A 72089-nucleotide genomic window follows, 5' to 3' on the forward strand; every position below is an offset into this window, starting at 1 on the left:
AGTTGAATGTTGTAACCGTGTTCTTGCAAAACTGTATGATATGTGACAGTATATAATCAGATCATTGCAGTCCTAATATGTAGTGTCTTAGTATCTCAAATTAAATAAACCATGTATGAAAGGAAGTGTGGGCGTTGGTTGTACACGCAGCTCAGTCAGTGTGACGTAACTTCCACTGCGCAAAGGATTGTGGGTCAGAATGGCCAAAGAAGCATGCTGACATGCATACTGCGAAATATGACCGGATGTAGTAGAACATCCTGGTACTTTTGGCATACTGCATCTGACATACTATGTATTGGGACACACTAATTCTTTTTCTGGCATACTAAATAGTATGGTAGTATGGGTATTGGAACACAGGGCAGGTGTGCGCTAATGTAGTGCCGCCATTTTGTCATAGAACTCGCCAACACCTGGGGAAAGCTAGCTTGACACTTTTTACTGACACTTTTCAGGGCTGTCTCATGTGTCACAAACCTGGAGGGCTATCTGAGGGAAGTCCCCAGGTGCTTAAATTGCTTATTGAAGAAATATTAAAAAATGTAAACTAACCGTGGGGCAAATAAAATTGTCAGCATCACTTATGAAAAGTTGAAACAGAAGTTGTATGCAGGTGCGAGGTGGAGGTGTTCTTCTTCACATTAGAGCAGTGTACTGCAGATCTGGACCCGCAGTTCTAGACCCCTTGTATTTCGCGACAGCGCCCTCTATTTCATTGGAAGCCAACATACTATTACAACTATTGAATATGGCCGACGACGATCCAAGTGTGAGTATTGAATGTGAATCATATTATTTGTTTAAACTATTTTGTTGACTTGAATTAGAGAGCGAATTTCATGTTTTACAGTGATACGTTTAAAATGATATGACTGTCTTTACCACGATAGTCTGAAAGGCACGTCAAATATGGGTTAAAGTAGTAGGTAATAGTTTAGCTTGTTAGCAATGAACTGTTTGACCTGCACATTTTGTTTCATGAAACCGAAGCGCGATGACGAATAATTTTAGCATGTGCTTTAAATTAAACATGAATAAATGATTAAAGCAATGAAGTGGATGATATGAGAAAAACGTGTATAGGCTTACGTTTTCATACAAGCATGAAACTGTTTACATATTGGCAATTAGTGTACTTTATGCTAAAAGTTAATTTTGTATTCATGTTTATCATGTAATACACCTACACACGTTTTTCCTTTATTATTCATAATATTATATATCACGTGTGTTTATATCACTACATTGATATTACTCTATAGCATATATTTAGAGATTTTGTGGATAGAAATTAAGCTCATCCAGCGCAGATGATCAGAAATGTATTTTTGTCTATTATTAGGTTTTGGCCTTGTTTATGTGTGTAAAACGGTTGAAAAATCTTAACTTTGAATAATTAGGGACTCTCTTTTTAAGGTGCACATAACAATCCAGAAAGGGGAAACCACAGTGAAGTGGAGGAGTTTTGTGGAGGATCGAAAGGCAGATGAGGAAGGAAGGGGCACTATTGTTAATATGTCGATATAATAATGTATTTGCTATCCTCCAGATTCTTCAATATTTCAGTGTAGACTGTGATAGGCATTTAATTTTTTTTAAGTGTTTCTGTTTTCAATTTTGTGATATGTTTGATTTCTTTTTTTTCTCTGCAGATCTCCCTGATGTGTGATGTAACCACTGCACACAATAAAACATTTCAAACCATTTCAGTATTTCACAGCCTTTGTTTCAAATTCCCACAACAAAAGTGAGCACTGGACACCCAAGACCAGACATTTCTTATTATATGTTGTAGCGGGTTTGATCAATGCCGTGCAAGTTTTTGGCGTGCTAGTCAGAGCAGTCTGATGAATATTAAGAAATAAAGAACTAAAATAGTTGGATCAAACCATACAGAACAACCAGCAAACAATAATGATGCAGAACAGCACCCAGGCATAAATCAACAATTAAATCTTGGTATTTTTATTCGGGTGTAATAAAATTTTAAAATTGTAAATTGTAATAAAGCATTAAAAGTCCAACTTCTTTCAAACAGTGGTGTTTGGGTGAGATGCTGATTTAGTTGCAGTTATACAGCCGTCCAGTAGGGGACGAAAAACAAGGGGTCTAGAACTGCGGGTCCAGAACTGCAGATCTGAATCTGCAGTCTCCGGGTCTGCAGAGACATACTATTGGGGGCTGTTGCTGTGGGGCTGATTCAATAGTAACAACGTTTATTTGCCCTTAGGACTCAATATTTAACTTGCCATAAAGTACTTCTTTCTTTTCTCTATTAGAATTGTCACAGACCTGACATCTGATATATCGTCACCCCAATAACCTTGTGCCTGTGGCAGGAGGTCAAGTGTCCCAGAGATGCTGGAACTGATGCTGGTGTTGATCAAACTTCAAGTGTTGCTTAAATTACTCATGTTGCTCATTAAACTTGACTCTGAATTGTTCACAACATCCGTCACAGCCATGACTCACTGTGTGAATAACTGGGCAGTTCATACACTATAAAAGGAGAGATATTGTGCCCAATAAAGTGGAAACGTTAGGTGTATAAACACCTAGAAAAGATGATGATACATAGTGCCCTGGAGTTTTAAGCAATCCTGGTTTACTGAGAAATTAGCAATTATGTTTTATACAAATTATAGGAAAGATTCAGCGTCTAAAGTTCACCTGCCTTCATGGTATTCAGAATACATTATACATGGTGTATGCAGATGATTTACAGGGCAATATATATATATATATATATATATATATATACATATATTTATTATTATCTAAAATAGAGGTCATGACAGAAAAAATGGGCCAACTTCTACATTTTGGGACATTTTAGGACTTAGGACAGCCTGCAACTTTAAGTCTCTTTCCATTAACCCTTTGAAACCTGGAGCAACATCACTTTGCTTGTGCTGCTTTCAGAAGCCTTTCGCAAGTATATAATCCTTTAAGCCTTGAGCAAATTGGTGTGATTTCCTGCAAAAAACATGGGGAAAATGTCAACGGGCAATTTAAGAAATGTTCAACACATTGCAAAATAATATCAGATTTAATTAATTTAATTAAAATTATTTTTAAAAGATAGAGAAAACAGAAAAAAGCTAGGGAAAACCTATATCTATAATAATTATCATTAATGTATATTTAAAATTATATTACAGAATTATTCTAATTTTTAAGCTCTTTTTCCAGGGCATTTCCTTGTTTTTTGTTTGTTTGTTTTTAACTTTCTTTTCTTTTTCCATACTTTTTCATTAGTTTTCTTGTTTTTATGCAGGTGCATAGAAGGACACATAAATAGGGACACACTTTGAACACTTATGGTACATTTCTTACACATTTCAGTTCACCCTTTGAAACCTGAGGCGACATCACTTTTCTTGTGCTGCTTTCAGATGCCTTTCGCAAGTATTTAAACCTTTGCAATCTGAATAAACAGGTGTGATTTCTTTCAGAAACATGAAAAAACGGGCAATGACCAACTTGTTAAGAAATGTCCCAAAAATTGCAAAAAAAATAATATATTTTGAAAATTATTTTAGAAAATAGGGAAAAGGGAAAAAAAGCTAAAAAACTATATTTATAATTATTACATTTTTTTGTTGCAGAATTATTAGATTTTCAAGCACCATTTCCATTTCCCTTTTGTTTGTTTTTAACTTTATTCCTTTTTCTTTTCTTTCTTTTTTCTTTTTTAAACAATTTTTAAATTAATTTCTTTTGTTGCTCATTTCCTTCTTCCCATGTTTTTGAAAGAATCTGCTCAGGTTTCAAGGATTAATAAAGACCATTCCTATCAAACTAAATTTTCATATGTTCACCCTCTGTGCACACTTCTTGTTGTTACATTGAATAATGTAAATGAGGGGTCAGAGTCAGTCAGTTGCAACTCATGTTTATTCAGGAAACAAATCATACCTCCACAACACACCTTATTTTTGACCTGCCATCTCTGGGTTTTGATACAACAGTAAAAAAGAAAACAACATAAAAACAATAACAAAGGTTGTCAAACTAACATAAATACAACAAACCACCACTTGTGCCTGCCTCGGTGTGCCTGCCCCACCACTGCCAAAAAAGTAAAAACGCCATCTCCTTCCCTCCCTCCCCTACAGCGGGACAGCGACAAAATAAAAAGCTTCCCTTACCGCACCGCAATCCTCTGCCTTATCAGAAAACAGCAGAGACATAAAAAAAAGAGCTCGTAGGCCCCCCAACACAATCAGATCCAGAGTGTTTCAGGCAAACTAACTTGGGCCCATAGTTATATTCAGGCTGATGTTGAATTGGTCAGGGCTGTGTTAGAGGGCTATGTTGGGATGGCAAGGGAATGATGGTCTTCCTCTTGTCCTGAATTGAGAGCCCGGTTTGTCAGGAATGAAAAAGTAAAGCAAGAGGTGAAGTGCTGTTATCTGAAAGCAGGTGTTTGTTACTTATCCATTTAAATTGCATCTGGTTTTCTTTGTTGCAAAGCTCTTCATTACAAGTTACGGTTGAGCTACAAGAGACAGTTGTGTGTATTTGTACTTCTTGTGAACAGGGTGTTTTTTTTTTTAATCTTTTTTTTTTTCCTCCGTTTTCCTTCTCAAGATGGTTTCAGAATGACGGGAGCAGCCAATGAGCTAGAAGCAAATGCAAAGGACGGTTTGTTACAATGATCTTTTGTTTTTATACAGCCATGATGGAGTGCAGGAAATAAAACTCACATAAACCTTTTAAGGGATAAAGAATTGTAAAAACCCTTCCTAAATGTTCTATTCTTTTGTCTTCACAAAATCTTCTCTTAAGCAGACGTGTCTATCGTCTTTTTTAACATCAATAATTACTCAATCAGTACATCATGGGGATGGTATTCATCAAGCTTCTCAGAGGAAGGGGACAAAAGGATCATGGATCACGTCACCCATCGTATTGTGGCCCATGCAGCTCCACGTCCAACGGCACTCCTGCTCTGAGTCTTGATAAACACCTTTTTACTTGGTCCATTAAACCCAAACAAGCTGCAACAACATCATTCACAAAGCTACATTACATCTACTGTATATACAATGCCACCTAGAGCTAATCAATGGTACTGCATGATAAGACATGGCTAATGTGGGATCTAGTGTCGTGTTAGGTTGACTATGGAGAAAACAGGCTACTGAAAAGGGGGTGACATTGAAAGCCAAACAGGATGAAAGAACCATAGCATCATTCTGAGAGACGCAGTATCCGTTTTCCTTTGAGAACAGTTTGTTTTCTTTTTTTGTTGCATGTGATAGTACGATTACCAAAGCACCAAGTGAACAGGTTTTCACTGTTTAAGGTGTATTCTACACTAAAGGCTGGTCGTGTGTTGTGCTCTGGTGGTACCTTTATCTTTTAGTAGCATTCCCAAACCATTTTAATCCAAATTCCTCAGGAAAAGGGATACAGTTCTCATCTGAGCAGGGTAGCATTGTGACAGGTAAGGCATGAGGATTCAGTGTTTTGCTCTTTTAACTTTTTAACTAATCATGGTCCTCTGCATCTGCTCCTCCCCCCCCTCCCTCCCTCCCCATTCCCCCTCCCTCCCACCCTCGATCCTGCACTCTGGCTGCTGTCGTTTTCTGGATGCGTCCCCTTGTGTTTCTGCTGTTTAGCTGAGGGATGTGATGTTGGAACGGCCACCAGGGGGCACTACAATACGCCGGCCGGCAGGCCTGATGGGGATGTCATCTGGGGTGGGGGGACCTGGACGGAGGGAGAAGGGAGAAAGATAAAGCAAGTTGCATGGAAAAAGAGCAAAGAGCACGTAGGCAGTCAGAGAGAAGAAGAGGAGAGGAAAGAAAGAGATAGCCAAACTGAAAACCAGAGCAGAGAGGGAATTAAAGACGTATATTTAACAGACTGTGGTTAAGAGTGTACTCACGCTGCTTTGAGGAGAAATCAATGCAAAGAAAATGTGTTAAAATGGTCTCAGATGTAGGAGTATAATTTAAGATTCAAATAAATGCTGCAAATCAGATTTGCACAATGACTAGAAATAGAGAAAAGAGATTTCCATTTACACATTTTTATGACATTAGCTTAAACTTTAAGTATTAATATCTCCACTTGCATGCTAATTACTTAATGATGCAGTGCACAGCTCTTTATGTGTGAGCTCTCAAGATGACAGTTTCATTGCAAATTAAGTGCAAATTTAATGATAGCATAACAGCCACATGCATAAAAGCCTCTAAATTTGGATATAGTGTTGATGTGGTTTAGCTTTACTTTAAAGGAATACTTCACCTACACAATAACCCTTTGTATATCAGTTAGTCATGCTGTGTTACCTTTAATTCATCAAGAAAACTCTGTTTTTCTCACATGCCTCTGCAGAGGTAGACAAATCCATTGTTTGGGGACCACATTTAACAGCTTAACATCTATTTGCAAGCTCTCACACAACTCCACCCGGTGGTATGCTCAGTACTTCCCAAACATATGCATTTTTGCTTAAACCTTACTATTTAAAACGGAACTCACGGTGAAACATATCTATCTCTGTTCAAAGCCAAACTCCAAAACTAAGATTCTTCGGTAAAAACACATGTTTGGGAAGTACTGAGCATACCATCAGATAAAGGGGGCTCGGATTATATTGCCCAGGTTGTGTGGGAGTTTGTAAATAGATAATCTGATATAACTTTGCTGTTGTGAAACACGGTCACCATTCAATTATTAAATCATTGTTTGCTGTTTTCCGTGAAGGAATGTGAGAATAACAAAGTTTTCTCCACAGATTCAAGGTAACACGGCATGACTAATTATTTTATAAAGCGGCCATTTTGTTGGTGAAGTATACCAAAGTCACCCCAGCTCTTAAAACCAGACTTACTCTACACAAAATAGCTTTTATGGCATCATGGCACACAAATAATTGTTGTCATACGCTTAAATTATTACTCTTCAGGCAGTAGAGGGTTTTTCAAGACACATTATTATTGTCTATGATGTATGGTACGTGTCGCAGAGATGACAGGGGAATGCATATACCGTGTCCTGTGTGAGTGCGGCTGAAACATTAACAAAAGAAGCTACAGTTTGACATAAAGCGTGATGTTTCCAAAGGATGAGCCAGGGCGTCTGCTGTAACAAATTATCAGCGACTATATAAATGGAAAGGAGAATGATGTCAGACCATGATACACTGTATCTAAGCAAACAATTCTTCCCATCTAATCCCAGACAAGTAAATCAACTCTGCAGGTGGTGGCCCTGAAAGAACTAAAATAGACTGACTCATTCTGGGAGTACGCACACATACTGTACGCACACATACAGGAAAACACACATATCCATTACAAAGCCTGGGAAACCAGGAGCAGCCTTACTCCCCTCTAGATTCATGTACTCAAATGTGGAAATTCTTTCCAGCGGAGGTCACCATCTTTTTTCATCGATGAGGTATCACACATACGCTTGTAAAGACAGGTTACTCAATACAGCCAAAGGCTAAACACCATTCTCTGGACTCTCAAAATGAGTTATCCCTCATTAAAAATACTACAAGCTTTCACAAAGACAGCCGATACCACGGTGAGTACAGCCGTGTTCTGTCCAAAAGTTGTTGCTCTCACTGATTTATATGGACACATTGAGCACATTGTCAGTTCACAGGACAGAACGACTGGTTACAGTAATAGCCATGGTTGCTCTCTTTTATTATAAAACAGTGGAAACACTGACTATCTGGTTCGCAATTTTACCACGTGTACAAAGTTTCACTGTTTGGTAGCCTGACGAAAACAATTTCTCAGATTTCTCACATCTAAACTAATCCAGTGCTGACCTTACATATGGGCACAATCAGCCTGTCACTCAGTGGTTCTGCATAATGGAACAGATGTTAAATGTGAATACATGGTGTTGTGATCTCTCACATTAGATAGGCTTTTCTAATAGACCATGTCCAGATGCCTGGATGGAAATCTTGTACGCTGTGTGTTTCAGGCCTCGAGCCAAAATTCATATCCAGCGTGACTTACAGTAAGTTTGACTGTGGAAAACACTTAATTTCTGAATGTAGCTTGACATCACAAAGCGCCTGTAGTTACAGGTCACAGTGTCCTCAATGAGCAATGAAAACTATTCAATTAGAGTTGTGTGCAATACTGTGAGAGGGATTTAAAGGGTAACAACACCCATTTTCAACATTCATACATGTTATTCCTATGGTCTAAGACAATCCAAAAACTAGAGTGCTAAAACTCAAACTTGTGATGCCATAGGGTATAAAGTCTGGAGCTGTTCCACAGACAGTGAATTGGGAAAGATGTTCCAGATGACGCTGAGAGCACCCAGGGGACTCTTCTGAGTTTATGGTTACATTTTCTGTTTCAGAAGTGAGAACACTATAATCAAATAAAGCTCATTTGGTAGGGATGCCCCAGACTGAGAATTTTCCTAGTCAACCAATAGTCGTCATTTAGGGCCATTAGTGGACTAGTCACCTGCATGTTAACAATATTAATTTAATTGTTTAATTACACATTTTGGGCGGGGCATCACAACGGTTTGAGTTGAAGGTGTGAGAAAGAATAGTATCAGTAACATTGTTAACACTGTGCTACATTACAGAGAAATACAAAACCGTACTAATGAAGCTTCATTAATATAGGCCTATATTTTATCTACAAGTGCACGTCACACACTGAGCGAGCCGCCTGTTAATGACGCTGTGGGCTAATGGGCATGTAGCTACTTCCATGTTTCAGATGATACGTCATGTTTGTAGTCGACCAGTGAAGATGAGTTTACATATCAAACATTTCTCGCCTCCGCCCCTCACTCTCTCACAATGCTGCCGAAGCCCTGATCCACGCCTTCATTACATCCCGCCTTGACTACTGCAATAGCATCCTTTATGGCACAACCTCCAAACTCCTCAATAAACTCCAATATATCCAAAACTCTGCCGCCCGCCTCCTCACTCACACCCGCTCCCGCGACCACATCACCCCTGTCCTTCAGAACCTCCACTGGCTCCCTGTTCCACAACACATCCACTTCAAACTCCTCCTACTCACCCATAAAACTCTCCACAACCAGGCCCCCTCTTACCTCACAGACCTGCTCCACCCTTACACCCCTTCCTGCAGCCTCCGCTCTTCCAATGCCAACCTTCTCACCGTCCCCAAGACCAAGCACAGAACCTGGGGGACAGAGCCTTCTCCGTTGCTGCCCCCACCCTCTGGAACTCCCTCCCAAAACACATCCGTGACTGCACTGACCTCCCATCATTCAAATCACTACTCAAAACTTACCTGTTCCGTTCTGCTTTTAATGTTTAGCTAATTTTATTCATTTACTTATTTACTTGTTTTTTCACTCCCATTACTATTCCTCTTTGTCTTCGATGTCTTTGCTGAAAATTGGTGTTTTATTTGATGTGTTTGAACTGTCTCTGTAAAGTGACTTTGAGAACTTTGAAAAGCGCTTTTTAAATAAAATGTATTATTATTATTATTATTATTATTATTATTATATCACCTTGGGTTCGTCCTTCACCTTCTCAAAATAATCCCACACTTTGGATTTCCTGCCCGACATGTTATTAACTAGCCTGGGGAATAACCGCAGGAAATTACCAGCCCTGGAAATTAGGGGCCGTACACATGTGCGCTGCTCTTGTGCCTTTCTTGTGCCAGCTTTCAAGATCAAGGCGGCAGGTTGCGTCTGAGGTAGCCCTGCACTAATACTGTATTGATCAACTTTTCTCTATTTATCAGACTGAATATTTATGCAAGAAGGGAAATATATCTGTCAACTATGATTGGTTTGTGACGAGACTCCTGCCTGACTTCCTGTGTCTGTCCTTTCAAATTAAATTCCCACATGCTCCAGGTACAGGTTTTGATTTATTTCAAAGAAGTGCAGCTCCTAATAGAGTTCCACGTTTTTTTTGTTTTTTTTTCTGCAACAAAGCAACCAATGAAATCTTGCCGACTAATTACCTTTCTGGTCAACTAACCTTTGGTCAACTATTAGGGGGCAGCCCTATTACTTGGTATAAAAATTGGAAACAAACATTCTGTGGGTCAGGCTCCACAGAGCACCTCCACCAAACTAACTTCCCTATAACATCACAAGTTTGAAACTTACTTCTCTGGTTTCTGGCTCACAGAGTAAGTAGCTCATGTTCACAAATAATGACTGAACTTTTTCAAGCTTTTAAAATAACGCATTTGAATTCCTATTTAGTTGGTGTTCCTATTTAAAATACATTTTTAGAAATGAGTCATTAAAGAGAATGAATGTTCTGAGTTAGAAGGATGAAACCAATAACATGTAGTGCAAAATATGTTCCATGTGAACACAAGGTAAAAGAAGCCGTCATCAGAAAAGCACTCGGCTTCTATCTCGAACGTTAATTCATCTTTAAGAAATGTAAAATAGAGTTCACACCATAGATGAGTATGAGTCAAAAGTACAGTTTGTATGGTTTTAATTTGGGGTAATGTTGACTCCATGTCAAACCACACTAACGCAAAACAGCTAACTAGTTGTGAACATAAATTTAACTTACTGCTGTCAGCACTGTGACTTAATAAAACTTAAAGGAGCTAAAGTGGGCAACTTAATAACATGCATTAACAGACAAATTGCCATATAAACACAGTGTAAACCCTTTTACAAAGGAGCGTGATGTACTGCAGACAAACGCATGCCATACTGTGCACATCATTAAGTGTGAAACAGCATAATGAGATTATTAGGTTACTCTACAGGCTTGAGGCTTATTGCCAAGGGCTGTGAATGCATCATTCAGAGCAACAACATGCCTACAATCACATGACTGTTGTCCTTCGCAGCATGAAGTGGTAGCTGAGTTGAGATAAAAGGAGGGCGTGATGGTGTATCGACTGATGTACATGCATGTGTATTTGATGTTTCTGCATGCTGTATAAATCAATACAGACCATAAACAGATGAAAGAGGACTGGGTGATAGAAGGGTGGGGGGTTGAATAAAGAAGCTGGGCTCACCGCAGGGTGCAGGGTTACCTGCTAGACTAAATCCAGACTGGTGCAGGTTTCTGACAGGCTGTTTGGTGGGAGAGGTACGCGCCGAGGCCGAGGGGGTGCCACCACGGGACAGGGAGAATTCAGACACCGGGCCGTCGTACATTCCCCTGGGTACTGCCCTCAGCACCGCCAGCTACGGGACAAACAATAAGAGCAGAGATGGAGGTGGTGAGGTGAGAAATAAAGACGCAGGGATGGTTTAGAGCACAGAGAGACATTATGGTGTTTAGTATCAAAAAGGATTTAATCTAACCGAGTCCACACCTGTTTTGCATTATATGGTTGTTTGTGTCTGAATTATATATGCATTTTTCAGAGAGCCTCTTTCCTGCCGAGAACCAGTTCCAGATTTACACATCCACCCACAAACACAGACACACCAACACAAGTATGTGAAACCTTTCATAGACTAGAGCAGAAAAAAACAACATACAGTATTTGTATGTTTTCAAAGCAAACTGGAACTTTATGCTGGTGGTGAACAAGCCACTGTCTGTCTGCCTGTCTGTCTGCCTGTCTGTCTCTCAGTGCCGTGACTCAAGCAAACCTTGGAAGCTCCGTCAAGAGTTAAAAAGAGACATCTGTGAACGAGGAAAGCATAACAGTGACTGCTACCAAGATAAACAGCGCACTGTTACTACAGCTCCATGTTCTCATCAGCAGCCAGCTGCAAATTAGGAAATTGTTGAACAATGAGAATTTTTGGCCCAAAAGATAAGAAGGAGAGAGGGCAGACGGCAGGGTCTGCTTCGAGTTTACAGTGTTATAAATCAAATGGTTAAGTGGAGTTAACTCTTAATACTTAGGAGGAGAAAGGAATGTCATTTTTTATTTCTTTTTTTTTTCTGATGAGGTGCTGGACTGTGGGCCTAGATTAGAGATACTCAATTTACAGCTTGTGAGATTGAGTGGCCCCCAAACCATTTTTCTAATTCACAATGAAAATAAATTGACTCACACTGGGATTAGTTTTTATTTTAATATGTAAATTGCTTTGTTAAAGTGTATAAAACAACATAACAATAGAGCTTGTTTCTCAAAAAAAAAAAAAAGTCTGGGCTAGTATTCTCACATCCTAGAAACACCCCTGTGTATACCTGACCTGTGCAGGGTTGCTGCATCTGGCCCCTGGCCTCCTGTCATTTTGAAAAAGTGGCGCCTGGACAAAGCAAGTTAAGTATCCTCGGTCTGGATCTTTGTGTCGGTGGGCGCCACAAGTATGTCCCCTAAACGAGTTTTAAAGAGGCTTTTGTGGTATAAGGCAATAAGAGTGCAATGAATATTTGCTCTCATATTATAATGGCACACTTCACGCTAACAATGTTATTTCTCCTCACGTATTATAACGTTTCTGTTACAGGAAAGTCTTTCCAACCCCTCTGGCTACCTTGTGGCTTTTCCTGTTATAGTGGTGACGTTCCTGTACAGCTTTTAGAATCAGATCAGTCTCGTGAAACTAAAGTCAATTGGAAATTTGGGATTTAAAACCGTAGGCTCTGGTGACTCTTTTACCGTATGTGGTAGGTCTCTGTGGAAAGTTTAATCCAAACTCACTTTTATCCTTTTTGACACAAACTTGACCACCCTCACTGCACAGTCATTTTGCACTGCAGTGTAAAAGCGCAGCCAGCGCCCTGTGGCTGAACCTTGGAGGTTGATGTCAGACTCACTGCATCTCCCCCACATTCAAATTCACTGCCCCCATCCTCACCGCCCTCTTCTCTCCCCACCGTTGTAGTTTCTATTTCAGCCCACACATGCTTCCTTTCGCACAATCTTGACTCCTACATTCCACCTTCCCTCATTTTCCCCTAATCTTCTCTCACTGCATTGTGTGTGTGTCACTTGGTTTATTATCTAAAGCAACATTTTATTATTATTCTGCCTCTACAGATTGTAAGGGTAGCTTCACACTTTCATTGCACGAAAGTTTTATAAATATATTTTTGTTGGGGATTTTTTCTACTCTACATTCATATTTCTTGCCTATGCACCAAAACACCAAAGCAAATTCTGTCAGTGTGAAACCATACTAGGCAATAAACCACATTATGATTGTACTTTTCTACAGTATCAGAGTTTGCCATTTATAAAGGACATACAAATCGTTACATGCTATTTAAAGACAACAGTCTAAACAAAATGGTTGCTGAGTTAAGTGTTAATAGTGGGCTGGAGAGAAGCAAACCCTGTATTTACCTGCTTCCTGGCTTTAACACGCTTGTAGGCAAAGTCAGGGTAGGGAGTGCAGGGAATGAAGCGACCCACGCCGGAAGTGACATGCAGGTTCCCATCTTCCAGAACAATCTTCCCCTGGCAGATCACCACCTGAGGGGCTCCACGCAGCTCCATGCCCTCAAAGACGTTGTACTCAGCAGCCTAAAGCACACATATAGAAGTATTAGACACCTGAAACAAAAACTATTAAGTAAAAAAGAAAGAATTGTCAATATATACACTGATCACACAGCTGTACACACTATAACTATGCAAATATAAACAGAAAGTCTAAATCAGTCGCTCCCAACTGGTCCAGATTTGTCCTCAGTCATAGTTCAAGGTTCATACAGTTTAAAATATTCAGCGTCATACTTGCATAAGGGCCGTGTTGTCGAGCTAGTTTGCCGTCTCTGTTAAGTAGCTGTCTCTTAGCCACTCTCTACAGCAGGACACAGCACTTCAAAATAAGAGCTCTGTGCCAGTGACACGATTGCAAGTCACTTGTGGTCCATTTAAAATGGACTTGCGACCCACTTTTGGACCACAACCCACCAGTTGGGAACCACTGGTCTAAATGTACAGTTACAAAAATATATATAAATGTGATACAGTGAATGCAAATCATGTGAAAACTACAAGAGCAACCACACTGTCAGTAATACTTATGTTGTGTGAATGCCATTGTTACTTATATTTAGGTACATATGCATATACTGAGGAGGAGGAGGAGGAGGAAGATGAAGAAGAAGATAAAGAAGAGGAAGAAGAATAAGAGGAAGAAGAAGAATGAGGAGAGGAAGAAGAGGAAGAACTAGAAGAAGTTGTGTGAATCCCAACATTATTTACATTTACATACATACACATACACTGAGGATGAAGAAGAAGCAGAGAAAGAAGTAGAAGAAGGAGGAGAGGAAAAAGACAAAGAGGAGGAAGAAGAACAGGGAGAAGAAAATGAAGTAGAAGAAGAGGAGAAAGGAGAGGAAGAAGAGAAAGAACTAGAAGAAAAAGAGGAAGAAGTTGAAGAAGAAAATGAAGTAGAAGAAGAATAGGAAGAAGATGAAGAAGAGAAAGGAGGAGAGGAAGAAGAGGAGCAGGAGGAAGAATAAGCAGGGGAAGAAGTAGAAGAGGAAGAACAACTAAAAGAAGGAGAAGAAAAGGAAGAAGAGGGACCAGAAGGAGAGGAAGAAGAGGAAGAACTAGAAGAAGAAGAACTTGAGGAAGAAAATGAAGTAGAAGAAGAAGAGAAAGGAGAGGAAGAAGAGAAAGAACTAGAAGAAAAAGAGGAAGAAGTTGAAGAAGAAAATGAAGTAGAAGAAGAAGAGGAAGAAGAAGATGAAGAAGAGAAAGGAGGAGAGGAAGAAGAGGAGCAGGAGGAAGAATAAGCAGGGGAAGAAGTAGAAGAGGAAGAACAACTAAAAGAAGAAGGAGAAGAAAAGGAAGAAGAGGAAAAAGAAGAGGGACAAGAAGAAGGAGGAGAGGAAGAAGAGGAAGAACTAGAAGAAGAAGTAGAAGAACTTGAGGAAGAAAATGAAGTAGAAGAAGAAGAGAAAGGAGAGGAAGAACTAGAAGAAAAAGAGGAAGAACTTGAAGAAGAAAATGAAGAAGAAGAGGAAGAAGAAGATGAAGAGAAGGGAGGAGAGGAAGAAGTAGAAGATGAAGAACAACTAAAAGAAGAAGAAGTAGAAGGGGAAGAAGCAGAGGAAGAAGATGAAGAAGAAGGAGAGGAAGAAGAGGAGGAAGAAGAAAAAGCAGGGGGAGAAGTATAAGAGGAAGAACAAGAAGAAGAAGAAGAAGAAGAAGAGGAAGAAAAGGACGAAGAGGAAAAAGAAGAGGGACAAGAAGAAGGAGAAGAGGAAGAAGAAGAGGGAAAAGAAGAAGCCATCAATAGAGCATCCTCTCAAACAAGTCTGACATTTTAAATCAGCTCACAGCTCATATCACGTGACGTTTTTAAGGTCAACACTTTGTTACAAATGAACAGGACAAGGTACTCAAAGCTGTAAGAATACATATTTATGTTTATTAAAGCAACACTGAGAAAGAGTTTGAACAAACACTGATTGTAAGAGTTAACAGGATGGAGTTTAATTAATCTGCCACGGGGCCTTATGATTGCTTTTTTCATTTTGAAAATTAAATCAAATTAAATTAGGTCAACAAATCTAATTTTGAGTAAAAAAAGAAAAAAAAAACCCGAAAGCAAACAAATCAAACGTCCTGTGACCTTCTCTCTGAGGACTGATGGAGGGATGGAGGAGATGAGGAAGAAAACAACAGGGAGAACTGTGAGGGGATGGACAAAGAGACAGGAAGTGAAAGCATAAACTTACTTTCTCCTCTCCTCTTTCTCTTAATCCCACGCTCACTTTCTCCCATTCTTTATCATTCATCACCTTGTTTCTTACACTTGTCTGTCTGGCATGTACAAACAGCTGCCATCATCCAGCTGGTGTTTAATGCCTCCGCACTACTTCTCACTCTCTACCTCCTTCTCTCACGTTCTCTCTTTCCAGTTGTCCGTCTCCTTCACCAGTGTATCCCTCTTTCTGTCTGTTCTTCGTCCTCTTTCTCTCCCTCGCCCATTCTTGCTTGATTTATGTGATCCCTGGACTTTTTTTCAACCTTGTGCGCTATTCATCCTTGTCCAATTTCTCTTGTGCCAACTTTCTTTTCTCGACATGTTTGTGATCTGTGACGGTCCCCTCCCCTCATTCCATTGTTGCTTATTTCCTCTGCACACGGCCCTGTTTTCTCCTGCCGTCCAAATTCAGGCCAGAACAGGACATAACTAAGACTTACTGCATGCCAAACATGATGTCATGACTGAGCTGAGTGTGTCTCAGTGTGTGTGTGTGTGTGTGTGTGTGTGTGTGTGTGTGTGTGTTGCTGCCTGTTCTTTTCTGTGTTTCAGAAAATCCTTGGGTGCATCTATATATTTTTATACTGACAACAAAAACCAATCCAGATCAGATGTGGGCTCACTGGTGACAAACCAAGACACAGCACAGTCAATCATATTAACTTTTCAGGGGACGACATCCCCCAACACAGTGAGCTGGTAAACAGGGCCGCTCCTGTTTGGCCTGCTCTCAGACTACCCATTAAGGTAGATTTATTGGAACTGGGAGCTGCCGTGCTCTGCTCTTCTGCTCTCCTCTGTTTTATCTGGAAGGACGACCAGCAGGAAATGAAAGGGTGACATCATTATGTAAGAACCCGCGGATCCTCAGTGGATGTACTCCACATTTGGAGAAGGCGTATTATTAGTCCAGTTCTCTCTGTCTCTTCCCACTTCTACATCTGGAGACAGAGCAATGTTCTTTCTTTCCTACTAAACGGCCGCCATTAGGCCTTTGAGCGAGGCAAATTAAAATCTAAAAGCTTCGCTACATCATGCCTAAAACCAACCCACACACGTTGTTGGCTAATGTATTCTCCCCTCGCTCGTGTACGTCTGTATAAGCAGGATTTGTGCTAGGTTGGAAAAGCCTTAATTTCCTGAGCGGACACTTCCTGTGCTGCTGAGTGGCCTGTCTGGGATCCTCTCATGTCTGTGTCACGGGAGAAACCTCATCATGTAAATGTGTAAAATGTGTGTGAGTAAGAAGGAATGTGTGCTCGTTTTTGTCTTAGGCCGTCACTGTAAGGACAAAACCTATTCGCAATGGCTGAATACATTTCCTCATGTTTCTAACCCAGTATACCAGATTCATTTATCTAAAAGGAAAGTATGCAATGACTCTTTCTCATGTTATTAAACTGCGACCAGGTCAACAGATTTTTCCAAATGAAGCTCTAGCAAAAGTTCAGTCAGTTCAGACGACAATTTTCATGCTCAGGCTGTAAGTTTCTTTCTCACCCTGCCATTCACTCCTTGCATATATGCCCACTCACTATCTCTAAGTGTCATTGTCTGGGTACGTCAATTGAGTTATCTGCTGATTCACAATCGACCAAGAGCACAGCGGCACACCTTCTCTGTCAGCCTATCATCTTACTCCTGCTCATTTTAAATATGGTTTGTGGTATCGTGTGCACCCTCAACCTCCCCATCACCACCTAGTCCTTACGGATTCATCTGCCTAATATGCCCCAGCAGTCATCAGCCACCACCTCCACCAGTGTCTGGACTCTATGGGGGGATTCTTGCTGCCGTTGTACGCATCTTCCACCTCCCCATCACCACCTAGTCCTTACGGATTCATCTGCCTAATACGCCCCAGCGGTCATCAGCCTCGGAGTCATCAGCCACCACCTCCACCAGTGTCTGGACTCTATGGGGGGATTCTTGCTGCCGTTGCACGCGCCTTCCACCTCCCCATCACCACCTAGTCTTAACAGATTCATCATCCTCATACGCCCCAGCAGTCATCAGCCTTGGAGTCATCAGCCACCACCTCCACCAGTGTCTGGACTCTATGGGGGGATTCTTGCTGCCGTTGCACGCGCCTTCCACCTCCCCATCACCACCTGGTCTTTACAGATTCATCATCCTCATACGCCCCAGCAGTCATCATCCTCGGAGTCATCAGCCACCACCTCCACCGGTGTCTGGACTCTATGGGGGTATTCTTGCTGCCGTCGCACCTGCCTTCCACCTCCCCATCACCACCTGGTCTTTACAGATTCATCATCCTCATACGCCCCAGCAGTCATCAGCCTCGGAGTCATCAGCCACCACCTCCACCAGTGTCTGGACTCTGTGGGGGGATTCTTGCTGCCATCGTGTGCACCTTCCACCTCCCCATCACCACCTAGTCTTTACAGATTCATCATCCTCATACGCCCCAGCAGTCATCAGCCTCGGAGTCATCAGCCACCACCTCCACCGGTGTCTGGACTCTATGGGGGGATTCTTGCTGCCATCGCATGTGCCTTCCACCTCCCCATCACCATCTAGTCTTTACGGATTCATCAGCCTCATACTCCCCAGCAGTCATCAGCCTCGGAGTCATCAGCCACCACCTCCACCAGTGTCTGGACTCTGTAGGGGATTCTTGCTGCCGTCGTGTGCGCCTTCCACCTCCCCATCACCACCTAGTCTTTAGGGATTCATCAACCTCATCTGCCTCTGCAGTCAGCAGCCTCGGAATCATCAGCCACCACCACCAGCGTCTGGACTCCATGGGGGGATTTATCCTGCTGCCACTCAGATGTCCCTTGATCACAAAATATCTCCCTCTGGCGTCCAAGTGCCAAAGACACAAATCCTCTATTAAAATGTACGCTCATATTCTGTATTAAGTATTTCTTTACTTCATTCTTCTGTCTCTCCTGATTGAAATACTAACATATGAAAATTTGGGTAGTCTTAGAGCTGCTATTCATGGTTGGCACTTTAAACCCCTCGGCCTCCAGGGCACCCGTAATCAACAGAATCAGAGTGAAACAAAAACGAAATGGATTGCAAGGGTGAAGGATGCAGTAAATAATGGTCACGCCACACTACCACTTCTGATTCAGATTGCATGAGATGTTTCCCATGACATCAAATGTGACCAGAGCTGCTCTCTTCTTATGAGATGAGCTGTCACGCAGTGTGTACAGATGTTCCACATCTCTGGGGTTTGTGAAAGCATTTGAAATATTAGTTTGTACTGTTACATAATCCTGTACAGTGAATGACATTCTTCAAACCCACTATGGTTGTCCAATCATGAAAATATTTTTGGATGATCTATTCAAGTGAACGTGATACAGAGGAAGGAAATGCCTCTTGATTATACAGCAGATAGATTCCCTGTTGATTTACTGTACTGGACAGTTTGGAAAATGTTTGCATCGCTGACAATGTTTGTCATGTTTGGGATAAACCTGTGTATTTGAATAATCCTTATTTTTTTCCTAATCATTGCTGCGGTCATTGCAGAGGGTTTTAGGGAATTAGTGAGGCTCAGCTTTACATTGAGAGCTGGTCATGTGGCGAGTGCAGCGCGAGTCTTATTAGTAGCAAACATCCACTGAGACTTCATTTCCGTTCAGGGGAACTGAGAGCTCTCTGGAAGCTGTTCAAAAATGTGCTTCCCCCCCTTCTCTCTTTTTCACTCTATCTCTTACACACACACACACACACACACACACACACACACACACACACACAGATGAAGACAGTTATCTCATATTTTCTTTTACTCTTGCTAAAAATCAAACCCTTTTCATAGCATTTTTTTAATTTCTCCCTGATGTTTTTTTCATCCCAGCTTTTATAGCCAATCACATGTCTGCACTACAGAGCATATGGATTGATGCCACTGTGGTTACTGCAACAATAACAGCATTCACATTACTCAAGAAAAAGTCCCCTCAATGTTGGTGTACTCCCCTCAGCATTCATCCACTGTAGCCAAGTACGACTGACGGAGAGGGTGTGAAACAACACTGTCTCAGTGGTTTAAAGAGATGAGAAGTTATTTCCAGCTCTACTGAACAGTAGTTGGGAGCTGAGTTTAACTAAACTTGAAGCAAATACAAAGTGCAACCTTTGGATTGGTGCACACCGTACGTACCGATTGGTGTGTCTTGGCAGTGATGGTGCGGATAGAGTCTGTGTCCCAGATGACCAGGTCGGCGTCAGAGCCCACTGCGATCCGACCCTTACGAGGGTACAGGTTCAGGATCTTGGCTGCGTTGGTGCTGGTGACTGCCACAAACATGTTCTCGTCCATCTTTCCTGTAGTCTGGGAAGGGAAATGAGCATAAACAGGGACTAGTGAGAATTTGTCAAAAATGGATGAACATTATTTGACCTTTTAGCTTTCGGATATTAAACACTTCATCACTTTATCCTATTCGACATTCGTGTGAATTTTGTCATAATCAGCTAATGAATTCTTGAGTTACGGCCAAAAACATGTTTAATGAGGTCATGGTGACCTTTGACTGCCAAAATCTAATCAGTCCATCCTTGAGCCAAGTGGACGTTTGTGCCAAATTTGAACAGATTCCCTCAAGGCGTTCCTGTTTACAGGAATGGGATGGACAAACATCTCAAAAACATAGTACCTCACAGCTATCGCTGGCACAGAGACATAATAATAAATAAGCCCATAAGCAGCTCAAAAGGCTGCAGCGAATCCAGTTTTGGAGTGAGCTTTAACTAACTGCCTACGCAAAAAAAGAGTCAGTGTAACTTTATAAAAGTTCATCCACATTTTACAGGCAGCCGAACACTCCACAGCTGTCTAAAGCTACCATGCTGTGTGTCTGTTAGCAGCACACTGATACTGTGATAACAAGCGAGAAGGAAGAAGGAAGGGAAAAAATGAGGGCAGCGTGCTGTATCCGAGGGTGGGGGAAAGGACAAATGTGGAGATAGAAGGATCAAGCTAGGCAGGGGCAATGACATAAAGCTGGACAGAGGAGGAAGTCAGAGAGAGTAGGCGCTGAGGAGAGCAGTGTAGGGAAATAGTGAAAGCCTGAAAAAGGAGGGAGACAGAGAACAAGAGCCTTCAAGTCTAGAATAAATATTTAATCCTCCCTCATTATTTGTTTACTGCTCGTCCTTCTTATCTTCTGAAGTTGAAAAAAAAGTCCTCACCACAGCTTTATCCCAGATGAGGGCCATCCTCTCCTCCACTCCATTAACACCTTCGGGGATCTGAGTGAAGTCATCCTTGCCAATGGCCTTCTGGGCCACACTGAAGGTACAGTGAGCACTGCCAGTCACACTCAGGTCTCCACTGCGGGACGATGAAACATGAAAATAAAGAGTTTAGGTGGGATTATGCCAGCACAGCACCAACAGCGTGAGCAAGTAAAGTTCTGCAATCACAAGGAAAGATGTTAATTTACTACAAATAGAGAAAATCCATTGTTTTATCACAGGATCAACTGCACTCTTCTTTGCCACCTGGCAAATATTTTTAACTTTTGTAGCAAATATGGAAGCTGAAAAATTGTAATGACACACCCTATACTCCCCTAATTATCTCACACAGGTTAATTAATTTGTTGTTATTTTTAATTATGTTTTCTTTTTCCTCTCTTTTGGATTCCCTTTGACTGGTCTGGCTTTCTTTCTTTGTTCTTGTGTTGATGGATGGGTAGGGTTGCTTTTTTTGTCCTCATTGGTTCTGTGTTTATTTATCAGTACTCTGTACATCTTTATTGAATTGCTAATAAAAATATTTAAAATTGTTTAAAAAAATGACGCGTATTTACTTTAGTAGTAGAGGCTCAATAAATAGAACAAAAACTGCCACTAATTCATATATGCCTTGTGCCAAAGCAGGGTGTCTGCAGGTATCACACACTTAAATTTAAGGCTTTTAAAGACCTTTCAAGATTATTTTTAACCAAATTTAAGTCTGATTTTTGGACAAATTATCTTTTTCTTATTCGAGCACTGCAGGAATGTATAAACTAAGTTGTATACTGTATATGCAGTCTTGTACAGAGGAAGGTTTTATGTAGGAATATTGTTTTTACAGTGAGCTAGGTTAATATACATTTGCAAATAGGTGAGTGCAAGTATAAAGCAAAAGACAGTAGTAGGTTTAGTGGTAGGTTTTAAAATTTGTAACATCAGGAATGTGGACTTTCACCCAGAAGAGCTTAAATCATTTTGACAACAAAGAAATTAAAAGTTGAATAAATGACATTAGATAAATGTTCATGGCGATTAAGACCTCACAAATTCAAATTTAAGACTATTTATTGACTTTTTAGGCCTAATAGTTATACAGGTAAAATTAAATTTAAGAAATTTTAAGACTTTTTAAGGACACCCTGCAAAGTTTGTTCCTGGAGCACAATCTATTACTGTTTCCTGTTTACTGTTTCCAAATGATGCTGTAACTCAGTGGTTACCAACTGATGGGTCACGGTCCAAAAGTGGCTCGTGGGTCCATTCTGAATGTACCCCAAGTGACTCGCGAAGGTGTAAAGTTTGTAAAAAAAAAACACACTTTATTTTTAAGCACAGTGAATTTACGGCATAGAGCTTTCATTACGAAGTGCTACTTCCTGCTGTAGAGTGAGCGACAAACGGACAGCTACTCAACAGAGATGGCAAACTAGCTTGACGACATGGCCAAACCTAAGTATGACACTGACTGTATTAAACTGTGTGGACCTTGAACTAATGACTAAGAAGAAATCTGGACCAGTTGGGAACCACTGCTCTAACTCACTTACCAAATGAAGCCTGCCAGAATGCATTCATTTAGCTTATTCTAAATGCAGGTGCAAAGAAGGACAAGTAAATACGGCCAAAGTCAAATATTAGCTCTCGCACACTTTGAACACTAATGGTACATGTCTTAAAAGCTACATTTCTGTTCAGGTGTTAAAACCTGGGGCGACATCACTTTTCTTGTGCTGCTTTCAGATGCCTTTCGCAAGTATTTTAAAAAGGCAATGAGCAGCTTGGTAAGAAATGTCCCAAATTGCAAAAAATGAATAAATAAATAGATTAATTTTCTTTTTAAAAAAAAGGAAAAAAGAAAAATAGCTAGGGAAAACTATATTTATAATAATTATCATTATTATTTTTAAAATTATGTTGCAAAATTAATAGATTTTTAAAAGCACTCTTTCCAGGCCATCCTTGTTTGTTTATCTGTTTTTAACTTTCTTTCTTTTTCTTTTCCTTTTTGTTTAAACTGATTTTCTCGTTTTTAATTTCCTCTTTTTACTAATTTCTTGCTAAATTTTTGGGTCATTTCTTCTTGCTCACTGCCTTCTTCCCATGATTTTAAAAGAAATCAAGCAAATCTGCTCAGGTTTCAAAGGGTTAAATGATCTTCATTAGGCATGGTGCCTGTGTGTGTGTGTGTGGGGGGGGGGTATTTGTTACTTCTTCTTCTTTAACATTATAGTTATGGGAGAACACCTTCTGATGGGGAAAGGATTGGAGAGTAAACTGTTGCTTTACCACTATATGTGGTAACCACTGGAGCTAATTAGTAATCTATCTAATTGAATGTTTTAATGTAGTTCAGTAACAAGCAGTATGTGATTGGGTAGGAATTTATGAGGATGAGACAAGTGACTAAGCCCTTTAAATGTACCGTATCCTGCTTTAAGTGTTAATTATACATGCTGTAATAATATCAGATGATGTTATATCATGTGAAATACCTAATAAAAATATGTCACATCACATCACAGCCAAGCACAGGACAATAAACAGGTCAACAGTCTCATCAGAGGGAGGTGCTGTGATACGTACCTGGACAGCAGTGTGTTCAGATAGTCTGGAGTGGTGGGATCAGGGCTAAGAGGAGGTGATGTAACAAAAGAAGCCGCCTTGGCCCAGTTCTTGCTCCAGTAATGTGTCCCATCAGTCCCCAGGCTGGCTGTGATTGGCTCCCCAAACACAACATTTCCTAGCAAAGAAATAATGATAAAAATCTGTTGAGGTATCAAATGCAAAGCGTATTAAATTGATTTATTTTGCTGATTCGTTTCCAGTTTAGAAATCAGGAGTTGCATCAAATTAATTTGTCAGCAGTTTAATCTCACTAAATGCTTTGGTAATTTATCTGAGTGTTTGCAGCAGGGGAACCATGCTTAATCTCTCAAAAGCCAAACATCACCCTTGGCAATGTACAAGTTTCACTTTGGCTCGATTGTAGTTGAGTTTGCTCTTCCATGTATGATGAGTTATTTGAATTCTGCTCTTGCGTTTCTCAATGGTCTTTTATACTCACACCCAACTGCTTGATGTCCTTCCTGGTTAAAATGGAAGAGTTTAGGAATAGCTTAAACAAAGGCGTCAAGGCTATAAAGGGCTCTGAAGGGTGTAGCTACACAACTGCAAGGCTTTCTGAGGTCAGCCTGTTAAAACCTCATGTGGCCTTTCGCCAAAGACATCCAAACACACATTCTTCTCCCCTGCCCTCTCCTGTTTTCCCGTCCCATTCTCAAAAAACTGTATATTTCACAATCCATCACAGCCAGGCAGCCCCTCAGCTCACTTCTGCTCTTTCCTGTGGCTGTGAGGAAAGGTCTGTGTGACAGCTGAACTGCAGAAAAGAGCTAAATGACAAAGGTGAAAATTCCTCTGAGAATAGCATCTTTTTTCATTATGTCAAGCAGAGACGGAGTCTGTGTACATCAGCAGCTTCGAGGCAGACAGTAAAATCATCTTATAAGGGCATAGGTGCAGTGATGCTGGTGTGTGCATTCCAAACGTCTCAGAAATCAGACGGAAAGATGGCAACCAATGAGCAGAGGTGAAATACCAAAGAAATACTCGGAGCCAAAAAAAATGGGCAGCTCAAATTCACATCTCAGGTTCTTTTCGTAGACTATACATTGTTTTAAAGGCACATTCCTTGCTTTTTTTTGTACTGATCTGAGCACCAAGATTGCACAAAATTAAGCTTAACGAGAAATATATTGTACTGTACAATAAAATCAACATCTTTTGTCTTACTTAAGAGTTCAAATGTCCAAAATGTCCAACTGTCATTGTACAGTCAGCTGTTATTCACATGATGGGAGGAAGTTTCTCTTCTACACAACCTCTATGTAAATATGTAGAATAAAACCTGTAACTGTTGCTGGAGTATACAGCAGACCATCATGTATCTTGTCTTCAGGTGTGCAGGCAGTTTCATTTCTAAAAATTACCTTGTCTCATTGGATATAAACACGTAGTTTTAAGGTCCAGTGTGTAGGATTTAAGAGGATAAACTTTCGGGATAAGACTATAGTCTTATAAGCATGTTTTTCTAATGTATAATCACCTGAAAATGACAATAACTGTGTTTTTCGTTACCTTAAAGGGAAATTTCGGTTTATTTCAACCTGTCTCCTCTCGTCCTAAATTTGTTTCAAGTGACTAGTGACATAGAAATAATAGTTAGCATGTTAGCCGTTAGCCTAGATACAGCCGTAGCGTCAGACCTGTTAAAATGTAAGTGAACGGGCAACCTTCAAGTGCAAAGTTAGTCCACTAAACAAGCTTTTTTTCCACAAAGACCGCCTCATATCGTTAAGATAAATGTCAAAGAACATATAGAAAATGACATGTAAACGTGTTGTCTTACCTTACCGGTGTGCTGCCATGTTTGTTTACCATCTAGCTCTGCTTTCCAAAGCGCAGCCGAAATATTGCGAGAACAAGCAGCGATCTCATACGGTGCCTGAAATCTCGCAAGAACAAGCAGCAACAGCTGGAAGGCAGAACCTGAAAAGTTCATTCATTTATTTTAGCCTGAAAAGTTCATTCATTTATTTTATGAAAGATTTATAGAATAATGGCTGACTTTTTGCCAGACTTCGACTTTGTGGAGGAGGAATTTGATTTTGCAGAGTTTGATGGCCGCCCTTATTTATTTGAGCCAGAATAGACTGACGAAGAGCTTCATGAAATTGAAGAACAGAAGAGGAGAGAGAGAGAGAGGCGCAACAGGTAGAGAACGAGAGAGGAGGAATGGCTGCCACAAGGCTGCGTAGCTCTGGAGATTGGTGGTGTACCTGTGAATGCTGTGCCCCAGTGCCCACAGAAGAGAAATGCCTCTGTTGCAAGGAATGGGACCGGTTGCAGCCTTAGCTAAATGGTAAACAACAAACATGGCAGCACACCGGTAAGACAACACGTTTACATGTTGTTTTCTATATGTTCTCTGACATTTATCCTAACGATATGAGGCGGTCTTTGTGGAAAAAAAGCTTGTTTAGTGGACTAACTTTGCACTGGAAAGGTTGCCCGTTCACTTACGTTTTAACAGGTCTGACGCTACTATGCTAACTATTATTTTTATGTCACTAGTCACTTGAAACAAATTTAGGGCGATAGAAGACGGGTTGAAATAAACCGAAATTTCCCTTTAAAATAAGCTGGTTATATCTACACAGGGTGCAGGACCTTGTCCACATGTTGGTGCCATGTTGCACCACCATGTTCCTACAGTAGCCCAGAACGGACAAACCACACACTGGCTCTAGACAGGGCCATTTGTGTTTCGCTTTTTGCATCGGCCACCGTAGTTAGCAGCCCCTCTGTCACTAGTGTCGGAAAAATGCTGAGTTTTTAACAGGAAACTGCTTTATTCAGTGTTTTTACCGGTTTCAATCACCTGGTCGGTTTGTTCTGGAGAGGAGGAGAACTCCGTGGATAATTAGCCATCCTGTAAAATCTTCCTGAAAACATTTAAATTTGATGTGACAGGCAGTTGTCCGACCAAAGACCATTATATAATGATTTAGTATTCCATGTATTTTTTAATCATCATATGCACAAATTCACAAATTTTTCCATAAATTTCAAGACACATGTTTTTGTTATTTGTCTTGGTCTGGGTACTGATTAGGTTTGTAGTTTCTGTTATGTCTTTGTGCTATCTTGGTTTTGTATTGTTCTTACTTTACTTTCTACTTACTTTTTTTGCTGTGTTACTATGGATTGACCAAATATGATTGATTAATTTTCTGTCTGTTCTATTTGAAAAATCTCAATAGACAGATTGCAGACAAAAAAGAAAGAAAAACCTTCCTGAACAATGAACACCAAGGGATCCTAACCGGGAGAAGTTTCAGCTGGTTGCAACTGGCAATCCTCACAACTGGATACCATTAAATCCCCCTAAATCTTACACACTGTTCCTTTGACATAGTCTGCATTTTCTGGTGAGCTCCAAATGCTGCTCTTTACCTTTTTTCCGGGCCTGTGAGATGATGTCAGCAGCGCTCTTGCTCATGACCCGGGTCACATAGAGAGGACAGTTGGTTTGGCTGGCAATGGTGATGGCACGGAACACAGCCTCTGCCTCCAGCTATAGAAGGAACAGGACATTGTGGTTGACTTGTAGATGTTTTTCCCATTAGGATGCTCTCAAATAAACTTCAAAAATGTCAGCCACAGAAAAATACATATTTTTGGAGCCTTATTATTTGAATAATCCATTTTTAACCAAAATAACAAGTGGTAGCTTGTAATTTTGACATCGTAAACTAGGAATAAGGGGTTTAATCAGTTACATTGGGTTAGGGTTGTTGTGGGTTGAGTAAACAACAACGAAAATAAACTTTGGTGAGGTCAGACCAGACCACATTCTCGTTTACCCATTTTCCCAACTGGAAGACTTTGAAATGTTCAGTCCAGTCAATAATATGCATTGAAAGCAAACATTTCTGGACTCATTTTGGAGGCTTGTGTTCATGTTGGAGAGTTCTGTGAACATCAGCAAGCAAGAACAACAAATAACTTTTACATAATGGTAAATGTTGCCAGCAGAGGGCCGATGATGCCTGAAGATGTGATGATTGTCTCCTACATGTGTTTTGTGGTTCGCAAGGTGACGCATGCACTTCAGCTGCTTATTGTGTTCTCATCCATAAGCACAACCTGGGTCCAATAACCAATAAATTAAAACCAAACAGGACACCAGACACTGATAAAACCCTGATCCAACGTGGTCTCTGCTAAATTAAATTATGTTACCAAGCTTTTATTTCTTAAGACTCCACTTAAGTGCATGACACTATGAGACTGGTGGGACAACTTCACCCCGGTGCACCACAGAGTGGAAAATCCCAGTCAAGCTGAAGGCTGACAAGTTGCTGAGTCGAGAGCGTGGCTTTTATTTCGCTGTTTGTTAAAGGGACATTAGCGGCAACAATTGGGGGAACCAGAGAGTTTTCACCCAACGCCTCTATTATGTGTCTGGAACCACATGTGTGTAACAAGAACAATGTGTGTGTGAAGACCAGTCCAAGAACGTCATGGTGGACAATGTGAGTGTGTGCATGATTATCGGCAAAACATAAAAGGCATTCAAACACATTAAAACACACAATATCTCAATAAAAAGTGATCATTTTCCCCTTTCAAATGTTCATGACTATGTGTTTAAATCATGTAATGGAACTAATGTATAAATATATGTACAGTGTGTGTGTTATACCTCCTCTGGCCTGCTCAGCACATGTCCCTCCGGTCCAGTGATACCCATCTGCAGCATGCGGGCCTGCTCCTGTTGCACAAATGACAAGCACACTGCTTAGCTCATAGATACACTGTATGGGGGACTATTTTTTAGCGTTCAGTTGCTTGAGTGCTCGGGCTGATGTAAAGTTTTGGTCACAATCCAAAATGATATTCTGTTTCTGCTTCTCTGTGCCTGTGTGGAGGATATGAGCAGAAGTTTTATCATGTGGGTCAGGCCACACACAGAGGACTGTGGGAATCCACGGGTTGTTGAGGGTCTTTGTATACATGTAGATCTACCTCCCAAAAACTCTGGCTTCTTTTTCGTGTCGTAGAAAGTGCAGAGGTAACCCCTGCATGGAGGCACTTGGAAACAGCATCTGTCATGTCAACATGGATGCTTTATGATGACATGGAAAATTATGGTAGTTTTCAACTTTGGTTTTATCCTCATAATTCGACAATTTTCACTTTGCATCAGGGTTACTTTGTCGTTTTAGAGATACAGGAAAAGTCTCATGAGACAACTTGTAACCCAAGAAACTGGTGGTACTCCTGCAGCCAGACAGACTTGGAAAATCTAGCCTACCAGTGTCTGCAGATGAGAGTGATCCCAGCTGTGTTACTACAAAAAGCAAATTTGTAGCTTTGATCAACACTGCCGTGATGGAGACTGCTTCACCTCCCCAAAATCAAATACAAGAGGCTGGCTGGACCAAACAGTCCAGGCTTTATATGGTAAACAACAGCAAATTATAACCCTTACACAGCATATAAGGATCCGCTCAGGACATTTTTGTGTTACTTATGTTGGCCTTTGTTGAAACAAATCCTGCAACAATTAGAAATAAATTTTGGTTTTGTTAGTCTGCAAGTTTTCCCCCAAGTAGATGTCTATATAGGCAGCTACCATAGCTAAGCTTTGATGGAAAAACATCTTTGAAATTGCTACTGCAAATACACTTATCTGATGTTAACTTTGTGGTAAAGATGTGACCAAATTTTGCATTTGGTTTTTGTTTTTCCGAAAAAAAACTTAAGTTAAAAGACAGAGCTTTCCTCAACCAAGCATCTAGTGGTCATAAGAGGAATTATAGCTTTAAATGCTTTGGAAATGGTTGCAGCATGTATCCATGGCGACTGTCACTTGGTTACAACATGTCCTCTGTCGTATGAACAACATTTATCACACACAGGTCTAAGGGCCTGGATACACCAAGCTAATGGTTGGCCGTTGCTCAATGCTGGGCCTTTGGTGAGCGACTGTGGTCCTAGTTTTTGCGGTGTGTTCTGCACTGCTGTCACTAGTTAGCATTGCCGCCTGTTTTTCAGGCTGATTTAGCATGTTGAGTTGGTGTTGGGCTGTTGGGAGTGCCAGCAGAGCCTCTGCAGTGTGTTCAAGTGCAACTTTTTGGCTGAAACACAGGCGACGTGAGGTGATGCAACAGCCGATAGTCGCCACTAGTCGGTTTGGTGTGTCTGGGCCTTAAACAAGGCCTCTCTATCTCAGGAGCTCTACACTAAAATCAGAGCATGACATAATCTGGTCTTAAAGATGATGGAAATCAGACTCCCTCAAAGTCTTACTTTAAGACTAGATGGGAGAGCTGGGATTTGCGATGAATCAGATCCAACACACACATATACACACCCAGTGACAGAATCCAGGCATGGTCCGGGGCTCTGACTAATACCAACCTTCTCAATCCACCAACTATTACGGCTCATTCACTTTCATTTTGTCCACAGCACAGCCCCGTGTAAACTACACCCACACATTACCGTCCTACAGGAAACACATTCCCCTCTCATCAGTGACGGTGTGTTTAGTCTGTAGGTAGTGGAGATGCAGTGCGATAAGGCTCGAGCAGAAAAGTGAACTGAAGCGAAGTAAAATAACATAAATCAAACTAAACCAAAACAGACCCCAGAGTTGGACACGAGACAAGTAATTAAAGGAGGGGGAGTAAATAACATGAGGCAGAGGAGCTGCATCTGTCGCTTTATTTATCTTTATCTTTACCTCAGCGATGATCTCGCCATTTTCAGCATGGACCTGAGCGATGCCTCCCCTCTCTGCCAGGAAGGTAAAGACATCATAGAGCTGCAGGAGAAAAACACAGAACCTGTGAGAAATTACAGTGGCACTGTTTTTGTATTTCAAAATCCTGCCTGGCTGTTTACACAAGAGTCGGACACTCCTTTTTATCCCGGGGTTCACCCCTGAGCCACATTTTAAAAGAAGCCCACAATTTACATGATGTCCACCACGATACGCTGCAATTATTGTGTGTGGTCTCCAGAAATGGTTAAACTTATGTGGGATGAGGTGCAGTTGCTGTTATGTTGCTGCACCACAGTTCCTTGGTGAGCAGCATGACATCAGTTTTTCAAGCTGGACTATTTCAGTTTCCTCATGTGCTCCTCTGAGCGACCGAATTAGCTACGGCTGCATGAGAAACACGGAGAGCCTTGCCTCACACCGTCTGGACTTACACTTTGTTTTCCTACATTTACCAGCCAAACTCACAGTATGAGCACACGCCATCCATCACAGGCTACAAGCTACATGAGGACAGAGTATTTCAAGGGAGAAAGAAATTAACGCTTTTCTAAAACTTTGGCCATGGCCACGTTTTCTTGACAAGTTAGTAGTCATTTCTTGACTAGCAATTTGTCTTATTTAAGTACTTTTAAAAGTTAATGATGTTAAATCATACACTGAGTGAGACCAAGATAGTATCACCTTGTGTTTTGGATTTCAAGTGTAGCCACACATGCTGAACTTGACATAAACACTTGTACTTTATGTGTATGTTCACACTGAAGATGTCAAAGGAAGGAAGGAAGTTCACATTTTGTCAAGTAGGCATATTTTTGGTTGCATTATTGTTTTAGACTTGACAAAATGCAGATCTATCCTTTTAAAGTGTGTACTAAATTATTGTACCTCACTGTTGGTCATCTGGTAGTAGTCCTTGTAAGCCATGTAGACCTGGAAGGAGTTCACACCTGCAGCAGAGACAACATGAAAAAGAAAGCATGTAAAAAATGCCACTTAAGGGACTGCCTCACCCCCCAAAATGACCATTTTTATGTCAATTACTCAACCCGAGTCAAATGAAATTAGGTGAGGAAAAGCTTTTTTTTCTTGCATGCCTCCACGTTGAATGAAGAATCCAAAAAGGGAGAAAATTCTTGATAAATTGAAGTCATGGGGGACCGTGTTTAACCCTATGGGCCCGAACGACGCAAAGTGCTTCCAAATTCACACCTGTTCTTCTCTATGAATTTTCTCCGCAACCGTTCGTCATAGTGAGACACCACGCATATCACTTGAAACAGCGGAACCACAGCTTTCCGACAAGACCAACAAGACCACTTGTCAGTCCAGTGTTTTCACAAGGAAAAAAAAATATAAAGTTACACTAAAATTATGTATAACAAAGCTTTCATTCCGCTTTGCACACATATTACTCTTGGATGATTACTTGTGAATGCAGGCTCGCACAGAAATGCCACGCATATCACATGAAAGCGCAGGACCAGAGCTTTTCCAGCGATTTCCAGTCATCCCATCATGCTAAAAATACAGATCAATTGTCTACAAAATAAAAACCTGACAAATTTCTTTACGATCCATTATACAAATCTTGTTATCTGTCACTTCATATAGTGAGGAATATTATTATTACTATTCTTCTATTATCTTAGATGTAAATATTGCATGTTTCTTTCAGATAAAACACATTTTTGACTTGTGAATGAGTCAATGGAATTTCTTGCAATAATGAAAAAATACTGGCAATCATGTCCACCTGGCACAAACCACATGTTTTGGACAGCTGTGAAGTGACAGAATGTCCCAGCATCATGGTTCTTATATTGCCAGAGATTCCAGAGAGTGTCCCCTCTTCATATATGGCAGAATATGTCAACTTCCAACTTGCTATGCTGAGATACATGTAAAAATGTAAAAATTTAGGCACATGGATTTGTTTTTTTCATTGATATAAAAATAATATAAAATACAGGCACATAGGAGGACATGAAATGATAGACAATGATGACAATCTGGATAGCCCACATTGTCCTGAAAAAAACAAGATATAGCATGTGTATGTAGCCTTTATAATGACTGTGATATGAGCTTAAAAGCAAAGGCAGTAAAAATACCCCGAAAAAGGCCTAGGGCCCCAAGGGTTTTAACAGCAGCAAAACTACATCAAAATAATGAGTTTACCATCTCTCACACAACTCATGCAGTACAAACCAAGTCTTATTTATCCAGTTGTATGCTCAGTATTTTCCCTAAAACATTACCCGAACAGTCTCAGGCACAGATGAGTAGTGCAAAGTGTTTTAACTAGTAAGGTTTTAGCAAAAATTCACGTGTTTGTGAAGTACCAAGCATACAACTTGATAAATAAGACTTGTATTATGCTGCACTAGTTGTGTGAGAGTTTGTAAACTGATGTTTTGATATAGTCTTGCTGTAGTTAAACATGGACCCCTTTGACTTCAATTCATCAACATTTTTTTCTATTTTTTGATTCTTTGTTTACCATGGAGGCATGTGAGAAAAACAAAGTTTTCTCACAATTTCAGTGTAACACAGGATGAGTGACTGATATACAATGATTATTTGAGCGATGAACTATTCCTTTAACCCCCCCTAAAAAGACTAATAAGCAGGATGTGGTCATGTTACAGTGTGATTTCTGCCATTTGAATAAAATAGAGTTGTAGGTTATTATCACATGTGATTCAGAGATACTCTAATTTGAACAACAGCAGCACCAACTTTCAAACAATAATAAAAAGGTAAGCACTTTTGTTGTATTCTGTGTTCTAGCTTTATGTTCATTCATTCTCCAGATCAAAGTGGCAACTTGGAAAACTACACACGCTCACTTCCTTAGGTAGATGTAGCCTACCTTTCTCCTTGATAAGGTTATCCACCTCCTGCTTTACGCTGTCATTCCAGTGGGTGATGTCCACGTGGAGGGAGTAGTCGCAGCAGGCCTTCTCATCGGCCCACTGCCTCCACTGGTCATAGGCCTCCATCAGGCTGCAGCCAGGGTCCGGGATCACATGGTCCACTGGAGAAGAGAGAGTAGAGGAGAGGACAGAGGGATAAGTGGAAGATGAAAGGAGGGAGAGAGAAAAGGGTTTGTGAGGGGATGAAGTTGATGGAAACAGAGTAGAGAGGTGGCAGGTGAAATGAAATGAATAGACAGATAAAGAAGTGACAGAGTGGGGTGAGGATAGTCACACATAAGGAGCTGAAGACAGGGTGATGTCAGAATTTGTCTGGTGGTGTTTCTTCTTTCTGCCTGTATTGTTTATCTTGCATAATCAGCTGTCTGTCTGAGTTCCTGCGGTGCTCAGCCAGTGGGGGCCAACCTTGTCAGATGTCACATGACATTTCGAACATCTTTGTCTGGGTGTCCTTGATAAATTTGGGGCCGCTTCAGCCGGGGCTATTTTCAGAACTTTTGTTTTTAGTTATGTAACCACAATCAATTTCTTTTAGATCAGAGTTTGGCACACAAAGGCAGTGGATCTCTCCGGATGGGGCCACCCATGCTTGTGGGAACTACAACATATAGTGTTATACCATTTAGTCTATTGCCAGTAAGATTTAGAGGAAATTTAAGTTTCGAATAGCCCCCCAAAAACACATATGTTTCAATAGAGAATTACTATTCATGATATAGAACTCAAAGCAGTTCTCCGCATGAGTGTGAGCTCTGCCTCGACGACAGTTATGAGTCTGTCTGGCTGCACACACACAATGACAGGGCTGTTGGCATCACACAGCTAACATTACCTAATGGTTATTAACAAGTTTAAAAACGAGTCACGCTGTTTCATTGTGAGTTTGTTGGGACAGTTAGCTGCTGCTGCTGCTGTGGTAGCTCATGCTAACCGAACAGATGTTGACCTGACTGTCTGCCAAGGAGAACAGCTTCGGAGACAGCAGCTAAAGCATGTTATTTGGGACTGCTAATGTTAGCCCTTCTGCATGAGCTTGTGCTAACCGAGCAAACAATAAACTGACCATTTGCCAAGGACATTGGCTCCAAAGATGGCAGCAGCAGAAAGTTTTCTGATGTGGCAGGTAGTCCGGATCAGAGCCCCAGCGTAAAAAAGAACCAATGCAGGTATTGTTTGGCTGGCAACATTGTGATACTACTTGTTACTGGGTCATTTTGGTCTATACCTTGAAGGTTTCGGGTACCCATACTGTGCCATAATTGATAAGCACATAAGGATTGTGCTCAAGCACCTAAAATCACAAATATTGGAGAATACATAGACAAGGTTAGTGATGTGTCAGCTTGTAAGTTTTACCGAATTTCTATAAGAAAACAGAAAGCACGGTTGTGTCTGTGCAAGTCTATAAGGTGATTATTGATGTATCCTTTGTGTCCGCTCTCACTCAAATTATTCATAGACAGTAAATCCTCATCGTACACAACGGTATCACTGTGCACAAAATATCCTGCTTCGTCTTACTCAGCTGTAATAAATTAAGACCGCCTGCTGGCTCACCAGCTGACTGGCGTCTTTATCTCATTAAAGATGAGCCAATCTGCTTATCGGGTCTTTGCATGTTAATAGGATGGAGCTGGAAACCGCAATCACAAAAACTAACACTGTTGTTTACTATGTCAATCTGAACTAGTTTTTTTTAGTTAACCGTCACATAGACACAACATCATCTGTTAGCGGAGACATATACAGTGCACAATACAAACAGGCAGTTACAAGACACAGTGCATGTTTTCACTTTCTCTCACAGTTCACCCACTGGAATATAATCCCTCAATGAATGGAGCCCATGAATAGAGCTTAATACAGTAGCACGTCTGTTAGTGAATGTGTCCGTTTAAGAATGGTGCCACACTGGCAGACAAGCAGCAGAGTAGCAGCCAGCTCAAAAGAAGTTAATGGTATTAATGAGAGTGTGGTGCCTACCAGCTGCTAGCTGTGATGGCATCAGCTACACGAAGCAAACACGCCATACATAGACATGCAGACAAACACTGGTGCTGTATTTCCCTGGGAGCAGTGTTTCACTCTATGCCCCTGTTCCCGACCCTACCCCCTTACACTCAGCCTTTTGTGTGGCCCTCTGTTGGAGGGCTGCCCACAAACATACCAAAACAACTTCCCATCTCTTTTTCTTTTCCTTTGTTCACTTCTCGACCCTCCTTCCCATCCTTTTTTTTGTTAGCTTCAGTCTCTGTCTGAAACTCTGGACGACCTTTCCAACAGGCCTTACCGATCATGGTCGTGCCCCCGGCAAGAGCAGCCTTTGATCCCTGAGCAAAGTCATCCACGGTTGTGGTTCCACGGTACGGCATCTGGAAGTGGGTGTGGATGTCAATGCCACCGGGGATCACCATCTTCCCGTTGGCCTCGATGGTCTTCACCCCACCGGGCACAATCAGGTTGTCACCAATTTGCCTGTCGAAGGAAGAGGATGTATGATTTGATGTTGCATCCACAAAGGATATTTAGTTTTTAATTTCTGGGCCTATTACTATTTGTGCTATGCAATGACAATTAATTAAATCTAAATCTGGGATGTCACTACATTCAAATTTTGCTGATTTTTTTTCAAGTAAATTAATATAACAAGACGTTTTCTAATACATTTAAAACTTTACAAATACATGTTTAACTTTAGACTGACCCCGGGAAAATCAGCCACGCCTAAAGCAGCACACTGTCACCATGCCGACACATCAACACTTCACCCCCGCTAAAAAAAATCCCGTTGTTCAGACTTTATGGAGGAGACACACCAGACAGACTGAGGGGCAGGCAGAAGCCAGTGTCTCTGTGAGTCTGCCAGCAGCCCAATGGTCCAGCAGGCATCTGGGTATTTATTATGCAACACCAGGCTTTCCATGGGTGCCTTTCTCTGAACTGCCTCGCTAAGGGACAGGGGGGACAAAGAGCCTATAACTGGAAAATCAAGTGAAAACAGGGCAAGGGGAAAGAGAGTGACAGAGAGGACGGGCTGATTAAGGGAGATACAGAGAAAGGAATTCACCCAAACTACCCTCGCATTGTCGGGTGGGACAAAGACATGCTCATACTGGCACATAAAATTGGCAACTAGACTAGCTGTTAACGCCCTACCTGGAGCAAGGCCTGTTTTTGGGTTAGGTCAGCCTGCAGGACACAGTGTGCTTGACACTATCAAGCAGCTTGTGCTCATGCATTTATTCACTGAAGTTTCCATATCACTCATTCTGGAGGGGGAGTTAATTAGACTGCTATCTTTAGTTTGGGTTCATTTAGACTGTAATTTTGCACTTGACTTAAAGTTTGCCCGTGTCATTAAGAGGGGTAGAACCCATTTCTCCTGCTCGTGTCACCTGTCTCATGGTCATAAAGTTTTCTTTAAGTTTATCAAACCTGAAACTAAGGTGAAAGAAAATGGACAATGAGCCCAAGAGGAGGGATGAAAGCACCTGGGAGAGAATAACAGCAGAGCAGAAAGAAGGGCGGACAAGAACTTACTTAATGACGCCATCCTCCATGTAGATATCAGCATGGAAGGACTGGTCATCATTCACGATCCTCCCGCCTTTGATCAGAAGCCTGTCGCTCTGTAGAGAAAGGGATGGGAAGAAGAGAGGGACAAGAACAGGGGGCAAAGAAATGTTATGATTCAGTGCCATTTTCTTGCAACAAAGACCCAGTGTGCCTTGAACATTGTCAGGTAATTGGAAAACGATCTGCTAAGCCACTTCATTCTGTTGTATATTTAGAGCTGGACAATGCTTTTCTATTTCTCTGTAGCAAGATTATGTCCCCCTTTCCACCATGAGGAGATGAACAATGTTTCATTCATTCTTTCATCCACTGCTAGGAAAAGATGGGGCATGTTTGTGAGTCTTGTCCCATGTAAACACACCACATACAGTTCAGCTGTGGACCACCCAGTGGGTCTGCCCATCCTGCTTTCCTTGTGGTATTGTGTGGTAAAGTGGTTTGATTCCTCCTGCAAGTGAGTCCTATTTGCATCAACATTTTCAAGTCCATCAAAAAACATCAAGCGCTATTACTGCTTTTACTGCTAGCACTGTTCCACAATGGAATATGTACAGTGTTTGTATATCCAATGCTGCAGTGACTAATAATAGCTCCTAAAACATGCACTTCCATAGAAAACCACCTCTCTGTTAACTTTGGTCATTCAGCTTTGCTCTGTTTGCACACATTTGCCATAGACGTGTCACTGTTTTGACTTCAATGTTGTGGATTTCATTATGGTCCACACCAATTTCAGGCTGTAGTGTAGCACTCACCAAGAAGTCATCAAAAACACTGAAGCATTGTTTTTATGTGACTGTTTTTCTCTATCGCCATTTAAATCTGACCAAATACAGTGACTTGTATAAGATTGCTGGTGCACAAAGTGACGCTTGTGATCATCATCATTGTCAACACAGTCGTGGTATTGGCGATCCAGCTTGCAAGGATAACAAATACTGACAGGGTAGATCTAACAGTGCCAGTTTGATTTCATGCATGCTTTGCAAAATCAGCATCTATGTCTGAGGTGCTCCTGAGAAAGGCCTTGTTCTAGGGTTGCACTATATTGGATTTTTTTGCCGATATCCGATATGCCAATATGTAAAAATTAAATTGACTGATAACCGCTACCTATATCGATATATCCACTTTGTTCCCCAACTATTTTAGTAGTGGAATTAACATCATATTATGCATGCATGCTGTTATCGTGATGGCCCACCAGCAGATGGAAACATGAAATAGAATGTTTTTCAATGTATGTGATATTTGTTCAGAAAAACCATGTTGGCTGATTCTGATATTGGTCGATATTGGCCGATAACAAAGACCCACCAATGTTATCAGCATGTTGGCCAATTCAGATACTTCAATTGAAAGCCAGTATCGGCTGATACCAATGACGTGATGATATTAGTGTGCATCGCTACCTTATTCCACAGTGTGTGAAGGATTACATTGCTTATAAATAGCAACCATGGTAAGAACTAGGGGTGTCCCCGACTCAGAATTTTCGTAGTCTAATCTGATTTGGCAGACTTTTCCTTTAGCCGACTAATCGTCGAATCATGTTGTTTTCTCCTTCATTGATTAATGAGCTCATTTGCATCAGTTTCCGCTCCAGAGAAAAGAGCTAAAACACCCAAATAAACAAATTTAATTCTTCAGTTGGCATAATAAGATAATAAAAATAAAAGTAAAAGTAAAACAGTTTTCCTTCTTTCTGACTTCAAGTAACTTCATTAATCAACTCAGGCTGATACAAGTTCATCCACACGGACCGTGCGTCACCGCTTTCAATCGTCAGACAAAAAGTAGCCAAATAAAAAATCAGAGACTATCAAGAAAACAATCAGTGGTGAAATTCGACGAATAATCCTTCAAAAAAGTTTGATTTGAGAGCACATACCTCCTCCAAAGTGTTTGTTTATGTGCTCTGCCACCGTAAATCATCACCACATGATTCCCGAGCGGGGCACTGCTGCTGCTCACCGCTCCCTCAGGAGATGGGTCAAATGCAGAGAACAAATTTCACACACTTTAACTTTAAATCATCGTAGGCCTCGATGCTGCTCTGATGATCCTGCAGCGCACTTACTCACCTCAGCTTATTTGGATCGAGCAACTGGGTGATTTATTCACGCGTAGTAATGATTATGCCTACTGATTAAACGCACGCGTCATTTTCAATTTTTTATTGACAGAAATTAGGCTGATGTTTGTATCAATAGGCTATATATCATGAATTACTAGAAAACAAATACATTCGATGTCAAATCAAGATGTTCAGCAGCAGTGAGCACCCCCATATAGTCAGAATGGTACGGTCTTGTTTCATAATCATATTTTGCGATGATTCGACGGCGAGACTGGCAGTCGAATCAGACTTCTCCGAATCGAATCATCGACTATTCGGGGTCACCCCTAGTAAGAACATTCAAACTCTTCATCTTTGCCTCATTTATGCACGGATCTATTACAATTTAAAAAAGGTCCATCTCCACCAGCCACTCGCTTGCAGCTTGAGTGCAGCTGCTGACCTTCGACTTTGCTCATCACCCTCTACAACGTTAGAAACGTAGGTAACACAAGCCTTCAACTTCACCAAGTTCTCAAACAGCTAATAATTTGTTGCTAATGTTAGATAAGCCATGTTTCAGATCACCAGGTCTGACAAGGTGTGAAGTAAAAGTAAAACTTAGCTTACAAAAACTTATAAGTGGCTAAACCATAGACTGTATAAAATAATGAATGTAGATCACATTGCGGCTGTCAGCATTTTGATTTTTTGGAGGCAGAAGTGACCAAATTTGGACAAGAGGGTGGAGCTATGGAAGAGCGAGGGTTGGATCTGACTGGAAGGCTGTGGTGAAGTATTGTACACAGCCCGTCACACAAAGCAGCCCCACCGTTGCGTAACTCTACTTTAGTTTTAATAGAATGCAAACGGGTGAGCTATATGAAATTTCACCCCCTGCGCAAATGTCATGAACAGGGAAAATAGCTACAGAGAACAAAATTGTTTTTGTACCAGTATGTAAAAAATGTTTATGTCTGTTGTTAAAGTGAACATTTTAACATGGGGGTCTATGGGGACTGGTTTGCCAGCCTCAAGTGGCCATTTGAGGAACTACAGTTTTTCTGGCAACTCCGCGTTAGCTTCATTTTTTAGCCCTGGAGGGTGCTACAACATACATACATGACATGACATATAAAACCCTGGTTGTGGTAATCCATATTTTTGCAGCTGTCATTAGTACACTGCAGTTCTAAGGTGGAGATGCTCAGCCATAGCATTGAATGCTTATTTTGCTCATGATATGTCTTGTAGCATATAAAAACCACCATATGGACAAACGTAATTTCACTGGAGAGGGTCTTTAAACTAACAGAGACAAAAATCCCCAATATTTGTTTTATGACCTTCAGGAGTAGGTATTCATAAAGGTACACAGAGAAACCCTGCATTACAAAGACCTGGACCAGTCATGGTGATAACATTTGGGAGGCTGACATTTTGCTGTTGGAAGTAGAACTGAAGCTGCTTTTAAGGACTCATCAGGGATTAACATCTTAACCACGTTTATCCAGATTTTGTTATGCAACAACTGTGGATGTTATTTTCTCAGTATAATCCATGTATCCAACAGACCAAACACCACCAATATTGACTATAGATCATTTCATGATGCATGGTATCTTTACTAATCTGCATGAGAAAACAACAGTCTCTATCACTGCATGTGATTAGAGCTCTAAAATGAAACCATAAAGCAGCATCACATCTGAAGAACCCTTCAACCTTTCATACTCGTAATATGGTCTGATCTGGGCGTTGCCATGACGCCACACAGTCAGACATCAAATCTGCTGCTGCTGCTGCACCACAGACTGACTCTAGCAGGCCGTTGTCATGGCGACAGGTTGACTGCAGGGAGATAGACTAGAGAGGAGGGAAGACTGGGCGTCTGGTTTTGCTGACTTGCTGGAGAGCTACTTCAGTGAACAACTGAATGTCGAAGAGGGTGGAGGGTTACATGGATGGGGGGAGATGCAAGTTGGTAGATGGATAACTGTGCGGGTGGTTGGGGGATCTGTGGGCAAACTGTTTAAGATGGTGGTTCATGGACTGGCCACATGAAGATAAGCTGAAACAATTAGTCAGTGGAGCAAAGTGTCCAGAGCTGTAGATTAATTAATTAGCTGATCCAGAGAAAATTATTCTGCAATTATTTTGGCGATACATTTATAGTTCAAATAATTTTTACAAGCAAAAATGCACAAAATTGGCCGCCTCTAGCTTCTCAAATGAGGAAACTTCCTGTTTCCCTTTGTGTTGTAGGATACTTGATTACATTCCTTTGGATTTTGAGTTCTGTTTTTCAGCCAAAAAAAGCTATTTGAAAATGTTTCCCTGGGCTGGGGCTGCACAATTCATCGAAATATTATCTAAATGACAATATGGCCAACATCAACAACCAAAGCATAATTTTTGGATAAAGGTAAAATGTGTTATTACATACCATTTTAAATAAAGCACTGTGATGCTACAAATATGCCGCGGCCTACAAATCATATTTCAGCAAAATCTTTTCACCATTATTATATATTTTTTTACATATAAGAGAAAATTAAGTGCAAAAAATGCCACTAAAGCTGCAACTCATATTGCACTCGGAATATCTTTCAAAATAGCTGCAATATGATTTTGTTTTGCACATTATGCAGCCCTAACTGACATTATATAAATCAAAAATCAAATGATTAATAGATAAAGTACAAGTTTCAGCAATTCTCTGTTTAAGTTGAATGTTTGTGGGTTTGGGAACAAAACGAGCTGTACATGCATATCATAATATATTAAATGACCAATCAATTCATCAAGGATAAAAAGACGTATTTGTTACAACCAGTCATGAACACTTCTCTGTCGTATGTGCAGGTAAAGAAGACTTTCTTTACAGTAAAACAAACGTCTCTCTGTAGGATGGGTCCACCTTCATGATATAATTAGTCTTTTTAAAAAACAATAATATTAGGTTGTACCCTGAATAAGTATAAATTCAGTAATACACTGGCAACCCATGAGTCGGCTAGACTCAGTTCTCCTCCCTGCTAAGAGGGACAGACTTCCATATTTTCCCATCAGCACATGTGTGTAGTGATTTACACCCCTGGCTGTGGACCCAGTGTTTCATCACTATAATGAACTGCAGCCACTCCCTCACAGCACAAAAAAAGAAAGAAGCATAATACGGTTTTGTACGTAGCTCAAATGATACAAGCTCAATATCTGCTGAGCTCCTAATGACACACAATATGTGTGTGTGTGTGTGTGTATTTATTCTTGGGCCTATGTGATTGTGTGTATGTGATGGCAATGGTGATGGAGTAGTGTGAAACAGAGCCCAGAGCTTTCCCTGGAAACCACACCCTGAAGCAACACATTACAACACACAGGCATCAGTGGCTGGAACACAGCACCAGCATAGATCATTCTGTGGAGCCCTGAAACTGATGCTCATTAGCTCATAGAGATGATTCCTTCCTCATCTAGTGTTGAACTTGAACAGGGAGTGTATAATTTGACCCCTATTATCAAGTCAGTAATGAAACGACCTACATCAGAGTGGTGTAGTGATGGAGGAATTGTTGCTTTCCTGTTTTTTATAACTGTAGTTAAATCAAGGGCTGCATCGCCTGCATCAGATGAGTAAAGGTTTTTTTTATTTGATTTATAACACTGCAAAGAGGGGTGTGCCCTCATGCATGGGTGCCTTGCTGAAGTGCCTCAGCAGTCTCCGTCTCTCTCTCATACACACACATGCACCCATATTCCCATTTGACAGTTTCTGCCCACTCTGCCCACCGGCGCATAACAGCATGCAAGAGACCACAATCATCCAACAATCAATAGCTTTCCATTTCCATTACAACCCAGCAACTGTCCGTCTGCTGATTTCAGTGCTCCTCAGTTAGTGCATCTGCCACTGACATACATAATGTATCACTACGAGTGGTGACTGTGCTTGATACCAGACTTGAGTTATTTCCAGTCAGCGAAAAAGTAGATGTTAACTGTCAAAGAATTTCAAGAGCACTTCACATGACTTATATCTAAGTGGCAGTGCTGCTAAGCAAGGCCTGAACACTGTCAGGCTTTTTGAAATACATATAATCTGCGAGAGAAGTTTTTTCATTAACACATCCTAATCTTACTTCATCAATCTAAATTCAGACCAAGCATGTACTGTGGCTTTTTCCTGGAGTCATTGACAAACAGACTGCTACATTTCCTAGTGCTCATGTCATGCGACCACAAACAGCAATATGTTAGACTTCCAGCTCTTATTAGAAAATATAACAAGTGGCAACATGCTGTTTCACGATGTTGCCATAGTTATCTAGTCAATGAAAATAAACAGACTGTGACACGTGGCAATTTTTTTTCCCTATAAATTTGGGATATGCAATAATACCACAAGGGAGTCCTGCCATCACTTTAGCTTATTATGTTTTTACGATTTCACATCATCACAAATGTCTTCCCAGGGTAACGGAACTGTTGTGACACTGCTGGAGTTAAACCATCTGTGCTATTATGTGGTTATGGGACTAAACCTAACCATTTGTTACGACACTAACGAGACAGCACCATCCACATAATGGACACATACCGCAGCGGTAATGCTGTCTGAATTTTTGTTGCAGCTTTGACTTTGGCACGGAAAATTTAATGGTTTTCATGCATGCATGTTGTGGCAAGTGTATGATGTGACCATGGACAGACTGAAGCCTCGCTGCTGCTTTCGGTGTCAACCATAATGGATATTGATTTCAGTCGATTCTTGCCAACGCTTCCTCCTGAATCCTTGTGGGACACTGATTCCAACCAGTTCATATTCCCTCTCTTGTTTTAAATCTCACACATGACCAGTACATTGGTCATTGTCACAGTATTTCATATGCCACTGATCATAGTGTCGCCACTGGAGGGATTTTTATGGAACTTTACATAACAATGCATCTCTGTTCTTGTACTGAGGAGTTTTCTATCTATCTATGCTTTACACATGCAGATCTTCAAACCAGCAGCTTCTGGCTGTGCATCGATCGAGGCTAAAGGGCAAAGGGGATCGTACATTCGCTGTGGCTGCACCCTAACTTTGGAATAGCCTACCTCTCTACATTAATGATTCCCTATCTGCGGACACTTTAAGGCTAGACTTAAGACCCACTTATACTCCAAAGCTTTTGAGCACTCTTAAACTCTTATCCCCCATTTTTAGTCTTTTGTATTTCCACTCTCCAATTTGTTCCTTTACTTTTGGACTTGTGTACATGGGATTGTATTGCTATGTATTTTGATCTCTGCACTTTGTTATTCTGTGACTTTACCTTTATTGTACAGCACTTTGGTCAACCTAGGTTGTTTTTAAATGTGCTTTATAAATAAATTTGATTTGATTTGATTTGATTTACACAGACCTGCCCTAACCTACCTGCTCACTAAGATTAGTATAAATACCTTGATCCCTTCAGAGACTGAATCATTCTTGTTTGGACTGGAAGGGGCAACTTTCAAACTGGGACAAACCCATTGACCAGATACCGACCAAAACAGTGATATTCTGGGTTTCCCAGAGTAAGCTACAGTGATGAAGAACAGCTGCAGAGCATATAGCGGTAACACCAGACTGAAGAGCCTACATATGTCTGGTTTGTACACTGTGTAGCGTTCTTGGATTTCAGGCATCCTGCCTATGTGTAATGGAAAATCCAACAATGCTATAATTGCTATAATTTGTATTGTTTTAAGCTTATATTCACATAAAAAGATGATTAATGATGAAATTGTTTCAAACTTTGACCTGCCTGAGTCATTCTTTTTGTAATCTTTAAACATTTATCAACTTTTCATCTAGCATCATAATTAAATTAGGCCACAAAGATTCATATTAGCTTAAAGGGTCAGAATATTCACACAAGGCAACAACGATGTCGTTGGTTTTGATCCTGATTTGCTCTGACCTTCCAGGGTCACTGGCCATGTCCTCGTTTGTCAATCATGTCACTGTTACAGCGCCCCGATATTGGAAGGGAGGAATAATCTCAGTGGATGTACACTGCAGTCACTGTAGTGCCAGAAGCAGACAATATACAGACTCTACAGACGCTAGCTATGTGGCAAACTAGGAATGTCCTCGCAATATGTGGAAGTGGATTGTTGAGAGTTTGTGTGACAGCAAATTCTGATCTCAGAACTTCGTAGTAACTCCAGTTCTTTCTTTTCTTTCCGTCTCTGAAGCACATTTAAAGCCTCGGGATAAGTGTCGAACTTTGCTTGCACCTTTCCACTGACTCTGAATGCAATTTCCCCCGTGTTCAGTCTTTACACACTCACACAGGATGTCACGTTACTTACTGCCCTGTTAAAATAAGATTACAGTTCTAAGCTCAGCTGTTACTGATATATTAAAAAATAAAACACAATTGAGACACCAAAACAACAGTGAAATCAAATTTTAAAATATCTAAATTCACCAAAGATCCAATGACACAAAGCTTTTCAGTTGATCTAAACTCCAAACGGTGGAAACATGGAAAAGACATGAGTGAATTTTGTTTTGTTTTATGAATAATAAATACTAATCTGACTCGATTAAACATGCAACTGTTAGCGGAGACTTTTACGGCTCAGACCATCACAAATGTTTCCTACTCTATTTGGTTTTGTATGTGTGCGTGCGTGGCTGAGACCTACTCTTGGCGCTGGGTAAACAGTAGAGGATTTCGTGTTTCGACAAATTCGGACAGTTGGTGAAGGATTAGCTTTAACACACACATCACGCAATCATCACAACTGAGGTCAACCACAAATGTTTATAAAGAGGTCTGCTCCAAGTTGCTGAAGTTAAACAGATGTATACTAATATCTGTCATTAATCTAGACCCACAGTAGAAATCAGTAGGGTTCAGGAAGCTGTGTGCTTCCAGCTGCTTTACTCCTCTGATACATCTTAAGATTTGAAGTCTTTGGAAAATAGTAAGCTTTCTTTTTCCTTAAATGCATCCTCCCCCTGGTGCTGACAAGCTCTATTATTATATTTCTGGCAACAAAGTCAAATAAAGTTCAGGTAGAAAAAATATCTTTGTCATTCAACTCTAAAGAAAAACAAAGCGCCAAAAATAAAGCCCCTCTCCCTGCACAGGAAACTGTCATTTTCTGTTACACAAAGCAGCAGCGGTAATCAAAAATAGACGACAGGATGTTATTCTTGTACTACTACACTGATATGCACTGACAACTTTTTTCCACTTCCACCAGACTGGAGGGAGAAGCTCATAAACTGGGATGCAAATTACTAGTAGCCACTCCTCTATGCTTAATAAATGGGAATAGTCTTGGAAAAACAGGCTTAGAGGACCTCTGTTAGCTGTGACAAGGGTCTCCCTTGTGTGGGTGGAGAGAGCAGTGGGGAGGCAGGCAGGGACCAGTGGAAGAGGGAAGTCATCCTGAATGTGCACCAGTTCCTCTGCTTCAGCACTGTTGCCTAGCGAGCAAAAATATTTACTCTTTACCCAAAACTGCACAGGATTTTTTTCACTTTCTGGAAAAGTGAAAACAATGAGACTTATCAATCTAAATTAATTGCGGGGGTTCCTGCCAGCCACGGTCAGAGAGATCCTGCCTGTGTGGAATGTTGATCTTGTGATAGGCTGGAGTAGTGTAACCATGTAACCATGGCGACAAAAGGAAAAAAAGAAAACCCAATATGGATCTTATTGAGGCAGACAGGTTGAATTATAAACTCTCTCAGTCAACAAGTCTTAGAAGTGTTTGCGTGTGACTGAAGTGTGTGTCAAATCACATCCCCACACGACAAACCAAACAGAGGTTGTATTTTCCTGCCATCACAACTGTATGTTGGTTGTCATGGTGAGTCGCACGGCAACGCCTGGGCAGCCACAGGGTATTTTGTTTGCACTCAAGCCCACTTTGCTGCAGCCTGTGCAGTGATGGCACACTCTGGTGTGGCGCAGCCTTGTTTTGTGGTGCGTCAACAGGGGGAACGGGTTTCATTTCCCGGGCAGAGCCGCCGTCTGCTGGTTCTGTTTCGTACCCACAGATTCTCGTTCCAGCTGGAGGGGATTACTGATGACATGTACCAGCCTGGAACAACACTGGAGCTGCTGTGAGTGGGTATGAGGGAAGGGAAGAACCACACCTAAAAAACTGACAGAGCCACTCTGGCAGAGTGCAGACATAAGGAAACAGCTGGAATAGAACAGGCAGGCATGGAAATACAGAAGGAAAGTCTAGGAGGGGAGAAAAGCAGATATGAGGTCGTTGGTGGCAGTATTACCCTTATACTCCAAATGATTCATGACATCAGCACTTACTGTTTGTCCAGTTATAGAGCTGATCTGATTTTTGTGACGTTAAAGAAATACTACAGGTGGTGACTTTCAGACCCACCTACATGTGGCATCTTTGGGTTAAAAGCCTGTAGAGTATTGCCTGCTCAAACTGATGACTGGCATTATCACTATCATAATAGTGTCTTAAGGATGGCAGAATCTAATTAAAAAACTATTACATTAAACTGAATTTTGGATACTATAATGGCCAGCCATTTTTTCAGCAATAACCATATAATGTATTTGCATTCTGTAACTACCTCTCAATACATAGTAGTTTTCACTGTTCACTGACAGAGTACGCATTCCTGTGCAGGATTTGAACTGTGTTTTGACGCACAAGGGATTCACAGGAGACACATACTGGATGTGATATGGGAGACAATAATTGCTGCTGTTGTATTCAATTGCGGATCAAGTATTACTTGTGATATTGTTGGTGTTCTTCTAAAACAACGTGATAAAGCCTCTCAGTTTGTTTGGCTGCACTATAAACAGATAAGCTAGTTTTTTATGTTGTATTACAGAGTAGTCGCTCAAAGTGTTTGCTGCCCCCAGTGGTTGATACAGGTATTATTTCCATCAAATCCTTAAAAACAAATGGCAAAATAAGTTTTTTGTCCTTTCTTTTTATAAAACACCTATAAGTGTTTTCTGATCTGATACCTGTGTCAGCAGGATGACATCATTTGTGAGTGCTCTCCAAAAGCATTATATCACTTTTGAAAAATGTTTTCTGTTTATGATATAAAATGCTGGGGTTAATGTTTGCTTAGGTTTAGGCACAACAACAACCTGGTCAGGTTTCAGGACGGATCATGGTATGGGTTCAAATCAGTACTTCCCCAAGGGAAGGGGATCTTTATTGTCATAGTTACATGTGGAAATGAAAAACGAACAGTGCTCTCCCCAAGTGTTATGCTTTGTTGACACTTGGCTCTGTCACTCTCCAGAAACTGGCTTTGAGACATTTCAGAAAAGACAGATGTTCTTCCTGGGAGGACAATCTCCAGGGAGTCAATTCTGGCCTGATGCCCTGTGGCCCATAAAGACTTTTCTCCCATTGACTTACGTGACAAAGAGATGTCTGTAAATCAGTGGATACACTTCTGTAGCATCACAATCCCCGTAAAATGACTCATTTCACGATCCAGATTTGATCCATCCAGTCCGTAACATTTGGCAAGTCTAGAAGAGCCATGCAATCAAATCATTTTATCCCCTTTCAAGTAATCGGAGCTCCAAACCGGAAGTACCTGGTTCAGCCGGCAGAAAGCACAGTGCCAAAGCAATTTTATATGCGGCAGTTAAACCTTATTGGGTCCACTGAGCAACTTCAAGGTATGAAAAGGGCCCCACCTCCAATGCTGTATCCATTTCTATTCATACATTCATGGCATAAATGGACATGTGCATTGTTCTGTTGCTTTCTAAGTGGCCACTCAAAGTGTGTTGACTGCCCCCGGTGGTTGACACAGGTATCATTTCTAACTAACACTGTGTCCTGTATTATTAAAAACACTTGCCATTACCATTAGTAACCACAGGTGTCGCCAATCAATATGGATTTAAATTCAAGATGGTATAAATAATGGATGTAGCTTCCGTGACACCACCCACTGGTTTGTGGACTACTTTTTTGAAGCCTCGGTTTCGGCATTTCAACTGTGTCATCTTGGGTTTATGGAGCCAGAAGTGACCATATAACGATGAGAGGGCGGAGTTGTGGAGATGTGAGGACTCAGACTGCAGCGACCGATAGCAACACCTCACAGACAGCCTGTTAATCAAGAAGCCCCACCTTAAAATATTGGTAACTTTAGGCATTAATAAAATGTAAACAGGTATGTTTTTAAAAATGTACCCCCTGTACAGTTGACATGAATGTTGAAATTAGCTATAAAGACAAACACTGTTTTTGTACCAGGGTGTAAACATGTTCTTTTTGTCTGTAAGCTTGGGCATTTTAACATGGGGGTCTATGGGGACTCTGTTTTGGAGCCAGCCTCAAGTGGTCATTTGATGAACTGCAGTTTTTGGCACTTACGCACTGACTTCATATCTAGGCTTCAGGGGTTGCTGCTTTATTTAAATCTTTTAGATTATAAAAAAAAAATCTAGACAACCATTATACGTTGAGAGTAAATATTAATTTAAGTGTTCAATTAATATGAAATATATAGATATGTTGCTTCCTTATTATATTTGATTTTAAAACCAATGAACTAGTCCCATGTGTGGTGTAAACCCAACTTATCTCTACTCTTGGTGTGGAACATCAATGAGATATTTTGTGCTGTGCTAACCACTGACTGTCACTGTAGTTAGTGACATGTTAGTTACAGCTAAGCTTGTCTTTGAGGATTACAACAATCTCCCAGCTGTAAATTGTAACTTAAGTACCCACATAGCATGTATCTTAAGGCCATCAAACTCTCATGTTTGGATTTTTTCCAGTCTGCGATTTCTTGTCTCAGTATCAAACTATGAGCAGACAGATCTTATCTTGGTGAGCTGAGTGTTCTCTTTCAGCACCACTTTCTTATTTTCTCTGTGGAGAAATGGATGTTTTGACAGAAATATTATTCACTTTGCAGGTTTAACACCACAAAATTCTGAAATAAAGGACGGCTTCAGGAAAAAAAGGAAAAACCAAACCTCTCTATGGGGGGTTGGTAACAGTAAAATTTCCATCCCTATAATGAGTGTGTAAAACATGCCATGGAAAATAGTGGCCCACTTTTGCATATTATAGAGACATGCCCTACTTAAAGAGAGCTGACATCAAGAGACTGTGCTCAGAATATGGATGCAGGATTCAAGTCCTCGACAGGCCATAAGCCCAAAACCACCCCTTTGGTGTAATATCAGCTGAGGAGACGAGACAAAGGCTGTGTCTCCCACAGCCAAGCAACACACCCCTGACTGCAGCCTGGGCTGCAACAATGAAAACTGGAAGGCAGGCATTTCAGACCCACACACACACATACACACAGAGAGGAGAGGGAGAGGTTTCTCTGCAGTTGTAACACACACCAGCACCCAGCTGGCTGGCTGTGTAACACCAGCCTGCCCTGGATTCAACCTCCACCCTCGATGCTCTGACTGGAGTCTGAATCTTTCTCCTTCCAATGATGCAGGAACACAAGCGCCCCATTACAAGGCCAGCTTATCACAGCTCATCACAAATGGGCGTGTATTTCCCCCACCTCTCTTTTTCCTCCTCTCACTCTCCTCTGCACCAGCCTGCAACATGAACAGCAGCCCATGTCTGCAGGAGACACATTTCATTTTAAATATTAAAATAAATCAGGTGAAAAATAAAGAGCTGATGCAGAAGAACTGCAAATTATTTTACATAACTCACTTTATTTTTCAATCATTTAAAGTCTGATACCCATAGGACAATATAATTAGGCTATAGTATAGATGGTATACTTTTAAGTGTGTCACTAAAACATTGTGCATCAAAATGGGACGCTCATTAAAAATTAGACAAACATTTTTTAATGGTCTCCCATACATGTGATCAATTAGGCCCTAAATAATCTCCTTAAGAGAGAAAGGGCTGGACACATCCCTGTCAAAATGGCTAAAACGTGGTTTTTAATGGCCTCTCACACATTAAAAACATAATAATATATGTATATTTGCAAGATGTAAAAAGGGACTGTGGGGAAAATGGATAGCTAATGAAATAATTTATGCAATATTATAATAATATGTTGCCAAACTGCATTTAAAAATGATCTTTAAACACGATCCGGTCTCCATAAACTCACAGCCATGCACTGCAGACAGCAGGAGTCCCTGCAGAAACATGACAGTGATTTTTATGGGCGAGCCGGCTCGCCACACGCATGGAGCCCTTCAACAAAGAAGATGCAGGACACCTTTAAGAAAACGCCTCATCTCCCTGCCTGGCTGTCACTATGGCAGCCACTCATGCCATTTCATGGTGCGTATTTTTTCCAGCGGCTTCCTGCGGTCAGGTCTGACAATAGAAGGAAAAAATTACAAGCCCCTGGTCGCGCTAGTGGCCGCATTTAACTGTTTATGACACACTGCTGTGAGACGGCAGAAACACTAACGCAGTGATTTGCAACAGCGCGCATCAAAGTTGCTTCAGCCAGTGAAGCAGAAATAACTCTTATACTCACTGTGATCTTTGGGATGTTCTTTTTTCCTTGGTAAGACATATTTCGTCCGGTTCCACCTTTGAAATCAAGCTTTGAAAAACAATATTCCCTCTGTACGGATGCTGCAGCGGCCCTCGCCTGGATGGGAGCTTCAGGGAATGGTCGCCACTCTGTCAGTGCGATGTAAAGTGCCTCGCACAGTGCTATAGGAGCGTACTGTGGCTCAGACACCCGGCCCCTCCCTCAATAGGCTCGACTGGAAAGAGGCGATGTCGCAATCTTTCCACCGGAGGGCGCAGTGGAGCAGCTGCCGAACAGCCCGCATCCAGTTGTCTGCATTACTGAGCTGTCACACATTTTTCTTGCACATATACTTCAGCATATATATGTTATTGTTTATTTCAAAGATCAAAATTGAAATTAATCTGAAGAAGCTGGTTTAAAATTCACCAGTTTGAGTTATATTCTGTGTCTGTGTATCACAGCCGATGAGTTTATTGATCAGAGCAGAAGGCCAGTAATGATTGCATGATTGATTAGAAAAGCATGTGTGGCACTATAGTCAATAGGAGGTACCAAAAGCAGGACTCTCTAATCCCTGCAGGGTGATAATCTCCGTCATTCTACACCTTGTTGTCATCCTCATTACCAACATTAGGTACTGAAATTATTTGGCTGTTTTATAATCCTATAGCAGCATTACAACTGTGTTGACTAAACAGACAAACTGTGAATTGCAAAATAAATTCATTGGAGTGTATATGATCACATTTGTGTGTTTTTTAATGGGAAAATCTGAAGTACAACACTTAAATAAATGAAAAACTCTGGGAAAAAAAACACATTTCTGTTTTAAATTTGGACATGTTCAGATGTTTTGTTTAATAAAAACAAGCAAAGTTGTTCAATAAATACACAAATATGACTCCTGTATAAATTCAGGATCAATTTTTTGTTTGAATTTAAATATTATATAAAAAAATAAATAAAAATAATAACAAAAAATAAATGAAAAAACATGTAGGTTCAGAGTGTAGCTAAATCACGGCCAATTATTACCTACAGATTTTGTTTTGCTGAACACAGAGGAGGGGCCAAATCATGTAGCAGCTGTCACAGAGCCTGTCCACCACATTACACACCCCACGTCTACCCACCACACACACACACACACACACACACACACACACACACACACACAGACCCTCTCGCCCTCTCTGCATGTCCCCACCCAGCCATGTGTCTCTATTGTTTGGACCCAAAGTGGATCCCCCTTCACTCCACCGGTCGTTTCCTCCATTCCCCTCCTCAGCACTAATGCACCCATAATGAGGTTCAGAGGCATGCACGTGACTGAGGGTGTGCCTGTGTGTGTGTGTGTGTGTGTGTGTGTGTGTGTGTGTGTGTTGTGTGTGTGTGTGTGTGTGTGTGTGTGTGTTTGTGTGTAGTACCACCATCAGCTGGAAAATCATATTTTCAGTCAGCATGATTTTCATTGTTTTAAAGGAAGATATAGATTTATAACACAGAAGCTTCAGACAGTGATGTCAAAAAGTTTTACGCCAAAAAAAAAAAAAAATCTCTTTTTTAGTTTTGTATTTATGTGTGAGCTACATTAAAAAAGTCATGATCCTTGTGATGGATATTATATATGGACAATCATTTTTTTAGGCCTAGATTTTTGAATGATGATTTGTTTTGTAAATTGTGGAGAGAAAAAAATTGAACTGTCAAACATACAAGATATTCATAATATTGGTGTAAAGCCTCATATGGGATCAAAAATGTTTCATATTTAATAGATTTTTAAAGTTTTATTATATCAAATATATATTTGTGTTGGAGCTTTAAGTGTGTTCTTCACCCTTTCACTTTGAACTTTTCTCTACAGTCATATATTTTAAATATTTTGGGGATATTCTTTGAAAGTTGCTATATTTTTTTTCATATAAATGAATATCCACTGATTGTTTTGCTGCTGCCTTTGGCTACACAGGACGCAGAGGCTGCATGCTGACATGTCCTTTCATGGCAGTCAAGCAGTAAGGCATTACCTCAGCATTCCCAGGCCGTGGAGAATGCATCAACAACACACTTCAAGTCTGCAGGCCTGCTACCTCAGACCACATAAGCCAACTGACACTGACACAGACAGACAGACAGATCAAGGATGCAGAAAAAAACTGCACCAGCAGACTAATGTCTCATTTCCACTGCATGGCTTGGCTCTAACTGACTCGACTCATTTCACTTTCGGTTCCAGGTCTTTTTCTCTATTTCATTTTGCAGACAGTACGCCCTGAGTGTAGGTGGGACTCTCAGCTGATCATCATAGTGACATTGCATAAAACTGCTATGACATCATCTTCAACACGACACTTGCCAAATCCTTTCATTGGCAACCAAACAGAGGAGCGTCTGCACTTTGTTAGTTATATGAGTGAAAAAAAAATGTGGCAGGTATTGTGCCCTGTAATGTGTCCCATGTTGCACTAGTAATGTTTCTCTGTGACCAATCAGTGCTTAGCAGTGTTTGAAGTCCACCTTCTAATATCAACTCAGCTCACCTGGATCCTAAAAAAGTACCAGGTGGTGGCCTTCAGTAATGCATTTGCAAAAAGTTTGGCGACTTGCAAGAGACAGATTTAAAAAAGATGGTCAACAGAAAAAAAGCAGAAAAGACTGAGATACTCTCAGTTCCTCACTACATTTCCCACAATGCAACCCGAGAGCATTTCTTTATTGTGTCTTTGTACTGAGCATTTTCAAACTTTACATCCCCGTATGTAAGCTTGTATGCAGTCTTTCTATAAATCTGATATCTCCAAGTACAAGCTGAGAAAACAAAGATAACATCACCATGTTTATATATGAGGGTTGTTTTCTTAGACCTGATAAAGCTTCTGTGAGCTACAGAAGACAAAATAATAACTGTTTAGTACAGGTTTTGTTGTAGTCTCCAAGACAACTGAACATTATGTACAAAAATTGTGGAGTACCTCTTTAACTACTGGACACTGATGCTCGCATTCTCTACCAGTTTCTTTCTGTTTCTGCTTCCTGCTTCAATAACTTTCCTTAAGGATGCCTTCATAAATCACTAATTATATGTGTGACTCACATGCATATGTAGATGTGTGCATTTGGACAAGATTAATGTGTTATGTTTGGGCCTGTGTATTAACTGTATGAGTGTGTCAGAGTGAATGTCAGACCATGAAGTGCTCCTCCCAGTCTGACCGCCACTCTGCAGGATAACAAAGAGGAGGGGTTCTCCCCAAACCAGCTTCCCTGGACATCTGGCCGACCACTCCCCATTCTTCGCTCCATTACAGCCGCTGATTGCTCTAATTAGCTCACCAGACAGGAGGAAACCAATAAAATCTATAATTATGATCATTATTGTTTAGTAGTACTACAGCATCAGATTATTGTATATCTAGATTATGTTTCCATAAAGTAATCTCACATAAACCCTAAAAATTAGCAAACAGCTACAGCATTATGATGTCAGTAACATTGTGAATGAATGAGACACATGATCGTCAGACATCTTACCACATCACCTCTTACTCTTGTCATTACTTGGTATGAAAAGTGTCATGTAAAGCCAGACTAGCGTCCAGACTGTAATGTCTAAAGAGTAAGCATGTGCTGTCTCTGCTGTCAGTCTGATTTCCTCAAACAGTTTCCAAACAAAGCAAAAAAGGAGAGTCTCAGTCTGTTGCTTCCTGCTGAATCATCTGGTCCCTCAGGTGCTGCAATATTGCAGTTCATTAACAGGCCACATGAGGGGGGACACTGGCCGCCTGCCATAATGAAGACATCCACTGTACACACTGTACATGCTTCAGAGGAACAGTATAATCTTACACCATGATGGACTGTGGCAGTAAAGTCTGTTTAAGTTACATTTAAAATGCAGAACAGAAAGTAAATACATGATGTGAGGATTCAGATCAGTTAGTTGGGGGGGGTGTGCACTGACCCAGTCCCAAACTGTCTGCTGTCAGGCTATGAATCAATAACAGCACACGAATCACTGAAGTGATGATGAGGACAAGTCCTTCAAACAAAACAGTGGAAAATTATTTACAAGACAACATTTCATTTCTACTTTAGATAATTTATCAGTGTTCTCAGATAAACAGAGCGTTGTGGCTTCAATCAGTCTCTGAGCATTAGTGTTGTTGTCACACAACAGGTCTGTCTCTCCTCTGCCTGCTGCTGAGTCTCCAATTAATCAACACTGGAAGACAGCAGAGGGCAATAAGAGATCTGCCACCGCAGCAGAAACAGCCACAGATAGACTTGTTTCACCAAAAGTGTGTGGTTTTTCTGATTAATATGTCTTTTTTGGGACATCATAGCTCCATATCATCAGGACTGATCAGGTGTTTCTCTAGAGAAGTATGCATGCAGGAAGTGTTTCTTTCCAAATAATGTTACCCCAACAGAATTTCACTCAGTACCTCTTTAAATATATGACAGTGTGTTGGTTGTTATTGATGTCTTCTAACCTGATAAACACCATGCACTGACTTTTTAAACATGATGACAGGAAACACTATCACTGCTGCGTCTGATTTCAGACCACAGTTGACGTCAGGCTGATGATGACTTTGTGCATTTAAGCAGATAATTACCTTTTATTAGATTCTACTCGACTCTAATCTATGACATATTGTATTACATCAGACCATCCCATAATGTTTAACTCTTTCCTGCTTCTTATTAAAATCAATTTACTCCATTTATGCATTATATGAGTACAGTGTGTGTGTGTGTGTGTGTGTGTGTGCCGAAATGTGGCCAGCCCTGCAATGACGAACTGCAAATCATCCTCACTTTGTCGAACAGCATCTTTTCTCTGTCAGACAAAAAATGCAAATGACTGTGTGTGAGAGTGTGAGAGAGAGTGAGAGACAGAGATGAATCATCACTTTTGGTGCCCAGAGAGTAATCTCAGTCTGACATTAGAGGAACCAACTTTCCTCCTCGAAAGTGTCATTTAACAGCGGGTGGAGTAAACATATAGTGTGTCTGCCTGGTAGCACATACAAATATCTTCTGCATATTCATGTCTCTTCTTCTTTCATACAGCTTTTTTGAGTCGGATAGAAATATAATTCATCAAAACTGATGGCATGATGAGAGGTCGCATCATATGGCTTTGTATACTTTTAAGTAGGGGTGTCGGAATATCAGCTCAAAATCGAAAATTGATCGAAATAGGCTTTTGATTTTCAAAATCAAAAGCAGCATTGCCACCCAGGACATCGTTGACCACTGGCAGACAACAGCACTGGTATATTCTTATCTATAAAGCAATATTGGGCAAACTTCTGGCCTACCTCTGCTCCCTTCTGTGTGTCAGCTCTGGTAGGATGGTAGTTTGCAGCTGCTTTTTAATTTACTCCATTGTTTAACAGATCTGGGGAAAACTGCATTCTCCTACTCTACACCATGGACATGGAACGATCTTCAAAAGATCTAAAATTAGACACTCTTATTATAATAGAATAATTTAAGGGCATCATAAAGAATGTGGTGACAGAGACATGTGCTTGTTTTTCTTGAGAGGCCACTATGTTTGAATAGTATTTGTTGCATTTTGAATGTGTTTTGGTTGGCTGCTACCTTGGCAAAGTCGCTCTTGTAAAAGAGATTATCAGTCTCAATGAGACTTCCTGGTTAAATAAAGGTTAAATAAAATAAAATAAAATAAAATAAAATAAACAAACTGATGTGCTCTTGATATCATTTAGAGGGAATTGGAAAACACAATGTCTGCAGGAATAATGTTACAGACAGATGCAACGGTGCTCAAAATGTCAAAACCCTGCCTCTCTATGAACACATTTTGACATGTCACAGAAAAGCTGTGTAATGTTATTTTTAACACCTGTGCAAGTCAAAATGTCTGCTTCAAGAAAGGTCTATCTGACATTTTTCAGCAGTTTTCTATGTATTCACCATGTTACCAGACTGTAACCACACCGACCATTACTGGTTTAGATAATGGGCCTTTGTAACTACAACCAACTACTAACTGACTGCTGCTGCTTACCACTAATGAGAGAGAGTTGATGACACAATCTCACCAAAAAGACAACATAATAAAGTTGGAATACAAAATATCAACCATGATTTATCTCAGTACCTTTTCTTCTCAGGGCTAAGTCACGAGATTATATTTGAGCTCAATGGACCTACAGTTGTCACACAAATAATGGCATGTAAGTATGCTGCTACATGTGTGGGCAACAGTTGTCTCTTTGTCGCTCCCCAGTTAATATCAAACATCATGGCTGTGACTTCTGTGGTTTCACTTTAACAGAAGTAATCTCTGCAGTGGCCCACACTTTGTAGCGATGACAGAAATTTTCATTTGTTCAGCCTTGAGGATCTCCAGTCATACTCCATGGCCTTGGTTGCTTAAATCCTTTCCCCTCGTCTGTTCTAGTTTGGATTTGTCTTCTGCAATATTCTCAAGGGGTTTAAGAATTATACCAGCCAAACTAATGGTGATGAAAGCTGGCAGAGGGTGGTGAGTCTGTCTCATCCCCCAGCCATATTGGCAGGCGCTGTGTATTTCCTATCATACACCTTAAAAGTAATTTTATTAGCTGGGAAATCAAATGTGCTCCAGTCCAACAACTTCACTCATGTGTTTCATGCCTTTTGGTGTTCTATGGCTGCATACACTGATTGCTAAGGTGCTGTATCTATTCTGAAATGCTATTTACAGTTATAAAGGATATGTGGTGGTGTGACACATCCAATAGATAATTATTCAGCATTCAGCCTCTCTTGGGTGAGTAACTTTATAGGCTTTGAATGGGTGGATGATGAAGATATTTCAAATTTTATTCACGTGTGGCCCACAGCTTGAGAGCATCAGGGACAATTTGTGACTCACTTAATTATTGTGCTAGTTATTGGTAATCTAGAAAAGATTGTACCTCTCCATCTGTCATTAACTTTTATAATATTGTCAATTAATACTAATGGGATATTAAGCTCAGCACTGAAACATCATTAAACATCATATTGGCATGGGACCAACCAGGACAGGAAAGGTAAATCAGCAGTGACACACACTGTAGAAACCACTCCTGTCATGTACACATGCTGCATCATCTCTCTACCATTTACGCAAAAGTTACAGTCTTCTTACCTTGTCATCTCCCAGGTTCTGCAACACTTCCTTACCGCCGCTGGTTCTGATCTGAACCCCAGGTGAGTCCTTCCCTCCTCCCCTGTTTCCTGCGGGACTCTCCACATCGGGGGAGATCCTGCTGTCACTCGCCGGGCTCCTCGCCTCCTGTCCGGTGTCTCGTTTGGCGGTCCTCGGGGTGCGGGAGCCCCTCTGACCGACGCTCAGGGCATCAAAGTCTATGGTTTTACTCTCAAACGCGCCCTCGACGTTGCAAAACAAGCCGCCGTATTTCTGCCGGGGCACCTGGTCGGCCGTGCCGGGTCTGGCGAGATAAACCGGCAGGTCGTCCTCTGCCATGTCCCGGTTTCCCCTGCGCTCTGCCATGGCGGAGCCCCTGCAAGTGACCGAGAAAGCCAGTTAAACTAGTGCTGAAGTGGTGTGTGTGTGTGTGTGTGTGTGCCTGTCTGTGTGTGTGTGGTGCTGTGAGGGAGCCTGAGCAGACAGGCAGGCAGGAGAGGTGGCACTGTAGTGGTGCCTAATGCAGAGGTATCTGCCAGATTTTAAAGTGAGTTCATTTAAATACACGGAGGTTTGTGGACTTAAGGCTGTATTTATCCCGAGAGGAAGTGCTGTGCAGAAGTTGCAAAAGCCAAAGTAGGAAGAGTGCAAATGTAATGTATATAAAGTGTAAGACAACAATAACAAGAAGGTGCAAATCCAAAATAGCCATGTGCAAAACATCCAGTGCCAAATGCCAGACGACTTCCTACCTCTGCTTTCTGATTTTAGCTGGATATGAGAGTTAAAATAGCCAATGTTCAGCAGTTCCAACAGTCTGTGAGATAGTATCAAAGTGACCTAACTGGACACAGGTGTGCTTTCAGCAGGTAACAGGTCTCCAAGGTGCGCACGGAGCTGTCCACACTGCCGCTGTCCTTTCAGCACCACCTCAGATATTTGATATGTAACTATAGCCACACCTGCGCTCTCCCTCCAAACCCTCTTGGCTATAAGGTGGAAACACTTCAGCTCAAAGAATGCTAAAGCTGATGTTTCTTCGGGGTGCTTGTCTTGGGCCTTCATCGGCGGCACCCTGGGGTGATTATTACCCACTCACGCCAGCACAAATGAGACAGGACGGTGTCAGCAGCAGCGGCGCACAGAGACGAGCATCTTTCAGGCAGCAGGTTTCAAAGAGAGAGTTTGCTGAGTCGGGAGGGCAGCAGGGGTTCAACACTGTCACTCAGTACACAGGAGTGCAATTATGTAATGGCAATATATCAGCATATTTCACAAGTTTGAGACGGGTCAGAAGACTCTGAGCTTTTTATTTGTTTGTCTTTTCAACTAACTGTTTCCAGATATCACTGATGAAGGAAAGGACAAGGGGAGAGACATGGTATGGCATTCCTCTGGCATTTATCCCCATATAAACCACTAAGACTTAAAAACAACTATGCCTCATGTTATCAAACATAAGAGACTTCATGAGGAGAATCACATTACTCCAATCATGGGTGGATAAGGAGACAAGAGGCCCATTGGCACAGACAGGCAAAAGGCCTCACCATCTTTCCTACATTGAAGCAAGACACAGACTTTGTGGCATCTTTTTTGTTCTGTTTTTGTTGTTGTGTTTCATCTATTTGTTATTTCTTGTCTCTGTGAAGTAATTTGTGTCTTTTTTTGGTCATTACATGTCTCTTTGTGGTTGTTTTACCCCATTTTGTGTCTCTTCACAGTTCCTTTCCATCTCTTTTGGGCTGTTTTGTTTTTCTTCGTGGTCATTTTGAGTCTCTTTGGTACATTATGACCACATTACTCCAGTTGTAAAATCCTTACCTCAGGCTACCTGTCACTGAGATAACTGATTTCAAAATCTTGCTGCTTGTGCATAAATCACTGTGGCTCAGCGCCCAAATACATCTCTGACATGCTTGTGACATATTGTCTAAGTCCCTGAGGACATCTGGGGCCGGCCTGTTGACCGTCCCAAGAGTCCAAACAAAATATGGTGCAGCAGCATTTTGTTATCATGCAGCACAAGCCTGGAATAACCTCTCAGATGATGTTAGACAGCCACAACTCTGACCACTTTTAAGTCAAAGCTAAAAACATTCCCTTTTTTACACTGGCTACTCCACCCTGCAATGACTGCAACCTTGTTTAAACTCGATTTTAAATCATTTTAAATAGTCTTTTCACCATTTTGTCGGCACTTTTGCTATTTGTAATGGTGATTTTTTTTCATCATTTTTTTTAAATCATTTAGTAATGAATTTTACCTTTTATATATTTTTTTCTCTTAACTCTACGCACTTTGACTCGCCCTTGTGTATGAAATGTGCTATACAGATAAAGCTGCCTTGCCTTGCCATGTTCATTTGAGTGACATTTGGCAGGTGAAGACCAGTGGGGTCCCTTGTGCGTGATAGGCTTGTGCAGTAATCCATCCATGATTGTAATTCATTAGCTACTACTAAAATGTCACACTTAGAATTTTTGATGTGGATTAAAAGTTGAGAGAATAATGGCAGTTCAGTGTGGTACAGTACGAGGGTGGCTCTGGTTTCACTGTGAGGCTTAGTGGAAATTTTCATCAGCTGGATTAGAAATGACAACTGCCTTCCAGATCACATTGGAGTGCCGTGTGTGTGTGTGTGTGTGTGCGTGTGCCCACAGAGATGTGAAAGAGTCTCAAGGTCAGTCACACTGTAGGCTACGATGAAATCAAACAGGCCACATCCTCAGGTCTCATCTAACAGGTTGTCAGCAACTGGGATAAAGCCTTTGTTGTTTTTCAGGCAGACGGAAACTTCCAGCATCCAGTTTTTCCTATTAGGCCCCTGCTGAGAATGCAAACAAGTATTTGTACATTTGCAAGCCAGAGAGAGAACCTTTAACAGGAGATAAGTCTGGCTGCAGTGAGGAAATTCATGCTAGAAATAATCCTTTTTAATTCAAATACTGGTTGATCTGAAGACGTCATTTTTCTGATCTTAACTGTGCATCACGTGTGTTGTTGCTGTCTCATAGTGGCTGACACTGCCTGTTTTACAGCTTGTCTTACTGACATGTAGAGAAAATGCATCGGAGAGAGAGAGAGGGGGGAAAAAAGGAATGATCAAGCGCTATATTCTGAAAAGATGGCTTAGTGGAATTTTTTTCAGGGGACTGAAGCAGAGTAAAATATGATAAGTAGCTCTATTTCCACACATTCCTTGCTGAATACCACTGTCGCAGTTCCTGTGGCTCTGTTGGCATCCAGCACAGTGACTTGTCAGGCCAGCAGAAATTTTCCCTCACATGAATGTGATTAAAGCATCAAGGTTTGCGGAGATGCCAAGAGCCCACGAAAATTCCCTGCCTCTGTAACTCTATGGTGACTTACTGAGTCTGTGTGTCTTATGACTGTCCTGTTCTGCTTTTCCTCCAGTGTGTTACTCGTGTTTAGACAGTAATTAATCTTGAGAGAAGGGGGACAGCACAAAAGAAAGCTGACAATATTCTTTCTATTTCATTTACCCATGCAGCCACTTTGTGTTTTGCTGGCCACACACTCGTACACTGACACCAACCAGTTCAGATGGCTTGAAAAGAATTAAATAATATGTGAGGGAACAAGGACAGCGCTCAAAGGCTAGTGCAGATGGTTTACTGTGGTCTGGACGCAGCAGACTGACTGGGAGGCAGCGGAGCCATCAGCTCGCACTGTCTGGCTTTCAATGTCGGTGATGTCATAATAGCTGCAAACCATAAAAACAACACAGTCAGTTGTTTTTTTCATTTGGGTGAATTTCTCAGTGCTTCACTTTCTAACCATAAAGAAAGAAAGCTTAGGAGTACATGATGGGTTGTCTGGTATTTCCCAGGTGGTAATGACCAAAGATTTAACACTGCACCTATTGAATGACATCCTGTGACAAAGCAGTTTGGCACTTGGTCAATAAGCCATCTAACAGGATATCGCTCTGACTTAATGAGGCTTTTAAAGCAATGACAGCAGCAATGCTGGAACAAAGCAGGAGACTATCCACCCTCTTTCATATTAAAAATGGATGTAAGGTGGGTCTGCTGGTAAAATTAATGCCCCCATAAGACAGCAGCTCTCATGTTGCCACTGGCTTAAGTGCATGTCCACCCAGGCATGATGCAATGACGGCAGATAGGACAGAGTTTGGTGAAATAACATTCAGTTGTCTTCATGGATTTGGCACAAAAGGCCTTGCGGCGAGTGAGACCTTTAGAAAACTGGGTAAGTGGGCCACTGTTCCACAGGCAAGTCAATAAGAGTTAATTCAAAGGGTAAAGGAAAACGCATAGGGTCTGACAAGCTCCAAGTAGGCTCTGCACTGGCACACCTTTATTCAAGAGATTCAATAAAATGATGGGTTAGAAAACTGTTAGAGACAAAATAATTACTGTTCTCAGATGGTCCTGATTATGCTCCAACCCTGCATCACTACCTGTATTATTTTATACATACGTATTGAGTACTGTATCAATTAGTTTTTCTGCCAGACTTGGAAAACAGAGCCAGTTAAGTTAGTGTAAAAACCTAAAATTCAATGCTTAAAAAATTAAGGGAACACTAAAATTACACATCAGATCTTGATGAACGAAATATTCAAGTTGAAAATCTTTACTGATGTACACTGTATAATTTGTTGAGAACAAAATGACCTAACAACGGTCAATGACAACCAAAATCATCAACCCATAGAGGGCTGGATTAAAAATCACAACATAAATCAAAGTAAAAAATTGAAATCACAGGCTGATCCAATGTGCAGGATTTTTATCACAGCAACTCATAATGTGACTCAGTAGTGTGTTTTGCCCCTGCCTGTATGCACTCCCAACAACATCTGGGCGTGCATGATGAGTTGGCGGGTGGTGTCCTGGGGGATCTTCTCCCAGACCTGGATCAGGGCATCAATGAGCTCCTGGACAGTGGCATTGGCTGCACGTGTATATAAAGTCCCATGGGTGCCCAGTTGCATTTAGGTCAGGGGAACAAGAGGGACAATCATTGGCATCAATGCCTTCAACATCCAGGAACTTTCGACAAACTCTGGCCACATGAGGCCGGGCATTGTCCTGCACCAGGAGGAACCCAGGGCCCACTGCACCAGTGTAACGTCTGACAGTCACTCTGAGGATTTTCATCCCAGTACCTAACAGCTAACTATGCTGGCTATGACATGGAGATCTGTGCGACCCTCCAAGGATCTGCCTCCCCAGACCATCACTGCCACCGCCAAACCAGTCATGCTGGATGGTGTTACAGGCAGCATACGTTCACCACAGCGTCTCCAGACTCTTTCACGCCTGTCACATGTGCTCAGTGTGAACCTGCTCTCATCTGTGAAGAGAACGGGGCGTCAACAGTAGACCTGCCAATTCTGGTGTTCTCTGGTGAATGCCAATCAAGCTGCACAGTGTTGGGCTGTGAGCACAGGCCCCACTAGAGGATGTCCTCATGCCACCCTCATGGAGTCTGTTTCTGACAGTTTGGTCAGAAACATGCGCACTAGTAGCCTGCTGGAGGTCATTTTGTAGGGCTACCAGTAGCGAGGACACTAACAGAACACCACTAAAGAAGGATCAGTCAGGAAGGATAAAGAGAGAGAGCAGAGAGCAGCTATCCATCTGCACCAAAGCAGGTGAAACTACTTCAAAATCACTTGTGCTTCCTAAATAGAGATTGATATCCCTGAAGTTTAACCGACTTCATGTTGTACTGTGACTATTAAGTGCCCCTTCATTTTTTTAGCAGGGTATACTTAGTCTCACAGCACACCTGTACTTTTGTATATGTACCAGCTTGGCTGTCCACCAGTTAAATTATAGGAAACAACTACATGTCCCCACACCTATATTTGTTGGCTCTGGTTGCACCATCTTCATTCTATTTTTTTTTTTTCTCAAGCCACTGTATGACACTAATATATTATTGTATAATTTTAGAAACTGAGAAACAGCGACTACAAACTTCTCCCTTCATTATTCAGAGCAGCATGGTGCAGTAGTGCAGCAGAAGGAGGCCACAGTCACCAGCAGCAGTGAACCTTTGGCAGCACGCACAGGATGATCAGGAGAGAGCAAAGACAAAGGCTTACATTCAAGACTCTTTTTTTCTGCTCCGATGAGCCTGATTTAGTCACATGAATGTCAAACTGAAGTCAAAGCTGCAGGAGAAAACACACCTCAGCTACTTTGCTCTGCTTCATATATAGCTGGAAATGAATCTTCACTCTCATTGTAGTTAAAAAGCAAACAAATGAGTTCTCGTGTTAATTGGTGTATGAAGCATGAAGTCAGTGTTGCTAAGCAGCTGAACAGAGCAGACTGGGCAGCTGCATCCGCCTGGGATGGTTTGGCTGCAGACCAGCAGCTGCTGAAATAAGGTTAAAGAGCCTCCAAGGATATACGGTCAGGCGTTTCAATCTTGTATCCCTTACAGCGAGGCGGGCTTTCTAACATACAATAACACCGTGGTTTTTATGTCACACAGAGCGACTCATCATTAAAATATGAGCTTTAAACTGTCCACCCTTTTCTGAGTCATGTCATGAGGGTTTTAGTTGAAGCTCTACAGCGGATGTTCTGCAGAGAAAGCGGTTCCTGTTTGCAAACAACAAATATGTCATCAAGGATTATGTTTTCAGTAACTGGGAAAAATGCAGAGTTCAGTTCAAATTGCAGGAAAAAAATGGCAAACTAACTTTAAACTGGGCATTTTTTTCATGAAAGGGTTTTGAAATGATTTTTAGAGACCACTTGTTCAGTCAGTGTACACTTTAACCTCTGGGAGTGACCTCTGTATGAGTGCTGAGAGGGGGACAGATAGAAGTGCTTTTATGACAGACATTTTTTGGCAGGCCTGGATCTACAACACAAAACCTGGCTTGACCCCTGGCCTGGCAAACACAGTCAAGGCTAAAGTGAAAAGACAGACTGTTTTCCTGGACTGACCCTGCTCTGTGTGCTGCGTTACCAAAAAAAAAAAAAAAAAAGCCTGTGAGACAAGTAAAGCCTTCACTGTGTCAAATTAGGAAAGTTTTGTGATTCTCGTAATAAACCACAAGTCTTAAAACCGTTTCATAAAAATGAGCACTTGTATGTTGGAGCTGTTCTCATGAATGAATTTATGAAAATAGAAAATAATGACATTTTCATTTTAGAATAGTATTGACCTGCATCAGCAAAGGATGTACTGTATTAGCAGTAACTATGCTATTGCTATTTTTGTCCATTGACTGGAAAGTGCAGCGCACATCAGATGGAAGAATAACCAATACCAGTCACAGCTAAAAGCCTATTTCCCTCTTCCTGACCTGAACAAAGCAGAAACCCATTAACAAGGACAACTGATGATGGCTGCTAATAGGCACTGACAGGAGTCAGCAATAAGGTGCAACACAAATTAAATCCTTTAAACAAAGACACCACAGAAGAAAAGATGATGAATGCTGGAATTGAATGTCTGTCCTTGACGTTGGACACAGTGGATGACAAAACAAATCCTTGTCTCAGAGCATTTTAAATCAATAGAAAGCTACAGAATAACCATTAAATGTAAATCTTCAACTTAATGTTTCCAAGGGCAGAATAAAATCTTGATTTTTAGGCAACTTAAATGCTCAAAGAAAATGAAAATTTGACCATCTGCAATTCCATAACACCTGGACAACTCCATCTGCTGTGGGAAAGATCGTGTGATATAATTGAAAGCTCCACAAAAGCTACTCAACAGACTTTGCAGAGAAACAGTTTGGTCAACAAAATTATGATAAATCCACTTTCTAAATAATTAATGTCAAAAAATGTAATAAACTGCTGCAACACAATCGCTAGAATAATGTTATCATTGTACGTTTCTGCAAGCCACAAACACCTTACATGTGCACTCTATTATCTGTCTGATACACTGAAACTTTCAACACATTCTCACTCCGACCTCGTCACATATGGACATGGCCTTCCATGCACCACGGACAGTCGGACTAATGGGATGTCGAACCAATGGGCTGTCGAACCAATGACATGGACCCATCCAGATACACCATGCAAGGTACCCTGGGTGCGTCGGTTGTTGACGTTCTAGGATGCCGTGTCAAGTTATGTCTTCTTACATGCATTGTCCTCTTTCAAAATACACTCGTTTTCACAGGAAATTTAACGTTTACATAGTTTCTTTCAAAATAATCACACTTCATCGGCACAATGCAAATTCACTTTTTTTTTCCCACACTAACAACTAGCCCACGTGGTTGGATTTGGGCAACAAAACAAGTGGTTAGGTTTAGGAAAAAAGAACAGGGTTAAGTCGGTGTTTGTTGGACCCATCCTACACCCCTCTTGCCCGACCTACTCAGACTGTTGCCACCTTAACTTTCGTTCTTGTCCCATTGTGTTTCCTCCTAATGCCACGAGCACTGTTTTTTTTTTTTTTGTTTGTTTGTTTTTTAAGATATTTTTGGGGGCATTTTTAACTTTATTTGATAGGACAGACAAGTGTGAAAGGGGGAGAGAGAGAGGGAGTGACATGCAGCAAAGGGCCACAGGCTGGAGTCTAATCCGGGCCGCTGCGGCAACAGCCTTGTACATGGGGCGCCTGCTCTACCACTAAGCCACCGCCGCCCCGATGCCGTGAGTACTGTTAAACTATAATGGTGACCAGCAATGTATCAAGTCACTGCCCAAGCGTCTGATTTTGACAACTTGAAACCTTATGTTTCTTTATATTTCAACAGTGCTGTGGTGAATGTGTAGTTATGTTTAGGCCCAAACCCACTTGGTGCTTAGGAAAAGATCATGTTTTGGTTTAAAATATCTGCTTTTGGTGTCAAAACGCAGCCATGTCTTGGAAAAAACACAACTGCTTTTGGTGGCAGAAAAGCGGTTTCCAGCAACAGGTGGCTAAAAAATAAACTAACTACCTTTGAATGCAAAGTTAGGAAGAAAAGAAACAATATTGGACAAACAGAGGAACAGTTAATAATGCTCACCTTTAACTCAAAACCCCTTGCCAAGCACACCTGTAATAATGATGTGAACAGAAGACAATTTATCCGTCAAGGTCAAAGGCCATGTTTTTTTTTTGTTTATTTTTTACAGCATTACTCCTTTTTTTCCGTTTCTGTAATAATCTAGACGAAAGAAGGAGGAGGGGTTAAATTCTGGCTGGAAGACAGACGGGGTAAAGATAAAAAAAATTCCTCTGTGAAAGAAAGACAAAAAATATACATTACATTACATGATTATATCAACCGCCTGAAAAAATAATTGTTACAAAGGAAGATACAAGCGGGAAAAAAAAGGGGGGGGGGGGGGGGGAGTGCATTTAAGGCAACTGCTAGTTAGCTGAGTTTGCACAAAAATAGTCTCAGTCATTCCCCTTGGTAAAGTGAATGGAGTGGTCACTGTCCGCTATGTAATGAGATGCCTTGATACCCCGGACCTGTGAATGGAGCCAGCGGGGTGGTATGATGGCAGATACACTAGCTCAGGTACACAGGGGAACAAGCTTGGTCAGCTAGTTAATATTGCAGGGACTGGGCAGAGTTAGCTTGACAGGAGAGAAGTGGAGCAGGTGTAGTGTTGCATTCACTTTCTCCTGTTTCATTTTGGGGAAGTGACCAGTAGTGTTTCGTAAAAGAGTGTTGTTAGTATCAAAGACGATTTTTGTTAGTAAAAAAGAGGGGAAGAGAGAAACTGCAGTGATGTTCTGGTAGAGAAATTTGTGACTTTACTTGTTTGTCATGTCATTTGAATCATATGAAGTTCATCTGATGAATTTAGCTTTGGTCCATGTAGGACGTACTGATGATGTCACTGTAAGATTTGAATTTAAACCGACCAATCATCCGACTAGAGTTGATAAATATTTTGCAATGTAGTCCGAAAATATTTACAAGTTTGTCAAAAGATGATGTAACTTTAAAGGGCAGATTGAAAGCCGCTCAGGTGAAACCAGCACCCCCTGCTGGTCAACGGGAGTGACACACTTTTAGACAGAGTAATAAATACAGTATGTGATAGAGGGAGGATTGAAGGAAAAGGGAGGCAAATATTTCATTATTCCACATTCATATTCCAACAGATTTTTCAGTTATAATTTCCAAGGAGATAAAGTTCATCTGTGCAGCCGTCACCACAATAAAACAGAGCAATTTATACCCTTTTTGAGTCATTTATAAACTACACCAACTGTTCAAGCTGCTTCAGAGAGTCAAATTAAAGTGTAACTATTCACAGAAATAAAAAGGGGAGACTACATGAAATAATTCAGACGCATGTACATATCAACAAATGTATATATTACAGTACAGAATAGGGATGTTTTCTCAGTGGAAATCTTGGGACACAGTATCTAAGTGGTAGGAGCTGTAAAAAAGAAAGGAGGAACAGAAGGTAACCAGAGAGTAAAGCTCTTACAGTCTGCTGGTTTTTGAGAAATAATTAAGAAGCGGTTTGACAATCTGTGAAGATCCAGGGTGCTGGATCGGAGAGTGTCGTTTCCCCCCTGTGATCTTTTCTTTCTCTTTTTTACCCCCTCTTCACTTAAGTCTGTTTCATGTGTCCGGTGAAGACGTGTCAACCTGAGCGTCCTGTATCCCCCTTTCAGTGTCTGTACACACACCAGTCTCTGCAGTGGAGTTCTGTCTTTTTCCAGGTATAATCTCCGGAGAGTCCAAGCAGTCTGTGTAAGCACCATTCTGGGAACAGCGAGGGCAGGCCGGCCGGTGACACACCATGTCCCACAGTGTTCCTCAGTATAATCTGACCTGAAACCAGTACTGGCCTCCGCACTCATGGGCCCTGAGTTGGCTCGCTTCTATATCACCAAGAGGTTGCATTCGTGAAGAACGTCCTTTCGGGTTTGGAAAGGAAAGAAGAGAAAAAGAAGAGAAGTTGTGGTCCGTTTGTCTCGTTGTTTATGAGTTTTTCTGTCTGCTTATATCCCCACAGTGGCTGGATGGTGGTGAATGACATATTATTACCCTGCATGGCAGAGAGAACATTTCCCAGGCTTTGGTTTGGATTTGTCAAAGCATGTGTGTGTATATGCACGTGTTTGCATCTGCATGCGTCTGTATATGCATGAGTGTCCGTAATCTGCGTGTATGTAGGTATATGTGTGTGTCTGCATCTACTGTAAGTGTCTCTATAATTGTGTGTCGTTCTTGCAGCCTGTTACAGTACTCCCAGCTGTTTGGAGAGACGTTTAATGTCCAACACCGCTCGAAAAAATTAAAAAATAAAAATAACGTCATCCTGGGCAGTATCCTGAGAACCCCACCCCCATTAAAAGACCAAAAGAATAAAATCTGAAGTGTGAACGTCCAGGGCCGACACACGATACATCCACCTACACTGACAGCAGTCACTGATGTTATGACACTAGCAGCCACTGCTACGCACACTGTTCCACACTTGTCCAGAAAATAAATAACACTGCAGTCACAAACAAGATCTCCAAGCTGGCACACCACCTGCGAGACACAGAGAGACAGAGGAGTCACAGAGAATTAGAGGAGTCAAAAGCACTATGTGTCAGGCACATTTTGGCTGACACAGCACATTTTGTTATGTTTACAAAACCAGTATTTGTTGTATTATTTTAGTATTTAGCAGTGTAGCAGCAAATCTGTCAGCAATCCAAAGTCTTTAAAACAACTGTCAGCACGCAATAGAAGCAAATGGCATAATGGTAAAGATGTACTATGCAAAACTTTCCTAAAAACGATGTATATACTCAAACAGAGGTAATTCCTCTCAGTCATCAATTATGACCCACTAGAAGTGTATTTTCCTGCAGAGACTCCACCCTCCCTACCCCCACAGTGCTCACATAAGGTCGGGGGTTTATAAAAAGGTACTGACCAGGTGCCTAGCAGGCATCCAAGAGAAACAGTGTGTAAAAACACAAATATAGCGAGGCAAAAATCTGGGGTTGGCTTTCACTTTCACCTCAGCTGGTAAGGATGTTTCAAATAGTAACCAGCAATCATGCATAGTAAACATCTAGGGGTCGGCAACCTTTACTATTAAAAGAAAAAAACAAAAAAACAACTTGTATGGAGCCGCAAAACATATTTGAGCCTTATAATGATGGTATCTAAATTAGCCTTTCAACATTAGTAATGTAAATAATTAGTTAGCCTATCTAGGAAACTCAAGACGAGCCACCGTCAGTGAGGTCTGGCAAAATTTAGAGGAAAAGGCACCAGGTCGTAGATGAATGACACATATTGATGACACTTATGATGCATATTCTTAGCTAAAGAAATGTTAAAACATTTTAGGCTACACATTTAAAATTGGAGAATGTAAAATCACTTTACGCCGAGAGCAATGATGCATGAAAATAAAAATGTTAACAAAAAAAAAAAAAAAAAAAATCTATTCTTTATTTCCTTATTTTTTTTTAACAATCCCATAGGGAGCCACTGTAGGGGGGATAAAGAGGCACATGTGGCTACAGCACTGCACGTTGCCTACCCCTGCTTTTATACTTTCCAGTCTTACATTGCTCCCAAGTGTTGACAAGATATAATGCTCTTTAACAGACTTGTAGCAGTTAATTCATGTTTGTTTTTTGCTTGGCAGTAAACCTGAGCAGCAATTATGTCCCACAAAGTTGGCAACTAGCTGGTGAATATATACCCTTTTTCCACAAAATTCTTTTTAGGTGCCATGTATCAAACCAGCCCACATTTCCACCACTTTTTGTGGAACCATTATAATCAAGGATTCTTCCTTAACGGAAAGTGCTTCATTGTTTTTACCTAAAAAAACAAGCATGGACCAAAATATAACGAGACCACTGCACGCTCTTATTTTTCTCAGATGATTTCTCACTTGACTTCTTCTCTGCTACCTTCTCCATCTTCTCTTTTCAATCTCAAACTGTTCTGGTTCAGAACCAATTCATTTTTGGTGAAATGCTCCAAACAGTTCAAAATTAGGTGTGGAAACCAGAACTGAAGCAGGTCCATGTAGGTGGAAAAGAGGTAATAGTGGAGTGTTGAGTAGCTGAAGCACAAGATAGTTTTCTCAGGAGACCAAATCAGAGTTAACAGGCTGAAGCTAGTGCTGCTCTTTATCTGCTGGAGGTGTAAATTGGCACACACAGCTGTATCAACTTTCTTAGGTGACAGTGTGTCAGTGTTGTTTTCACGGCTTGTTGTGCTGCCCCCAAGTGGCTGGAGGAAAATAAGCAACAACGAATACTCCTGCAAGACCATTTACAAACTCCAAAAACTGTCTGCATGATTTTAAAATGTGTAGAAACGTGTTAAAAGCCAAGAAGTGACAACAAACAAATACATAAGGGAGGATGAGATGTTGAGATGATGATGTTTAAGTTATTTACTACTTCGAAACCTTTAAAAAAGTAAAAATGATATGCTGATGTAATATAGGGAAAAACATGAACATTAACAGAAATGCCTGAGTGGAAAGATGTTAAGAATGTTAAGACCAAGGAGGAATGACAGCTGAAGGAAAGATGAAGCCAGTAAATGTGTAGGAGGAAGAATGAGCAGACCAGGGTCAAATAATTACTGCCTCTGGAAAGCACTGAGCGTCCCAGTGGTCACATTATGGTAAGAAAAGCATCCTGTCTCAAAATATGACTATAAAACAGTTGGACT

General features: G+C 41.1%; 2 protein-coding genes across 7 annotated transcripts in view; both read right to left on the minus strand.

Moving 5' to 3' along the window:
- Positions 1 to 5616: 5616 nt before the first annotated feature.
- dpysl3 (dihydropyrimidinase like 3) lies at positions 5617 to 58824 on the minus strand. Of its 4 annotated transcripts, none has more exons than XM_033641958.2 (14): positions 58444 to 58824; positions 36685 to 36773; positions 35435 to 35619; positions 33081 to 33245; positions 31094 to 31155; positions 30167 to 30247; positions 28121 to 28189; positions 26869 to 26989; positions 23437 to 23593; positions 20803 to 20944; positions 19772 to 19942; positions 13242 to 13421; positions 11022 to 11175; positions 5617 to 5721 (listed from the first exon to the last, which is right to left on the minus strand). In XM_033641958.2, the coding sequence occupies exons 1-14, from the start codon at positions 58807 to 58809 to the stop codon at positions 5627 to 5629; spliced, it is 2037 nt and encodes a 678-aa protein (XP_033497849.1). In that variant the 5' UTR covers positions 58810 to 58824; the 3' UTR covers positions 5617 to 5626. The 4 variants fall into 4 exon arrangements, with proteins under 4 accessions (XP_033497849.1, XP_033497841.1, XP_078028695.1 ...); XM_033641950.2 differs by having other exon boundaries at positions 11004 to 11175; XM_078172569.1 differs by lacking the exon at positions 58444 to 58824 and adding an exon at positions 51285 to 51505.
- An 8693-nt stretch (positions 58825 to 67517) lies between these two features.
- Positions 67518 to 72089, minus strand: part of jakmip2 (janus kinase and microtubule interacting protein 2) — a 41550-nt gene continuing 36978 nt past the window's right edge. For all 3 annotated transcript variants that reach the window (XM_033651377.2, XM_078172571.1, XM_078172570.1), the window contains one exon: positions 67518 to 69926. Coding sequence is in view for 2 of the 3 variants with exons in the window: in XM_078172571.1 (XP_078028697.1) it covers positions 69480 to 69926 (447 nt within the window). In the remaining variant the exon portion in view is untranslated. The remainder of the gene's footprint in view (positions 69927 to 72089) is intronic.

Source organism: Epinephelus lanceolatus, chromosome 11 (genome assembly GCF_041903045.1).
Source record: "Epinephelus lanceolatus isolate andai-2023 chromosome 11, ASM4190304v1, whole genome shotgun sequence".
Lineage (NCBI taxonomy): Eukaryota > Metazoa > Chordata > Actinopteri > Perciformes > Serranidae > Epinephelus > Epinephelus lanceolatus.

What these genes read in the sequence shown, in the direction of transcription:
- dpysl3 (XM_033641950.2), bottom strand. Translation starts at nt 58,809, where the DNA reads ATGGCAGAGCGCAGGGGAAACCGGGACATGGCAGAGGACGACCTGCCG. An exon ending in ATGGAGGATGGCGTCATTAA is followed by an intron (nt 35,620 to 36,684) that starts GTAAGTTCTTGT and finishes TTCCTTCGACAG; the next exon opens with GCAAATTGGTGACAACCTGA. An exon ending in ACCAGATGACCAACAGTGAG is followed by an intron (nt 30,248 to 31,093) that starts GTACAATAATTT and finishes TTTCTCCTGCAG; the next exon opens with CTCTATGATGTCTTTACCTT.